Source organism: Hakea prostrata, chromosome 6, assembly GCF_041222555.1.
Source record: "Hakea prostrata isolate BN-2017 chromosome 6, UWA_Hpros_2, whole genome shotgun sequence".
Lineage (NCBI taxonomy): Eukaryota > Viridiplantae > Streptophyta > Magnoliopsida > Proteales > Proteaceae > Hakea > Hakea prostrata.
The window spans coordinates 18,778,650-18,850,138 of record NC_142605.1 but is presented as its reverse complement, the minus strand read 5'-3'; the positions used below and the strand labels follow the sequence as shown (position 1 = coordinate 18,850,138).

Genomic DNA, 71,489 nt, shown 5'->3' with positions numbered 1-71,489 from the left:
TGTGGAAATGACTTGAATCATCCTAAGGTGTTCAACCGAAGAGTTGGATCTCGAAGATGAATAAGAAATATCTAACCATTTCAACGTGGAAAAATAATGGGCCTATAATTATATAAATGCTTATAAAATACTTGCCCAGTTTTTGGAAAACAAATTGGTCCACTACTAAAGGAATATGCTGAAGGTGAGACAAAGCTCCATGTCTCTACTATCACGAAAGACCAGTACCAGAAAGCTTGCGACATTTTCCTTGGCATGCTGACAAGGATCATATTAAGGCTTGGAAACAGGGGCAGACTGGTTGCCCTGTGGTGGACGCTGGTATGAGAGAGCTTTGGGCTACAAGATAGTTGCATAACAAGATTGGAGTAATTGTTTCAAGTTTCTTAGTGAAGGTCCTACTACTTCCATAAACATGGTGGTTTAAGTACTTCTAGGAGACCTTGTTGGATGTTGATCTAGAAAATCAAATCCTTAGCTGGCGCCTGGCAGTACCTCTCTGGCAGCTTATCTATCGTCATCAACTCAACCATATAGACAGCTCTGAGGTACAACACTTGCCGTTACTTGTTCTTCAAATGCTAGCTTTAAGTCTACCTCAAAACTTAGTATGAACATGCTTGATTAGATTTTGTCTAGCCTTAGTCATCTAGTTGTGGACCTGAGCAAATCGATTTTCTTGAGATTGCAATATAAGCACCATGCACAGTTTCCCCTTCGTCCATTTCTAAAACTAAAAGTAGTCAGAGGATGAACAAGATCAAACTTTCAAATTGGCTAGGCTTACCTTTTTGTGCTGCGCACCCGTCGACGCGATGGACAAGATGATGCAGCAGCAACAACAATTATTATTTTTTTAATTGGACAATAAATAAATTGTGTAATGAATAAAATAGTTGCTTGGAATTGAATTGTTAGAAGCACGGTACAAAATGTCGGCGACATATCGCCGACACAGGGCGATATGACACCCCCCAGCGACACCGACATCGCGAGAAGTCGGTCGATAAATCGCCGACTTCTCGCGATAAAAGGGCGAAACTTCGCCCGAATTTCGTTCGAATTTTTTTTTAATTTCTCTCTCTTCTCTCTCTTCTCCAGAGCTTCTCTCTCTCATTTTTCGCACTTTTCACTATATTTTCGTCCGATCTTCGACATCTACGGGTACATCTTGCTTCCTTGTTGCCGGATATCACGTTGTTTCTGTCGATCAGGAGCCGTTTCGCACAGATCTGAGAGTTTTTTCGTCAAATAGGTAACCATTCTTATCCAAGTAATTTTTCACAAAATGCATGCTATATGATGTTGGATGATTTTGAAATTAATATATGTTGAATACCAGTGACGATCTACGATTTCACGGAGTCGAAATTTTTTCCCAAAGTATTTAATTTTTTTATTTTTGTGGGTAAAAAATGATATTTTGATTATCTTGTATGATTACTTTTTAAGTGATACGGTGGTTGTATGATGATAGAGAAAAACATATGTGGAACTCCGTGAGCCGATCTATGGACTCACGGAGTCGAAATATTTTTTGACCCAAAAATAAGTTATTTTATTTTTCAAAAAATATCCCGATATTAATAAAAATATCAATAATTATGAAAAATGCAAAAAATAGGGGAAAATGGGGGGAAATGTTTTGAAAATTATGGAATAATTATATAAGTATTTTTCAACTGTTGGTTGTGTTGCCCATGTGCCTTCATCGCCGGTTTTGATATGGGCAGCTATTTTTATAATTATATCATACATGCAATATTCATAATTTCATATATGATTGTTTATATGTGTATAAAGTATAAACAATTATAATGATGTTGTTATTTGTTAATGTTATTTGAATGCAACAATCATCAGGCCTTGGTGGGAGTCGAGAGGGAACTGGGTCTTCCTGTGGTGGACGAGGACGAGGGGGCGAGGACGGGGTCAAGGACAGGGTCAGGGACAACCTAAGAGATCAGCAGTAGGAGGGAGGACTGACCCAGCATGGCAATATTGTACGGCTATTGATGGAGACAAAATAAACCGAGTGTAATTTTTGTCACAAAAGAATATACTCAGGTGGCATCGGTAGGTTCAAGGGTCACATCTTTGGGAGTTCAAAGGATATGACTAAATGCACAGAGGCCCATCCGGATGTAATCAAGTTACTCGGGGATTTACAAAAACAAAAGGGGAAGAAGAAAGATGATCGAAGGAAAGTCAACGAGCACTAGATGATGCGGTGCGGGGGCCGTCATCATATGTGGATGATTCGGATGATGATAGGGATGTTGATCCTGTTGATGTGGACAGAGATCGGGAGGAGAGGGATATGCGGCGGGCCATGGCGAGAGCAGACGATTGCACCATCGGGAGCGGGATATGGCCGAGCTAGAGCTACAGGAGCTGGTCCATCTAGGCCTACGGGGGCTAGACCCTCCGATTCCGGGGGAGGGGTGGTGTATTTGGCATGTTTGGCGGATCACGAGTCGGCGGGCCACTCATACATCGAGTTCGGACCGTCGGTGCCACTACCACGGCAACCATCGATTATCCACGCCGTCCGGACCCGACCATGGAGCAAGATCCCGATACATTCGGGAGAAAAGGGGCCAAGCAGCCCAAGATATCGGTGCATGGAAAGGTATGGCAAAGAAGGTAAAGAAGGCAATGTCAAAGTGGATTTATTACAATCACATCCCAACAACACAAGCCACAGGTCCATACTATACGAATATGATTGATACTATTGCAGCGGCGGGCCCTGGATATAGTGGTCCCAACCCTACGAGTTGATGACCACCCTCCTTCAAGAGGAGAAGCAAGAGCTGCAGGAGTATATTGATAGTATGAAACCCTTTTGGGATACTTATGGATGCACCATCATGTCCGATGGATGGACCGGCCCGACGAGAAAGTCCATCATCAACTTCATGGTATACTGTGATTGGAGAACTGTCTTCTTGAAATCGAGTGGATGCTACTAGTCATACGAAAGACCCCCAGATATATCATGGGTCTCCGCAAGATGTGATCGACCAGGTTGGTAGGAAAATGTGGTGCAAATTGTCACCGACAATGGCTCCAACTATAAGAAGGCCGGTGAAGTGTTGATGGCTTCACCCGATTATAACCTTATGTGGACACCTTGTCTTGCACATTCAATTGACCTAATCTTTGAAGGACATTGGAAAAATCAGCATTGTCCACAACACCGTTGAGAGTGCAAGACAGGTAACCAACTTCATCTACAATCATAACGTTGCTTTGGCAATGATGCGGAGATCATGTGGAGGTGAGTTGGTGCGACACTGTCCGACAAGATTTGCGACAAATTTGTCGCCGCCTTGAGCAGCATGCAAGATAAGAAGTCGGGCCTCGGATCCATGTTTGCATCGGCAGAGTGGTTTGATTGGGCTAGATCCAAGTAAGATAACTATCTACTATTTCATCTTATAAATTATTATATTTATATTATGAGTTTATGATTATCTTGTATGATATTTATTGTCTATTGACTTAATGAGTTTGTGATAATTCAAGACGACCAATGGGCGTGCCGACAGACACAATATCATCGATGATTTCGGAGATGTGTTCTTGAGTGTTGTGGACCATAGATCCTATAGTAAAGGTCTTGCGTATGGTGGACTCTTCCTTGAGGGGACCCACTATGCCCCACTTGTATGCATCCCTTGAGCGATGAAGGATGCTATAAAGGCAACAAACCCTAGAGGACATCGGGCTTTCTTAGATATTGTCGATGCACGATGGACAGCTCATCGATGCATCCTCTCCATAGGGCCGGTAAGTAAATATTCGGGTTGTTGATTTGTAGTTGTAGACTTGTAGTCTTGTAGACTTGTGGGCTTGTAGCATTGTAGGTATTGGTACTTTGGTAGTTGGTACTAATTTTAAGCTTTTTTAATTATGCAGATATTTTCTAAACCCTAAGTATCAATATAGTCAACATTTAGGGTTGGACACAAACCTATTGGATGCCCTGATACAGGTGATAACGAAGTTGGAGCCAGATGAGATGGTCCAATCATTTTGCCACAATGAGGTGAGACATTGGGAATTTCAAACGATTAGTGAGTTGTATTAATTGTTTAAATAATTTAGATAACCAATCAATACTAATGATTGTATTATTGCAGATCAAATTGTTTAGAGATGCATTTGGGTCTTTTAGTGGAGCTGGTCTTTGACGGGGCGAGAGAAACCATGGATCCAGGTTAGATACTTATATAGTTAGATCCTTAGGGCTTAGATGCATAAATGTTTTGAGTCTTTTGACTTTTGAGTTTCTAACTTAATGTTTTTGTGATAATGCGCTGAATGGTGGTATCTCTATGGCAATAGTTCATCAAACTTACGAAGATTGGCGATCGGGATCCTGTCTCGGACTTGCTCGCCTCTGGATGTGAGAGGAATTGGAGTACATTCAGCATGATCCACTCCCGGAGGAGGAACCGGTTGGGAAGCCGGCGTCTAAATGACCTCGTATTTATTCACTATAATATGAGGTTGAAGCTGCAATATGCCGGGGAGCGAGGCTCATAATGAAAGGCAATACATCAATCTCGATGATATATTTGATGTTGCCGAAGATGACCAAGATCCCCTCACTCGGTGGATGTTGGACGGGGGTGAACCGGTATTGGACCAACCTGGAGGGAGGCCCGACCCAGAACTAGCTCAAGCTGCGGGGGTTAATGTGGGTGAGTATATGGCCCCTGAAGAGGGTCGGAGCACATGTAGAGGCAGCTGCCACTCCGATGAGGATTGGATGATGGCACCGGGCACGGAGGAGCCGCAGGACAACACTCCCGATGACACACTCTCGCCTAGTCGGTGGGTGGAGATGATGATGGTGGTGGTGGTGGTGGTGGTGGAGGAATTGGAGAGCGTATACATGTTCCACTACCGGAGACACAGAGCCCCCACCCCGGATACACCGGGGAGAGTCATTTTGATCATGCCACTCGGGATTATGATCATGGTGGTGATTATCGGTGTGGTCGTCAATATCCGATACGAGGCCGAGCCACCATCGGAGGGGAGCTGGCCATGACTATGTTAATCCTTGGGATGCGGCGATTGCGTCAATGGGGTCCATGAGCTTGGATGAGTCGTAGGCTCCACACCGGGTTATTGGCCTACGGGTAATTATGGTGTCCCTCTCCCTCCTTCGGATGGACGGGATGATATGGGAATTAGTAACCCCTCTAGTTCTTTGTATCATGGGAGCTATGGTGTCCCCTCTAGTTCTTCGTATCATGGGAGCTATGGTGTCCCTCTCTCTCTTTCACAATCAGAGTCATTCGTACCAACAAGGGCATCTGATGGCATGCAGTACGTTCCTTGGCCCTATTCTCACTTCCCTCAAATTGGAGTTCTCACGGCAGCGGAAGATGACCGCTATAGAACTGCAGTGAATGATTACTTAGACAATTTTCAATATCGTATGAGATGGGATGAGTATGTGAATTTGTTGGGGGGGCATCAATGGAGACAGTTCGAGTCAGAGGAATTCGATCCACCTAGGCACAGTACTTGGTACTGAGACTGAGAGTTTCAGATTTTATATGGTTGGATGACTTTATGTATTACAGTATTTGTACAATGAATTGTAGACTTTATATGATTTGGTTTTATGAGTTTTTAGGTTTTTAGTTTCGGGGCTTTCGTCCGCGTATAATAGGACATGGGTCAATTAAGAACATTAGTTTAGGTAATGTTTTAGATCAAAATAACACTACCAATGTGTTTGTTAGCCTCAAATTAGGCTACACATCAAATTTCAGGTCAAAATGACCAAAAAAACCCATCGAAACAGGGGTTCGATTTTTCATCGAACCCCTACCAAAAGTCGCCCGACTTTTGGCGAAATTTCGGCCGTGTCGCCGTGTCGCCAAGGAGCAACACGGCGACACGGTTCGAAATTTCGAACTATGGTTAGAAGTTGATTTTACCCCTTACCTTCCCCTGTTCGTAGTCCACTCGAGGTTGAACTCTTGAACCCTGGTCTTGATTGGTGATCTTTCTCACATCCTCTTCTTCAACAATAGAAACGGGTCCAAGTTTCCAATTAAAAACTTATTTCTCGACAACTTCTGATGCCGGTTTTGGCTCTATTTTTTTTTAATCTACAACAACAGAGACTGGCTTTGCCGAGATTGAACTGCGCTTTCGGCAGAGACGACTGGAGCAAAAGACTTGGGCATTGCAAGCTTCGGAAGTTCCGGTCCGGTTTGGATTGAGCAAGATATATGGAACAATAGTTTTAGGAGCAGCTTCATTTATTTATTTTGATTTTTTGGGTCGACCTAGTTACAAATTTCTCTTAGCCAACTCTTTAGAAAGTATCTTCCAAGCTCGACAGCAACGATCCATTCAGAAGAGTTCTTGGGGAAGAAGACAATAGTGTTATTAAATAGAAGGAGCAAATCTTTGAAGAACATTGGGCAGCAGCCGTTGTAACGTTTTTCCCCAATCTGCCCTGACCATGATACCAAAGCCTATGCCGTGAGCGGAACTTTGAGTCCCATAATCACTGTGATTCTCTGAGCTTCCGTTGATGGATTTCTGAGATCTCCATCATCAAGCTTCGAGGTCACCTCTTTTGTCTTTGAACCATTGTTACTTTGTTAGGGTAGTCATAGGATTCAATTTTTATAAAATCTGAAGATGTATAATACTTCTGAAAAACTCCATTAGAGCCAACCAAGGTTTAAAGTATCGGTATTGAGTATCGTATCGATCAGGTGATTTTAAGAGACGTATAGTCCTGTATCGAATATTGTATTGCTCTTGCTAATATATTTTAGGATAATTCAATGGAGAGACGTATCGAGATGTTTCGTATCGGTTCGGTCAAATATGGATACGTATCGTATAGTATCGTGGGATACTTTAAACCTTGGAGCCAACCTCTAGATACTTGCTAAAGCCCTCCAGATTTTTATGTCCCACGCAAAGTTCGAAATATCGGTTGGTGTGGCCACGGTGGCTGGCAACACAACCGATACAGTGGCACCAACCGATATTTCGAGCGACTTTTTGAGGGGATTTGATGAAAAATTGATCTCCTGTTTTGATGGGCATTTGGGGTCATTATGGCCTGAATTTTGACGTACGATTTAAGTTGTGGCCAATAAACACATTGAGAGTGTTATTTTGACTTAAAACATTCCATAAACTAATGTTCTTAATCGACATATGTTTGACTATATGTGGGCAAAAGCCACAAAACTAGAAGTTCGGAAACTCATATAAACCAAATTATCTAAAGTCTACAACGTGATGGCAATAACAAAGCAAGATGCATTCGTAGATGTCGAAGATCGGACCAAAATATAGTGAAAAGTGCAAGAAATAAGAGAGAGACTCTGGAGAGTTTGGAGAGGAGAGAGAAAATCGGCCAAATATTTGACCGAATTTCTATTTAATCATTAACATTAGATGATATATCGCGATATATCGTCAATGGTCAAAAAATCGATCATTGACAATATATCGTCAATATTTTTTAAAAAATAGTGCCATTGGGGGGAATCATGTCATCCCCTAGCGACAGGGCAATATATCAGCCGACACATTGTACAGAGGTCCCAAGAAGATAATATTGCGGCCGAATCGTTGGCATTGAAGCTTAATTCCATGCTTATACTGCACGCTTTCTTCCTTTTTCCTTAACTAAAAGAGACTGAACGGAATTTGATTATATGAGTCTTAATCGAGTAATGGCAGATCGATAAACACCAAAAGTTTTTAAATCGCTTCCCACAAATGGTGCCAAAATGATGCATCTAAAAATTGTCCAACAATCGGAGGCCTGCAAAACAATAGTCAGATGTGAGCTGATTCATCAGTCAACAATTTGCCTCTGATGGCTAAGTCAATAACTGCACCATTAAAGAGCTGCAAAGAGTTGAAGAGTTTTCAATAATAGAATAAAAGGAGAACAATGGTCATTAATTTATATAGATTTTACCTCATATTCTTGATCATTAGATCGATTAATGAATCTCATCCGTAGTCGTATGATTGTAGGATTAAATTCCTCTAAATCGAGTTAATTGCCGATTCCTATTTAAGCACGATTGTATATCCCGAACTTGGCAAGATCACGTTTCTTTCCATAGCAGTTAGGTTCCTTCATGCCCAAAAATCTTTAGGTTATCCTTTTGCTCTATTTTCATTTGGTATGAATCATCTGTTTTCGACCCAACCCGATTGGCCTGCCAACTTGAGTCTTGACCCGGTTGAGTTGTTATAATTATTTTTCCTTGTCAGCTTTGTTGTTGGAACCCAAAAAACACGAATTCCTTGGAATTATGATGAATATCAGCTTGTATATTTGCCAATTTTTACTGCCTAGTGACATCACATGAGCTAAAAGCAGAATCGGAACTGGTTCCTAGATACTGGTTCACCCGAGTCAAATAAGGGTTGCTATGTAACCCAAACGTACGGACCACTCAAGCAATTCGAGGAGCTTCCTGAATCCTGAGAGAGCTCTGAGGAAACTTCTAAGATGACCCCGATAGAGAAGAGAACCAGCCTACCATACACTTTCTCATTTCTCATTTTAAAATTCTAGAACAGACTAGATAGACAGACAAATGGATATATTGCATTTCGTGTGGGTGGGTGGTCGGCGCCGTCAAAAGGGTCAACGACACGTGTGTGGCAACGGCTCCTTCTTCTTCAACCTTCCCTGCTTGCTTCCTCTCCCTCTTCCCTTGAACAATTCTCCAACTTTCTCTATACCTACAGGTACCTTCTAGAATTTCCATAGGAATATCTTGTTCCCCATCTATTTGGCTATAAAGTGCCAATTGCTTCACACGCCTTGTTGTCGTCGTAGAATCCAGCAAGTTCAATCAAAACTCGTATTCTTTCAATTTCTGTGTGAGAAGAGGAGAATTCCAAGATCAGGTTCGGTTCTGTTCTGTTCAGTGGTAATTAGAGGAAGAGAGTTGATCGTCAATCATGAATTCAATATTCGGTTCTTTTGATGCCCTAACTGCTGAATTGTTTGGCCATCGAGTGGGTTCATCTCTCGATGCCACGATGATGCTGAAGAGTACTAAGGTAGACGAAAAGCCAACTTCGATATTGCAGAAGAGTAAGGTAGACGAAAAGCCAACTTCTTCTTCTTGTTCGTTATCATCATCACCGTCACGATCACCTGCGCAGGATAAGAAGTCCGGGCAGCAGCAGAAAACACCCAGGTTTGCTCTGGAGCTGGACGGCTTAAACTGTTTCGAGACGATTGTGTCCTAAATTCCTGTGTAACAGCTACCTTACATTTTTATTTTTATTTATTTTATAATAGGCTGTAAATCCCAAATCAAATTCAAAAGATTTCTTTTATTTCGTTATTCTTTGTTTTAATATTTCTTGTTGATCTCAGATTCTCAATACGATCTAAGCAATAAAAATATATATTTGGGAGCTGGATTAGTCTCTTCTCAAATTTTCTTTGATGTGATGCTTTTGCAAGTTTAAGATAAAATTGGTTAAGATAATCTTGTAATTATCAATTACATCACGTCTACTATACATCACAATGTGGCTAGGTCTACTAGACATTGCACCACCAATTTGCAATCAAAGCACTCTAATATGTGCAATGAATAAAAATGCAAGACACCAAATTTACGTGGCCAAATTGCCTATATCCATGGAATAATGTCGTAAATAAAGCTTCGTATTTACTCAATACTTTCCAACTAAAATTTTGATCATTACAATGATCAAAGAACACCCACTCTCCATCAATTCAAAACATGGAACACCCACTCCAATATGAACTCTTGCACCCGTAAAAGTATATGGCTACAATTTCAAACAACTCAACCTTAACAAGCAGTTACTTGAAAGGTGAAACTTTTCAAATTGAGGGAGATTACAATAGATTATTCACCTTCTTCTTTAACGTTTTCACCAAAATACGCATCTGAGCTTGTTCTCCATACCGATCTTGCTTTTTTGCTTCTCCTCTTTGTTTTTCTTAGTCTCCACAAGCCAAAACACTCAAAAACTCTCTTCTGTTTCGTTCAAATTCAGGCTTTTAAAGAGAATGAACGTTGATACACAGGAACCGTTGGATTTCATATTCTAGATGAATCCTAAAGAGAATCTAATCACACAACCGTTGAATATCTACTTTAAAAAGGCGGCTGAGATCTGGGCCGTCAGATCCTTTAAGTAATGTAAGATTAGAATACCATTCACCAGATTATTTCAAATGGAGTCTTTTCTAATCTTACCTTTAATCTGAGATACACAGAATCATGTTGATCATTATACTTTGCAGTGCACCACATTTTCATGCTCCCGACAACCAAAAGGCATGCGATGAAATATTTTCCGTCTTTGACACTTGAAAACAAGCGCATCAATCTCGAACCTCAAAATTGGGTCTTCATCCACGTTCTTCTAATAACCATTAGATTGTATCATTCAGTCTTTCAAAATTACATTTTTCTCCTTGAGATGTAAAACTTATTTCACGAAGACCCCAAAACTCTTAAAGTTATTTTCGAACCATTACATCACAATAGCCAAATTTCATATTATTTCTACAATGCCCAGATTTGCTTCCATATCATACACTCTCATGAGAAACCTCATAACTTCCTTGTTTGATATCAGAATCATAATCTGAAAAGTGCGTTGGAAAGAAGACTTCATAAACTATGTTTTTCCAGTTTAAGTAGAACCAAGAAAACAACTGGATGACTACTCAAAAATTCATCCAACATGACCCTTGTGCAGTGACCTGTGAAATCCACCATTCCAAGGAATCTACGCTTCACCCAAAACACTTAAATCTTCTCACAAATACTCAAAACTATCGTGATAGTGTTAATTACTCTCCAAAAAAATATAACAAATGCCCAAAGCCTTCTATGAGACATTCACTTCAGTACAAATCATGTACTCTTAGAACACACTGTATTTTAATTGCCAACAATGACAACATATGCAATCTCAGCCAATGGAACAACAAAGTTTTTTATTTTATTTTTTTGGGTCTATCAAACTAATTTATTTATTGAAATTATAACCTTTAGGAAGCATATATCCTAGTCCATCTGAAAATTGTAAGACAGATTACAGATTTGGTTTTTCATTGCATCTGTGGCAGTTTTATTCGCTACTATATTAACTTCTCTATGTGCTTTAATTGAATTTCTAGGAATGTCAATGTCAGCTACTGTATATCTTGGACAATGAATTTGACCTTTCATGCTGGTTGAGACTTGAGAGATGGGGGCATTAATGAGAGTGATGATATTCTCATTGTCACTTTCAATGATGAGTCTTGCTACGTTCTTATCTAGTTCCTCAACATAGATCCTTTTGGACTGCAAGAGCTTCAACCACTATCGAATCTTGGAGTCTACAGCCGTCGGCCAAAACAAATGAACATGCATGACTTACATAGTCTCAAGCAATACCTCCAAAACCCAAAACCTTTGTCTATGAATGTTGAGCCACCAACATTGATCTTCACCCAAGAACCATTCGGGGGTTTCTGACAAATAAATGGGACTTGGGCTTGTGTTGTTGGAGCAGTATGCTCAGCACACAAGTTAGTTGGAACTCTTCAAGCTATGAAGCATAGTTCTCTACTAAATGTAGAGGAGTTTCATCTATAAGAGATGTGAAGTGGAGCCGTAAGATCCATAAGTTGATAAATTTCTGCATATATTCCCTTTGTTTTCTACTTCTCACGGTAGATTTGTTATCAAATCTTGAATCTGTTCACTTACTGTATGGGAAAAGTTCCAAGGAGGCAGTGTAAGTTCATTCCGAACTTCCATTGAGCATTAACAAGTAAAGAGAAGATGTTCTTCAGAGATGAGACTAAGCATTCCAAAGGCACATTTGCAATCCCCTTGTGTGAGTTTATCAGTTGTAGGGAACTGCTAATGAATTGCTTTCTGAAGGAAATTTAGAATTTGTGGAGGTAAGGGCAGATGCCACATTTTAAGCCAGTTGAAAAGAAGATGAAACTGTTGTAAACATAGACTTATGAGGCAAGTGCTAAGCTGTATAAACTTACGTACTTGACCATGAATAGCCATAATGCTATGTATTAATTACCAAATAACTCTATCCACCATTTCAAATGAAAGGAGAGAACCATTTATGATAACTCTGCAGTTTTGGACCACCACCACTTATAGATCAGTTATCGATTCCAAGAGCAAGTGTTTTGATTAATGAGGTCAGCAACTTGAGTGGGGCAATAAAAAGCCAGGGGAACCCATTCATGCATCCGACCAAGGGTTGATCTACATATCGTTTCCCACTTGCGAAAAAGACCTTTCAATAGTAGATCTCTTGCTTGCAATATGGATTACAACCCCATGATGCTAAAGGGGAATTTGAAATATTTATGTTTCACTTTCCATCCAAGAGAGAGCTTGATAGGGTGAGAATGCCTTCGGAGACAAAAGGGCTTGATCATGTGGGAAGACCAATCACACCCAAGTCTGGAGTAGTCCTCCATTCCTTTAGAGCTGACCAATGCCTCTTCACCCGAGTCTTTGTTGAGAGGACTACTCGAACTGCAGTTGAGAAGTTGGATCCAATAGTGCCTGCAGAGCATTCTATCTCAAGCACCCTTCCAACCTTAGAAATTAAAATAAAGATTTCATAATGTCATGATCATAAAACATCTAGTGAAGATTAAGAATATGAACCCAAATGACCCCTCCATCGAAGGGAACCAAGTTAGCAAGTATTAAAGAATCCTAGAATTGGAGGAATGCTAAGTGTCCTTTGTAAACCCATGGTTAGGGGAAAAGTAGGATGTGCATGTGCTACATTAGGTCTACGGATGAATTTATTAGATGTACCTTCGACAGATTGTATTTCATATACCTCGATTCTGTCTTCCAGGCTCTCACAAACATAGTTCGAAGATTATAGAGGTTTACAGAAATTATATTTGGAAACCATCCTCATCCTATGATGGAGAAACGAATGCAATGCTTGATATTCTCCAATTTAGCTTAAGGGATAGTCAGTCTCTTGGGGTACTCTTGTGGTGAAATCCAACTTTCGAGCAAAGTTAGAGGACAACTTTTCTTCAGTACAGAGGAGGGAGGTTGAAGAAGAAGGAATAAAATCAGGATACATGTTGCTGAAATCGGCACAAAGAACAGTCTGGTCAACAAGGGTTGGGAAGGCTTCTATAATGCAAAAGCTCTACTCCAGGTATCCAAGTCTGTGAGTGAAAGCCGAACACATACCCATTCTAAATATAGAGAAGAGACGCTACAAAAAAATTGCCTTTAGTGGCGGTTTTTTCCGCCACTAAAAGTGCCAAAACCGCCACCATGAAATGTACAACGTGCAAATAGTGGCGGTTTTACGGTTTAATAAAACCGCCACTAATTATATATGTACACCGGCGGATAATGCCGCCGCTAATTATGTTCTATGGAATGGAACTAAGCCCATTTAGTGGCAGTAACTTAAAAACCACCGCCAAATGTGTCAAATTTAGTGTCACTTAGAACAAAACCGCCACTAAATGTGTCAATTTGGTGTCTTTTGCAACAAAACCGCCACTATGTACATCATTTTAGCGTCGGTTTTTTACTAGACCGCCATGAATGATGTCCTCTGTATTTTCCTCTAATTAGTGGCGGTTTTTTGTTTACCGCCACCCATTAGATTAATTTTTTTTTTAAAAAAGTTCCCCTATATTTGCTATTATTACATTTATTCCTAAAAGATAATACAAATACATGAATACAAAGAAAATTCAAAAAAGCAAAAAGTATTCAAAGAACACAATTTTAGAAAAATAATACAATACCTATTAATCAAGTCAACTTGTATACAAATATACAAAAACTACATGTAGTACTCTACATGATGTTACATTGTTAATCTAAACACCAATAAGAGAAGAAGAAAAAAACAACACAAATTTGGCACTTGGGTGATCTAAATGTCGCACTCCTTTCTTCTTAACCTGCAAATAAGAACACACGCTATATATATGTAGAGATGATTTATGAAAATAGAAATGCTTTAACATAGAAACAATGTATAGCTATTACCATGTGCGTGGAAGAACAGGAAACATATAGCAAAAGTCCAAACCCAAAGGCTGAAAAACAATCAAAGGGTTTAAAGCCTAGTAAGATAAACACATGGATCCTATGTATATATCACCAGAGAGTGGATCTAGAAACTCAGGCCTAAAATGCCTTCTCACCTGAAAAACTTTTAGGAAGAAGAAGGAGAAAACCTATCTCAGTCGCAAGGGTCTCTTGCACATTCCTCAAGCCAATTAAGGCAACTCAAGACATTATTAATCAAAGTTGTAATACAGCTGAGCATCCCTACATGGTATATAAAGAGATCAAAATAAAGTCCTACAAAAACTAAACTAAAAATTAGACTGCAATCAAGACTGGAGTACTTGCACCTTCAGTGAATTTAAAAACCTCACAAAGCAACATTTCTACTTGAACTAGGAGTAGAAAACAAAGCGACTAATTGTGCTATACTATCCCAGGATTTGGAGCACTCAACCAAAGTAGTCTGGTTTGATACACTCATGAACCTGAACAATTTAGGCTCCAAGTGCTTTCTAGTTCAAGTGGTTCATTCTACAAGGTGTGAAAGAAAGTCTGCCATAGGCGGATTTTTATTTGCGGCAGCAGCTGCCTGCTGCTGCCGACAGCTGATATTAAGCCACCTCATCAAGTTTTAAGTGAGCGGTTGAGATTTAAACATGAGGGATATAGGTGTAAATATTGCTTTTTCATTTTACATTTTAAAGAATTAAATTTTGTTAATTTACATTACTAAGTCCCTCTCCCTCACCCGATACCCAAAAACCCTATCTCTCTCATTTTGTCTTCTCAGTTCTCAGACGGCCGCTTGGGAGCACGATTCCGGCGACACAGGGCACTCAGGTGATAGTAATCCGTCGTCGGTTGCCGCTGAAGCCATATTTGGTTGATGTCTTCGTTGTGCCTTTGCGCTGTAAATCGTGGTGTGACCTGGTGTCATCGTCGTGCCTTTGCGCTGTAAATCTTGGTGTGACCTGGTGTTGTCGTCCGTCTCTGCCTTCTTCTCCCTTCTCTGTACCGGTGTGGGTTTCAATTTTTGAAGGGTTCAGATTCCCATCTCATTCCCATCTCAAGGCCTTCGTAATTTTTCTAACATATCCGTGTACATGCTCTGTCACTTTTTTTTTTTTTTGGAAGATGCTCTGTCACTTGCAGGTGATCGAAATGAACAATAAACAAATGCTTTGGTTTCTGATCGTCTTGCAGGTGTCAACGCTAGTGCTGATTCTGCGATGGACTAGTAACATAAATGCAACACAAAAGCTCAACTAATCCCAAGATTTGTCTTCAAATACGTGTATTTGCAAGCATGGATCTTAGCAAATTCATGCAGATATTCACGCAAAGACTAGCCAATTCAAAGACTTATATAATAGTTCAGTTGCCATCAAACCGAACGATAGAACGATTGTAAAAGATGCAAACCATACATTCACCTCAAGTAACTAGAATTTTTTCGACAGGTACAATCAGCATATCCAGTGTCCAATTCCTGGTACACGAATCCCCCTCTTTTTCATGCTTTCCACAAATTCATAGGGTGAAAGACCCTGAGTAGTTCGATCAGCCCCTATAACGAACAACAATCGAAATTAAAATTTCAACCAAATTTCAATATGGACAATTATCGAGGTCTGAAACAACAATCAGCGTTGAACCTAAATCTAAACAGGAAAATGAAGGAAAAAATGTAGAGATGCAATCGAAACTTACCATATCCAACGATTCTTGAAGACGATGAGTCGCCGAGGACTTCTGACCTTCGAGTAGGTGTGAGAATCGTCAATTTTAACGGGTCGAACTCCAGAAAGGGTAAATGAAGATGGTCACAAACCGAATCGAGATTTGACGAACGAGAGCATTCGAAATACCTCGAAACTCAAAAAAAACCAGACGAAGTTCTTGCAAATACAGCTTCAACGGCAACCGCCCGACGAGTTATTGTCACCGGACTACCGGAGTGACCTGGTTTCTCGGAATCGTGATAGCAGCGTCGGTGCGAAGGATAGGAGAGAGAGGGTTTTGGTATCGTGAGAACGAGGGACTTACTAATGTAAATTAATAAAGTTAAATCCTTAAAGTGTGAAACAAAAAATTATTATTTACATATGAATTCTATTTGTTTAAATCACAACCGTTCATTTCAATTGTGATGATGTGGCAAAATAAGGGCCGTCGGCAGCAGCAGGCAGCTGCTGCCGCAAATAAAAATCCGCCATAGGCTTGCTTGAATCTCCTAATCATCCACTTGAGCAATGAATCAGCAAATCTCCACCCACGTGAGGCTCCTAGTTGTCATAACAAGAGACACCCTACAATGGAATAGAAAAGAAGAATTTGTCCTATACGTCAGTACTTAGACCTAGAACTGCCAGAAACTGTGTTTAACGTGATCAGGAATCTCATATCCAGACTCATATATCAAGCGACACATGAGGGAGGACAAGCTTTCTGGGTTTAATATTAATTGATGAATTCTGTTAAACAATGTGTCACTAAGCTACCATCCAAAACCAGTTCTCCCTCTCCTCCCACTTCAGCCATAGCATTCCCCAGCCCTTTCCTTCTTATCTAAATCAACCCCAACCTAGTCGCAATTCACCCTAGCACCTTCCCTTCCTGATTCTGAAACTCCAGCCCCTCTCCCTCATCAATCATAGGTCATCCCCTTCCTCCTCTGTTTCTGCACAAGCAGCAGACCTCTCCTTGATTAAGCCCACCTCACCAGCCCTTCTTGAACCCTTGTCTCCAAATTCATAACCAATAAGAAATAAATTCATAACCTTCCTGATTCGTAAGCTTGCGAGTGCCGAAGCTGATCCAAAATTTTGAGTGGATTTCTCACCTTGAAAGTCCTATCGATCTCTCTAAGTTCTGAAGCTGTCGTGTGAAATCAAAAACAAATAGACCTGAGAAGCTGAAAATGAAAATCAAACTGAAAATGGTGAAAAAGGCGCGGGATTGGGCAGGAGGATTGAGGGAAAAGCCGGAGGGAAAAGGAGAGGAAAAATCTAGGGTTATTTGCAGCGGTTTCTGATAAAACCGCTGCTATCTTGATATTCAGTGCCAGGTGGATCCCGTGTACTTTTCTAATTAGTGGCGGGTTTTTTAAAACCACCACTAAATATCTATTATTAGTGGCTGTTTTTGATAAACCGCCACTAATTAAACGTCACTAATTCTACTTTTTCTTGTAGATGGAAAAGTTGACAAAAAAAAAGGGCCAAGGTTGAGAACATGTTGAGTTGGTTATGTAAATCACCTCCAATTTTTTGAACTAGGTGGGTCACACTTTAGTGTTAAACATGAGTTAGGCATTGAGTATCATTAAGAGGGTCTTAGAAGAGGTAAAAGGGGTGAGAAAAGAGAGTTTCTAGTGAATTCCAAGAAGGATTTTGAACAAAAACTGGATTGTATTTTTTGGATCTTCTTGTTCTTGTGGTTTGCAAGAAAATGGATTATTCTCTTGTGCTTTCTTCTCCGTTGTTGCTCCATTGAAGCTCATGCTTAGACCGAAGGGTTTTCTGTAAGAGCTTGGAGGTGAAAGGATGTATTCTTAGAGCTTTGAAAGGTGATATCAATGGTTTGAGGTAACATTGTATTATTTTCAAATCTTATACTATTTTAGAGATTGAAATAGAAGAATCTTTCTCTGTGGATGTAGCTACTCTCTCTTCGGGTTAGTGAACCATGTCAAAATCTTATGCATTGGTTTCCTTTGTCTTTTATTCTTGTGGTTGTTTTTTGTTATTTGCTTTGTGATTATTCTTATCTTATTTACACAAGATCCTTGGATTATCTTATGCATTTAGGTGAATTATTATATTGCACGGTTCCTTGAATTGGGTCTTGGTTATAACAAAGACGAGTGATGACTCTCACCGCCCTAACTGACCATAAAACGTTAAGCTGGTTTGCATGCATAGAGAAGGAGGGTAAGCATGAGTTACAGACTACCTTACCTACATTGTTAGATTCAATGAGCTTAATCGCCAAAAGGAAAATAAGCATAGAATAAACCCAACAAAAGGAACTTAATGTAGACGATGACCAAAGAAAGCCTATAAAGTTCTGAGGGGACGATAATGGCAGAATAAAATAGGAAAAACCCATACCCAAAGACCATGGGAAAGAGTGGAGAGTTAAGGCACTGTTGGAGTAAGAGTTCCATGTAGCAGGTGAAGGAGAGGAATTTTAATGTTCCATGTGAATTTTGGTATGTAGAAGAAGAAGTGATATCATGTAAGTGATCGGAAGAGAACATACAAAGAGACCCGAGACATGTATATGAGGACAACTTACTTCGAAGGGTAACACCTCAAGGATCCACCATTTCATCACAGGGTTGTAGGTATGTCACTATTCAGATGAGAAGACACTATTTCAAAGAAGAAGTTGATATGAAGGAAGAAGAAGAAGGAGCCTAGCTCCACTTTCTCTCTCTCTCACTTCCCACCTCTAGATTTTTATTAGTCCTAAGTTATAATCACAATTATTTTACTATAATATTCATGGGGCAAAGCTGAAGAATTTCCACTATATAAGGAAGAAGATTACAATAAAAATCTATCAAATTACCCAAAACAATGTTACAAATTTTCACCCAAATCCTTGAAGTCAAAAATCCTCAATTTCATAATGATTATGAGGGAAAATGAGGTGTATAAATAATACTCGGCAACAGGGGTTGATCTATCGGGTTTGATCGTACCAAACTTTTGGGGCTCCACCCTCACAATTCCATTGAGAAGGAGATCAGTGATGATAGATTCAAGCTCTCCGCTTTCATGATAAATATTGGAAAACTAATCATTTAGATTGCCATCAAAGTATGTGAATATGCATCAATCTTCAATGGCAGATACAAGAATTCGACAATGTGGAAGTGTGATTATAGAAGTAGGAGTATATAGAGATTATAGAGGTAGTCCTTGTGGCTATTTCTCTTAGTTCTTGTGGCCAAAATAAAAACTCTGTGTAGAATTATATCCACAACATACTTATTTATAGTCGTCTTTATTTTATGCTATAGTAAACTACAAAATTAGTTATATTATATTTGAAAAAAAAAAAATTACATAAAACTTGAATCTCATTCCATCTATAAAGATTGTGCTTTTAATTTTTTGGGACTAATTTTGGAAGGGGGTGGGTGGCATTCTATGCATAAAGGAAAAAGAATAATCTAAAGACTGATCAACATGTAAAGTGATGGTGACTTAGGAAACAATGCAAACATGGTACCGAATGGCAGCCAATTTTTCTTCATCTTAAAGAGTTAATAAAAAATTAAAAAAGAAAAAGAATTTAGATTTTCATGTTTATACTGCATATGAAGAAAGAAATTAGATTCTCTAGTTTATAAGACTAATGCTTGCACAAATCGAACTTGAAAGTCGAAACATTGCATGGCAAATGTGTAAAACCACCATTGTTACATTTTTTTTTATTTAGAAGAAAAAAACCACCATGAAGATGAGATTTTAAGAGCTTATCGTCACTAAACCCAATAAAAACCTGTAACAGTAGAAATTGCAACAGGTATGTTTTGCGTTACTGAGCCGTCGATGTCTTGGGAGGACCACAAATTGACTAATAAAGAATATATAAAAGAGACACACGGATGGGGATGAAGCGTGTCAGCAGCATGGCCCCTGTACCTGCAGTGTGGATCAATCAGAGATGACAGTATTTTTATCACTGGAAGATTTTCTTTTTCTTTTTTTTTTTTGACTAGGAAAAAAATAAAAGAAAAGAAGATTTTAAACTTAGAAATAGTATTTCCTCACTATCAACAATAATATTTCCCCACTTGATAGTGGTTCTTCTATTGACTGCTTCAATTTGATTCGTTTAAAATGTTAAGGGTATTTAGATTTGTATTCAGATAAGGCAAACTGTTCTTTTCAAGAATTTTCTTTGGTCTTCAAGAATCAAATAACAAATATTCGTGACATAGGTGTAGGTGAAATTGCAAAGCACAAGGGGAGAGTTTAGGGGGAGGAACCACAACTCCCGCTGGTGGGGGGGCCGGGGGGGGGGGTAGGGGTGCAAGTTTGGATTTGACGGCCTGATTTGCCCTAAGCCTAAATAGGGTTTGAGCTCAAGATTTTGGCATTGATGGCACGTTAGGGCCTTTTGACTTTGACTAAGACCAAGGGCGGAACTAAGATTACTCTTTGGTCCCCGGGCCTGTCCCAATAGGTTTCCTGGTTTTTTGTCTTGACCCTGGCCCTGATTCTGGTTTTAATCTTGACCATAATTTTGTTCTTGATAATTGATCTCAATGAATTAGGAACAGAAAAAAGGATATGGCAAATCAGGGCCAGAGACAAGGCCAATCAGACCAAGAACAAAGTCAATCAGGGTGAGAATGAACTTGGTTTAGCCCTATAAAACTTAGAGTCGGGGACGATAATCATTAGCCCTAAATTAAGGTCAAGGTAGGAATGGGTTTAGATTAGAATATATAGGGTCGGGCTTGGGATTGCAAAAGCTCAACTCAACTCAGCCTCACCCAGTTGCAACCCTACTATATACAAAAGATTTAGGGAGGGAAAAGGTGGTGATCTTGTAATTAATGTCCCTATAGATAGTCTCCCAAACTCCGGTCAGTGAAGTAAGCCTTGGAACTTGGAAGACCATTGATGGAGGTTGTGCTTGAACTAGATATGGAAAATAGTAGAAGCAAACGCAAGGAGGCCATGATATTACAAATGATAGAGCCACCGGAGGTATTTTGGAGCCATCAGCATTCCCTATCAAATCAAAGGAGAGGGGATGAGTGTCCGGATCAGCTCCCCCGACAGGTTCCCGACCACACAAAAAACACTTTTTGAAAAAAAACAAAAAAAAGTTTAAAATTTCATCTGTGGACCCCACTATTTTGTGTGGTCGGGAACCCGTCGGGGAGCACTCTGTGCTACCCGACGGGTGAGAATCCGGATTCAGGGGATGATGTCTAAAACAAGAACAGTGGAGAAAAGGACTGAGGGCTAGATAGGATAAGAACAGGTGTTATCTTCAATATGGTCACAGAAATGTATGGTGACTATGGATTAAGTGTGATTCGCTTTCAATCATCTAGCTACTGCTTGCAACACTGGTATATTCCTTTAGAATCTCTACTGTAATTAATGAAGTTTCTAATATAAAGAGCTTCCTTGCTTTTATTTTATGAAGAATTTCTCACTGTTATGGTTTGGTAACCCCAATTATACATTCGTCAGTAAGATGCCATTATTTCGAGATACTTAACCACTTAGGATATTTTTCCTAAATTCATACATTATAATTTTATAATTTTGGATATTTAAAGAGACCTAGATGTATATATTATGAAATTCGGATCATCTCCCTGTCGGGAGAGCACAGAATGCTCTTCGATGGCTTTCTGACCACAAAACCAGTAGGTCCCACTGGTAGAAAAAAAAAGTTTTTTTTTAATTTTTTTTAAAAAGTGTTTTTCATCGTGAACTCCACTTATCTTTGTAGTCAGTAAGCGTCGGGGCCGCTTATCCGGACTCTATATTATGGTCATATATCTATCATATAAGATGGTATTGTTAATTTGTTTGTGCTGATGGTCATATTAAAGGTGAAGATCCAATTAGTTTTCGAATTCAATTTTTTTTATTTATTTGAGTGGTTTGTTTTTTTTCTATTCATTGTTTTACTTGCTTTGTAATTTGTGCATCAAGATTTTAAATTTGTATTTTTCATTATTTTGCTGATTAACAATGAAAGTAAATTGAATTAAAAATAAAAGAAAATTGTAATATTTTTCTTCACCACTTTGATGACAACAAGAAACAATCATGAGTTATCATATGACAGTTTAATTGTATTTTTTCTAAAAATAATAAAAAATTAAAAACTGAAGAAAAAAAATGTACAATGTATGATCAACCCAAAGAAGTAAAAAACAATTTACCAAACAATCCATCTGCTGGGACAGACAAAAATCATAGAGTGAATTGGAACTAAAATCACTATTTCCTTTCAAATCTCTCGAGTCTTTTCATCATGAATGGGCTAACTTAGTGTCAAAAGTTTTCGTACAAGCAGAGTTTAAAGAGTAATTTTCTTACAGTCTCATTCTAGCATTTATTATTGGAAGATTTTTTTGTTGTCTTAACCTCAGAGCTGCAATTATAGAGTGCGGATCCTCACCCCGTCGGGGAAGCACAGACTACTCCCCGATGGCTTCCCAACCACACAAATACGTGGGGCCCACAGGTGAAAAACATTTTTTGAAAAAAAAAAAAACTTCAAATTTTCACCTGTGTGCCCCACGTGTTTGTGTGGTTGGGAAGCCGTCGGGAGCAGTCTGTGCTCCCCCGACGGGGTGAGGATCCAGACTCGCAATTATAACCTACCCAACTCAAATCCTTCCATGAAAGGTAAAGAAAATCATTCCATTATACATTTTTAGTCGACTAGTGAAGCGTAATTACCCACACAATAGTAAGTACAAATAGATTCCATGCATAAAAAAATGTATGGAAAAAATACAGTAATCGAAAAAGGAAAATCAAATCAAATCAAATCACTTCCTATCCATAAAAGTTTGAATTTTGAAATTTTTGATGGGCCTTCCTTGTTATAAATCAAAAAGTATGACAAAGACAAACACGTGAAGTAATGGACAGTAAAGAAACAAACAAACATACACATATGTGTTTTGTACAGCAAGAGGGGTCTAATTTATCTATATCGAGGAACCAGGGTTTTGAAGATATGCATTATTAGGCTTGTGGTCACTAAAATCAATCAAGAATTGTACAAAGAGTAGAGGGAAGGGATGTTTATATTGAGTTGTCAATGTCCGTAGAGGACCACAAATTGACGAGTGAATAATAACAGAAAGATAGATAGGGATGGACTCAATGCTACTTCATATCATATTATTTGTGGCATGACCCCACTGATAAGAATGAGAGCTAAGAGGGTACCCTTGAAAGCTCAATAGGGAATGTGATTTTCCATCTTTATGAGAGGTGGGAAATCATTTTGAAGGACTTTTGTATCTTAAAAAAAAAATTTGAGGGAATGTTTTGAGTTTTAATTAGGGCTACAATAAGGCCGGGCTAGGCCGGGCTTTTGCAATCTCAAGCCCAACCCTATATATTCTAATCTAAACTCATTCCCGTCTTGATCCTAATTCAGGGCCATTGATTATTATCCCTGACTTTAAGCCCTACAGGACCAAACCAAGGTCATTCCTGCTCTGATTGACCCTGTCCCTAGCCCTTATTTGCCCTATCTTTGTGCCAAGCCCTGATTGACCCTATAATTAACCATGTCCCTGGCCCTTGATTGACTCAATCTCTAGCCCTATCCTTAGCCCTAGTCTTGATTGATCATATACTTGGCTCTGACCCCGATTGGGCATATTCTTGTTCATGTTCCTAATTCATTGAGATCAAACATCAGGGACAAAATTAGGGTTAGGATTAGGGTCAAAATCAAGACCAGGGTCAGGGGCAAAATCAAGGTTAGTGCCAAAATCAGGGATGGGTCGGAACAGACCCGGTGGGCCAAAGAGTAATCTCAGGCTTGCCCTTGGCCCTAATCAGGGCCAGAATATTTATGCCCTTATCCACTCTCAAGGCCAAAATCTTGAGCACAAGCCCTATTCGGGCTTAGGGTGGGTCCGGGGCCGTCAAGACCAAACTTGCACCCCTAGTTTTAATGAACCATTTTTTTGAAAATTTTCATATTGTGTTTGCAGATATGTATAAAATTGTTTGGTACTTATTCTTTTTGCGATGACTCCATGGTGGCATATTCATTGACAAGGAAAGTGAAAATCTATAGGTTCAAATGTTTATTTTCTATATAATGTGTGTTTGAATTTTCTAACATTCTCCCTCTCATTTTCGAATTATGATTTGTCTTTTTTTTTTTTTTTTTTTTTTTGAGCGAATTACCCGGCACCTATTATATTTGGGGCAAAACTCTTTTGACCATCCACTATTGCCTCATAAATTACATGGCACCCACATATAAATATGAGGCATGTAAATAGTGAGTGTCGTGTAATTATTATTATTTTTTTTTAATTGAAAGATAACACAGACACAAACACCGAACAAAAAGAAAGAAACAAAGACTAAGGGATGTGCCAAACCCAATAAACTCTCTTAAAACTGGTTGTGACAACCACAGAGCCAGAGAAACCTAATGGGTATGATAAAAGTTTGCCCCAAATATAACATGGTGCCGCATAATTTGTTTTCTGTTGTTTTTTAGTGGTTGGAGTTTTGCTTCAGCATTGGAAAAGATTGTCATTCAATAATGTATGAGGTTGGATTTCATCACCAAACTCATGAGATATTGAATGTACCATTTCGACATGTAGGACCATTTCTCATGAGAGGTTTCGTGATCCGTCTTTGTCTGGGATGAAACCCTAATTAATTGAGATCTCTAAAGACTCTAGCATAGATGCTGTGAGATTTGAAGAGTCTTTTTATTAAGGTGAAATGAATATTATCCATTAGACTCCATTTGATTGCAAGAATAATTTGGTAACGATTAAGTTTCTTTTTTTTTTTGCCAAAACAAAATAACAACGATTATATTAAACAAAATTATTCAACAATGTATGAGTTATCATCAAACTCATGGGACAAGAAACTTCCCATCTTTGAACAGTAGACCCATTTTTCTTAAGATTTCCATCCACCTTTTCCCGGAATGGAATCCTAAGTAACTAAGGTCTCTAGAGATTCTAGCATGTTTTTAAATGCCTATGATTTGAAGAGATATTGATTCTAGTATATATTGGACTCTGCAGGTAGATTGGAAGAAAAAATCTGGAAGGCAAAATTTTAAACCCTAAAAGGAACCCAATTATTTTTCATGATCTGTCTCAAAATTTTATATTTATTTGAATCTAAATCCCTTGGTGTGGAAAATGAAATACTTAAATTTGAGAGAAACTGTGACACAAGTAAAAGGAATATCCCTGCAGCTGTAGCTGCAGCTACTGAGGTAATAACAAAGTTTTATTTTATCCAAAATTTGAATAGAAACTAAAATGAATTGTGATCCACAGAGAGTAAGTAACAGGCTGGGACCCAATGTTTTGAATGCTCTTGTGGGTATTTTAGGAGGCAGCCGCAGACTGTATTGGTGCTGGTGCTGGTGCTTGGTAGGTGAGGAGGATCTCCTCGAGGGAACTCAATCAATGTACTGGGATTTGGAAGCTGAAATGTTGTGATGAAGAACACTCATTCATTCATTCTTCTCATAACCAAGTGAGATTGACGCGTAGAACAACCAAATCCATTCTCCAGAAACATGGTGGAGGTAATTTCCTAACCCAAGTTGCTGAGGTTGTTAATTTCCATTTTATATTATTGGCGACTTGGCTACGCTTCATCCTCAGAAACATCTGGCAGGGGCGGCAGGCCATGGCCTAAAGCTGTTACTAAGGCACCCAACCCCGGCCCCATCCCAGGCTTGGCTTGTCACCAGCTGCAATCACCGCAGCTTACTGGCATTCATATACCTTTGTTTTGCACAGTCAATGTTGGTTGGCCTTTCACTTGTTTTGCCGCTCCTCGTGAGCTACGCAGACTTCCTGCTGCTACCAAACCCACCCATGAGGCCATCACCGACAAGGCTTCCTCCCTTTGAGTGGGGCTGCTAGCTTTTGCTTCATTTGTCGGTGGCTCTCTGACCTCTGCTGATGCAAGTGGCCTGCGCTAGCTGCTTGCGCACGCTTCTGCTGCAATCCTCCTTGGAAACCTTTGTCATCACTACCCACCTGAGCATGAAAGCAAATGGGATGACTTGGCTGGTTTTTCTTCTTGTTCTTCTTCTTCTTCTCTCGATCTTGATCTGAGACTGAGAAGAAGAGAGCTGAAAATTTTTACGAGAAAGAAATTTGTAATTAATAACCAAATATAAGTTATGATTGATGTGGTATTCTTGCACACATGACTGCACAGAAAATATATGTATATATAATATCACTCTCATTCAATTACCCCAAAATTTTTACCCAGAAAAAAAATATATTACTCCCATTTGATTTTATAAATTTACATATAATTACATTTTAAAAAATAGTAAGGAATTTCTACCAAGGAAAACAAGTATATTTATTTTACAACTTATACTGGTTTTGTCGCATCATGTGATATCAAGTCTTATCGCATGTTAAATGTATAGTATTTATTTAACCAAAAAAAATGTATAGTATTTATCATGTAAGGGAATAGAATTCACATAAAATGAGTTTGATTGGGTCCTTTTTATACCAGTTGCAAACCTGAAACATTAATGCCCCACCTCAACCCAGATCTTGGACCAATAATAGCAAACACTAGTGGAGCTCTCATGATTAGAATGGTTATAACTATATAGTATACAAGATACAAAAGGAAATAACAAACATCTCATTACCTTGGTGAAATTTTCACTTCTTTTTTTAGATGGGCTAAACAACTCAAAAGAACAAACATAAAACTTAACTTAAACAAGATTTTCTATCCATCATGAGAATTCCTTCTAACCCAGCTAGAGGATCTGCGAAGAAAGCCCATGGGTCCAAGGGACAAAATTGCACCCTAGACATCCAGTCAGTGGTTTTGTTTGCTTCTCTATCAAGATGAACAAACCTCACCCTTCCATTAACGCCTGAATTTTCACTTCTAGCCTCCGAATTTTACTCTAAACCAACCTCTTCTCACAAACCATATTATGTTAGAGTTTTTTTTTTTTTTTTTTTTTAGTAGCTTTTCCTTTGAGATCATTATTATTGTCTATTATGCTATACCTTAATCAAATTTTATTCTTTACAAAATTATTATTATCTCCCTAACTTTTAATAGTTAATAGTTATGGTTGGTTGTGTAATATATATTTGTTCTTCGTTAGAATTACTAATGTCCTCTTGTATTATAGCTTAATTACTACCTCATCTTTTAAACCTTTTAAAAATATTAATTAAACTTTAGATTTTGCCTAAAAGCCTTGATGCACCCTACCATTAAACTTTATTAGTTAACTAATGGTGTGACTCTTTGTATTTCTCAAGAATCTCAAAATAACCCCAAGATTTATTTTTTTTACTTATTAGTCTTTACATTATCTCATCAGATCCAACTCTTTGAAATCCAAAATAACTGAAATATAAGGGCAAAATTAGTATTTTCATATGGCTTTTCTAAATGATTGTAATATCCTCTTTTGCCTTCCTAATATTAGTGAAGGCAAAAGACAAAATGGACATTGCATCTTTTAAAACCATTAAAAGTGAAAAGAGTAATATAATAACTTCGTAAAGAATATTGTATAGTTACTAATTAAGTTATTGTACAAGGGGGTTAATAATTATACTTAAACAATAACAAACGTCATAATTATTTTGAGAATTTCGAAAAATATAGAGATACCACATCATCAGTTAACTAACGGAATTTAATGGCAAAGAAGCGTCAATAATTTCAAAAAGTAGAAGGAATAAGATAGTAATTAAGCTATAGTTTTGGGGCGTGAGTAATTATTTATTTTTAATACAATATTATCCTTTACCAAAGTCAACAAAGAATTCTAGTGCTACCACCACAATTGCACCACCACACTCGAATTAAATTCAAGCTTTATTCAACAATTCTTAGAAAATTGAAAGACTAGGGTGGATTATGATGCTACAAGAAATTAATACAGATATTGAAGCATAAGATGCAAAGATCTTGGCAAAGGTCAGGAGTCTATATAATTTTTCCTATTAATATTAAATAGAAGGTAGAAAAGAGTAATTAAGAAATATACATCCATATGTGTTGTAATGTGAGGAATTGTTACTCTAAAAGTATATTATTCACAAGACCCCAATAGGGTATTTATAGTTACAACCTAATTAAGCCCTATACTAAGTAGGAAAATGAAAGTTAAGGTGACATCCTAGTATGATAACACTTAAGGTAACAACTAGGATGATAACACTTAAGGTAACATTCATCTGAAGAGTCTTTAGTAACTTTTCAAATGGTTGTCGCATCAAGAAGGAGGAGATAACTCTCTACTATGTTAGATTCAATGGAGTTGATGAGAAAATCCATGACTAAGCATTCATCTATATACCACTTGGAAAGTTGCAGACCAAGTGTCAAAGATTTTGTAGAAGTCCCATCAAGATGGCCAGTAAGACCACCAACACCAACAACAAGGGAAACTGAATGAGACCATCTAAGATAATTTGTCCCATTAAGTTTCACTGTGGTTATCTGAAGCAAAGAAAACTCACGATCCCTATGAATGGAAGACATGGGAGACTCTTCAGATGTACCAGATATAGGATCAGTCATCATTGCAAGGAGAAATTATTCAAAAAGTCCCTGAACTTTTTCAAAATTTACAAAAAAGTACCTGAAATATTTTCAAAATTACTCTCACTAATTCATATGAAAAATCTCCTCATGTTACTTCCAATTGGTATATTATTGAATCAAAGTGCATCAAGAAAGTTTCTAGGAAATACTAGAGGGACACAACTGATCCGCTTTAATATCAGATTCTTTAGACAAAATTTTCCTAAACATGCACTTAAATCACCCAATATACATTTCTAGGATAGCCGAAAAGAAAACAAATACGTGAATAGCGACTTAAAAAAAATTTTCTACAGCACCTCTGTAAGATGAAAACAAAACCTTGCTCTGATACCATGTTGTAATGTGATGAATTACTCCTCTAAAAGTATATTATTTACAAGACCCCAATAAAGTATTTATAGTTACAACCTAGTGAAACCCTATACTAAGTAAGAAAATAAAATATAAAACAAATAGAAATAAAACTCTAGACTTATTAGGAAACATAATCTTATTCTAATTATGAAACATCAGTCCATGTTTTCAACAATATATAATTAATCTGAGTACAGATTGACTAATGATAAAGGCTCTTTTTAGTATCAATTATCATTCTCTATTATGCCTATTTAAAAGAAATAAGGATAGGAATTCCTTATTGGTCAAGAATGAAAAATGGTTTGGTGAATTTTGTTAAAAAATAATTATGGAATGAAAAATAAATTTGGTATATCAAAATAAAAAATTATTAAAAAATGATAGTGAGCAAGTGAGAATAGAAGAAAAAAAAAAGTATGATTTTTTTATAAAAATAATGTGTATTGACTATTTTACTATTATCTTAACTATAAAATTTGAAGTAAATTTCTCACCATAAATTTTTGGAAGCTTTTCCATTATTTTAGGGCCTGTTTGGTTACATGAATCCAGAGATTTCAAATCTCTGGATTCATGAATTTGAGAATTATACTTGTTTGGTTGTAAAAATCTCTAAATTCATGAAATCTAGAGATTCACCTTTTTACACTAAAAACGTGAATTTGTAGATTTATGGGTAAGGGGTGAAATCCAGAGATTTCAAAAAAGCAATACATTTGCACATTCACAAAAATCATGTCGATCAAATAGTTTTTTAGGATAAATCTACAGAATTCATTCCACAACCAAGCATTTAATTTTATAAATTATGACTCCATAGATTTGAAATCCATAGATTTGAAATCTCTAGATATTTGAAATCTCCAAACTCATGTAACCAAACAAGCCCTTAAATAAAAACAAAACCAATAATAAATGCCAAACAATTTAAAATAATAAAAAATTCTCATAATTGAGAATGATAATTGATTAAAAAAAAAGAATCTAAGAAGAAAGGTAAAAGATAATAAAATAATCATCAAATTACATTGTTGAAAATTCTCATGGCTTCATGTATGGATCAGCTTCCACCAAGTTGTAGGCCACGAGATGAACCAGAATTTAATTTGAAAGAGTGGGCTCTAAAAGCTCGGATTAGTAGGGAGAACACCAAGTCAAGAAGGTTTTCATCTTCAAATATCACAAGTTTCAGAGAAGAGGCAAGGTCTTTTAGATCAAACGCAACCATCTCTAGCACTGTTTCTTCCCCTGGTTACACCTTAAAAGGTAATTTACACCTGTCTCTCTAAAGGTAGTATATGATTTATCGTCAGTGCTTCTCTCTCACCTTTTCTAATTTCTTCCCAGATGACATTGACCCATCTACTTACTCATTCACAAGTGCTCTCAAAGGTAACTTAAGGCTTGAATGCTACTGCTTATGACTATCTTGTATGCTGAACTTTTTTTCTTATCATGAAATGAAGGTGGGTTTTTTTTTTTTGGTAGCTTTGCAGGCACGACCAGGTTATCGTTATGGTTGGGAATATTTGTCACCGGATGGTTTTGCTCTAAACTCTAAATGGAGTGAAGCAGAGAAGTATATATGTAACCCACTTTCAGGAGAATTCCCAAAAGAGTGTTTGTCTGCTAAAACTCTAAGCAGAAGATCCATTCCTAATCTAACAAGCAGATTCACTGTGTCTGGACCTCTTGTTTACTCTAACCATGCTCGTCTAGCTCCCAGCAAGCCTACCAAAACACAAGAAAATGAAAATGAAAATGAATTTCCAAACCCAGGTAGAAAATATTTCTTGTTCTTCCTTACCTGTATGACAGCTTTTCTCAAGTTGTTGACATTTATGTACTGTTCGGTGGTTTTGAATGTAGGAAAGAATATGAGTACCATAGATGTGGGAACTCAAAGTACACCACCTGATCTTAGCTCAAGTAGTCCAAGCCCTACTTCAACACCTTCCACTAAAGAGAGATCACTGAAGCCATCTAAAATTGAAGGCGAAGAGTCATCTAATTCTAGTCTAAAACCAAAATCAGAGGAGGATCAGGTATGCCTTTCAAGAACTCAGGTATGATTTGTTCTTTTTGAATGTGTTTTGATATAGACAAATGATAAAATAGAATAGACAAACCCAGTTTCGAAGACTTTTCTATACAAGCAGAATCATTACCCTAAAATTTTTTGGCTGAGAGACAGCTTTTGTATCTTGGGTCTCTCAAATTACAACTATAGTCTGCCAACCATAGTCTCAAAAAATATATATAGAGAGAGAGAGAGGAAATATATAAATTTTAAAAAAAATATATTTCTAAAACCTTTTATATGGATGTCATTGCCAGTAAAGAGCTTCTTTTGGAAGTAGACTTTTTAAAGAGCTGCTTTTAATTGATGTTGCAGATGGAAGTGAACGAATCCATGGGAGATGCAGATGAGGAAACGGAGAAGAAAGAAGAGAGAAAGGAGAAGGAAAATCATGAATGCGCACGAAGTGGCTGCTTGCTGTGGAAGAATTTATGGAGGAGAAGAAGACAGAGAGGAATCCATCCAAAAAATGTAGGGAGGGAAAAATGAACACTAGTTAGGTGGGAAGAAAGATTGAAGACATTCCCTAATGTCCTTGTTTGACATGTCCTGGTATATGCCAAATTGAGAATTGGTTTGCAAAAAAGAAAGGCCCGCTCTCCCAGACAAATTTTTCAAGGGGAAAAAACTGAGGTTTCTTAGCAAAAATCTCCAGATTCCCTAGTGAAAATAAAATCAGGCGACAAAATACCCTCGGAGATTTCCCAATAGCTAACAACACGTATGACAGTAGCCCTGTGCCCAGATTACCCACCCCTCTGGCCTGGTGCTTGGGCTTGAGCCATCCTCCAAAACCGATCAAGCAAATCCATAATCAGACTAATAAGTAAACGAATAGTTTCTGAAGCAAAATTTCATCATCTACCGAAGTATCTTGCTTCATGAAGCACACACTGGTGGCGATGAGACAAAATGAATTTTTGACACAGACAATCACTAGAATTCGGATGTGGAAGATCGCATAACTATAATTAAAAGCAGCAAAAAGAAAGCCAATGTCAATATGGCAGATTATAATGAAGAATGTTATAACCAAATTCCCTCTAAAAAAAAGAAAAGGAACAGGAGTTTTTGACTCGTCTTCAACCATCAAAAAAACAAACAAAAGGACTTTCGACTTCTAGCCTTCAACAATTAAAGATAAAGATGCTAAGATACCATCAAAAAGTGGTGACAAGTTTTCAGACAAGGCGTTTGATCTATTCAAGCGATAGAAACTTCTGGACTTCTCAATTTGATGAGTTATGAGATATATGCTGATATCAGTTTCAAGTGACAACCTCTTCAAGAATAGTACTGTCATTTAAGCAGTGCCCCTTTGGAATGATCCCGAAAAAGCTCCTTTCTAATGCAAGCAAATGAAGGCGGCATCGTAACTCTGTTCACCTGGCTGTGTGCATATACTTCATTCTCCAATTACCGAACTGAGGGATCTAAACGGACATCCCCTGAGGTTAGAAAACAGCCAAATGTTGCACAATCACTTTGGAAGCATCCAGCATTCAAGTTCTTGCACATGGAAGCAGACTGGGCAGCAGAGGATAGCTTGAGCTTCAGAAATTCTAGTTGTAGTCATGCATCTGCTCTAATTGCCAAAGAAAGCAGTTTATTGTCCCATCAAGTGTTTATAAAAAATCCCACCAACCACTACCACCTTTTTGGGAAAAGAAAGAAGAAAAGGGGAAGGGGGGGGGGGAGGGGCAAAGAAAAAGAGAACAAAATATAAGCAGCATTCTCACTAATATCAAACCGATTTCATACAGATTTTTAGCAACTTCAGAACTCACATGGACTATATTGGAATGAGTTTCCTACAACAGTGTGGGAATGGAATTACATTTAAGGACAAAGCTCAGGACTGTACTGAAACCCAGGTGGTAGAAAAGTGATTTTAAAAGCGGGTTTTGGAGGTTGTCACTTGTGGTTGCGTGTAGACTTTTAACACTGAAAGCCCCATTAAGGTGACTACTTAAAGTCTCTCTATATGTATTAGATGATTGGTGACTTGCTCACTTATATCATTGAGGATATAAGCGCTGTGGAACCTATATTTGGCCAAGAATTAAATCAAGGTTAAGTCCGATGCAGAAATGAAGTCCTATTTCCACAAGTTATAATCAAAATGCTGGGTAGTTTAGTAGGGATTTCTATGCATGGTAGATCCCATACTCAGTTTCTCCATTTTGTGTTTAAGTTGAACTGGTCATACGAATTTAGATATCTTTCTTATCCTTGCCAACCTTCAGTGCACTGTGGAAACTGGAGGTCAACATAAATCAAGGTCAAGTTTGATGCAGAAATGAAGTCCTAGTTCCACTAATAGCCGAAGTGCTTAGCAGTTTAGTAGGGATTTCTTTGCTTAGTAGAATCCCATATTTAGTTTCTCTATTTTGTGTTTTAATTGAACCAGTCCAACTGGTTTAGAATATTCTTTATTATTCCTTGGCACAATCTTTCAAGTTGTAATTATTGTTATGCAAACAAAAAATTATTGAAAGAAGACAACAGAGCTGAACCTATTGTGATGTGTCGTGCTCAGCAGAACAGAGTACGTACATTTTTCAAGTTGTAATTTGGATCCTGCACCCTCAATGATTCTTCAAAGATTAGCTCTTACACATTAGAGTTGGCCAACATTTCCAACTTACAGACTGAATAGAAGACAGGCCTTTTGGTAATTAAAAATAAGCAACTCAGGGGAACTCACATTCCTCGGAACTGAAAGTTTCTGCTCTTGCAAGCCATTATCCGTAATTTTCTCTTCTTGAAGAAGACTTCGTCTAGCATTTGATCAAGGCAGGGGGTATTGTATTTGATCCAATTGACACTTCACTGGTGGTTCTTTGAAGATTTGTTTTGGTGTTCTAAGTGCAAGATTCGGTTTTTATTACACTATTTCCATCCTAGCAAGCTCTTGTCCATGAATTCGTCCAACACAGCAAGTTTGAATCATCCCAAACCCCACTAAATCATCCTCTAATTCCTATATAATCCCGAAACGCTAGATTCCCCTATCACAGAAATTCTTCCCCCAACACCGAACTAATCCCAGACCCAATCAACCGTCAAACAGCCCCTTTCTTGGATTGAATCAGACTCCCATCCTAAACTGATCATCCACTTGGTGGTATCCTATAGGAAAATGGCAGGCAGCAGGAGTATTCTGTTGAAAATCAAAGGAGATAAGGTTCTAATGGAAACCAACGAGATGGAGTGGGCTTACAGATGGTATCAAAAGGGGAAATTATCAGATGGTATCAAAAGGGGAAATTATCTCCATTTCAGTGGGGGATGTCTTTCAGTGGCTAGGAATCCCCCAACCACAGACCCCCCCCCCTCAAAAAAAAAAAAAAAAGCATCAGCTGCCCTCGTCTTTTTACCTTTTTGGGTTTCTGTCATGACAATGAGAAAGGGTAGGTGGGTTGGCTTAGAGAAGAAGAATGGGAAGAGAGCCAGGTTAAAAAACCCATTTTGTTTCAGTGCTTCGTTCTGTCCAAGACAAATAATTCACCAAAATTCAGATATATTCCCTACCAAGTTTCAGTGGGTCTTAGGCCAAATTGAGGCCTGAGACTATAAGCTATATTAACACATTTAAATGATCATATTGCATCAAAGTTACCTAAATAGGTGTTTTGTATTCACAGCTTTGGTTGGCAGTATACAACTAAATCCTGACGTATTACATATTTATACATTGTTCAAGTAATAAGACCTAAATAATAAGCAACTTTAAGTTTTTAACCAAGTAATGAAGTACATTATTCAAACACACTGTCAATGATCCATAATAATTAAGTACATAATTTTCAAGGACATCCATCACATCAATGTCATCCTAAAGTCCTAATACACTTGGTTGGTACTTGAGAAATACTAATAATAACTAAAAATGTCATCTATGAACAATCCCACTAAACATCCAATGAAACTGACATTCTATTCCACCGGGGAAAAAAGAAAGAAAAAAAATAAGAAACTGGTATTCTAGTATATGGGTCACCAAACTATGAAGAAATGCACAAATTTAGTGTTATCTGAATCATATGATTCCACAGCGACATGTACAGCTCGTGGGTTGACTAGGAGACTATCTACATGAAAGATGATTCAGGGTGTCTCTTTGGGTGGGATTCTCACAATTACCAAAATTTCTATACCACATTCAAGAGCCAATGCTTCCTGAGATTCAAACAGAAATGTAGTCTTTCTTTAATTTGAGGTGACATTTTCTTTCAATTGGACCAAAATCTTTGAAACATTCAAAATCTCATCACCATCTAGTTTTCGATCCAATGATGAGAAAGCACTATCAAGTTGGTGAAGGACCAGTTAGGAGAAAGGGGTAACCACGAGAACCAGTTGCATGGTAGGAGAATCACACAAACCATACCACACTCGTAAGGTTGAATTTAATTCTTCAAAACTATGAATCTCCATAAATCAGTTCTACTACGAACAGAATGAATAAAAACGAAAAACTCTCACATAGTTGCATGATAATAGAAACCTAAGACAAACAAAACCAAAGAAATTACCACAATAAGCCACAGCTAAGGAAAGGAAACCACCCAAGAAGAATATCCATGCAATTTGCCCTTTCCAGAAATATAATGAACAAAATGATCACCCTAAGTACAACCAGACCAGAAAACTCTTTTAGACCAGTCATGGGTTTGGTCTCCAAATTGCTGCATTAATATTTCTTAAGATGGCATACTGCTGTAACCCAGGGTTTAGGGTTAGCTTCCAGGATCTTCTAAAGTGGAACAACCACTCAATAAGGGTTTCTAAGTGTTTTGGCTAGGTTTTTAGGGTAGTTAGGGTTTTGGCCGGTGAGGGATGGAGGGCTAGGGATGCTCATTCAGCTCTTCAAAACTGAACTCTAATGAATCCCATCAACTAGAATTGACTCTAATTGCCGGAACTCAAATAAAATTCAGATTCTGAAATTTCCAAAAAAATCTGCAAATCCTAAGGTTAAAGAAGAAATGCAGAAATTTTCAGACTAGGGTAAAAGGGGTTGGATGGGCCAATTGAATGAGGGCTTCTGCTCAGGGGTTAGGTGTAATCCTAGGAGGGGTGGAATGGGTTTAATAGGGGCTGGTGAGGTAGGGTTTTGAAAGGGGAAGGCCTGCTGCTGCTGCAAGACAGAGAGGGATAGGGGCCACTAGGGTCAGAAGGGGGAGGGGTGATTTGCGGAGGGGTTGGGGCTGGTTTGGAGGTCAGAGGTTGAGGCAAGGCTGGAGAGGGCTGTGGACAAAAGATGGGAGGGTTAGGGTTTGGGAGGGGGTATTCCACTTATTTCAAGAACTTGGTGAAAACTCGGTGATTGAATGCTTGACACATAAAAGAAAGCCTTGAAGTTGAAGAAACAATGCACAATACCCGGCCACAGGGTGTCCCTCGGGATCCCACGATTTCTAGAGCCACAAGTTGTGGTTTATTCAATAATCAAGACTATCAATTACAAGAAAGACTCCAGCTATTTATGTCCACCCATCTCTAGATTGACTCAAACTCTTTCTTAATATAACAATCCAAAATAGGACTCATTTAAAGGAGATAACTTGACTCTTAAGCAAACTGACACTTGCCCTATTTGGACTCAAAAACCAACTCAAAATTCTTTAAGATAAAGTTTCCTTGAAAGTAGGGATCTTATCCTAACTAACTAACGACACCAATTAATAATCAATGACCAATAATAATTCAACATCTAAGACTCCAATTTAGGAAATAAAACCAAAATTACTAATTAGACTGGACTTGGTCACCATAATACTCAATCTAAGGGTAGGAAATGATCAATCTATCCCTTGGATGGATCTGGCCCCTCTTTGTTGGGCCCCACTTTTGAATGGGCTTGGGCCTCTTTTCTTGGTCCTTTTGGGCCGGCTGGAGGCTGGTTACATAACATACTCTTAATATATATTTGGGTTGTAATCCACATGGTTAGGGTCTTTGTATGATAGTCTTCTTCATTAAAAGGAAGTTTGTGGGAACTCTCCACTAAGCTCCAGAGGTGGATTTGTGGAAGGAAAGGGTAAAAAAGAGTTTCAAAAAGATCCTAGAGTTTTATAAAGGGTTATTTTTTACGTTGCCAGATAGTTCACAATGTGTTTTTTTTATATTGATGGATTGATGTAACTAGCCCCCAACCAACCCAAAAGGACCAAGAAAAGGGCCCAAGCCCATTCGGAAGTTGGCCAACTAAGAGGACCTGAATCCATCCAAGGGGTAGATTGGTCATTTCCTACCCTTGAATTGAGTATTAATGGTGATCAAGTCCAATCTAATTAGTTAAGTCAGTTTTATTTCCTAATTTAGAGTCTTAGATGTTGAGTCATTGTTGGTCATTGATTATTAATTAGAGTTGTTAGTCATGGATAGGATTCCTAATTTCAAGGGAACCTTATCTTAAGGAGTTTGAGTTGGTTTTAGAGTCCAAATATGGTAAGTCTCAGTTTGCTTAAGAGTCAAGTTTTCTTTTGAAAAGCATCCAATTGTGAGTTGTTGGGAAAGAGTTTGAGTCTATTTAGAGTTGGGTGGCTATAAATAGCCTGAGTCTTTCTTGTAATTAGCAGTCTTGATTATTGAATGAAATTTAAGTTTGAGAAATTGACATAAGAAGTCGTGGGATCTTGAGAGACACCCTGCGGCTGGGTTTGTGTGAGCTATTCTTCAACCTTCAAAGCTTCATTCACGGATTCAAGCATTCAATACAGAATTTCTGCAAATCTTCAATCACAAGTAAGAAACCTCCTCCCCGAACCCTAATCCTCTCTCTCTGGCCCCAGCCTTCACAGCCCTTTTGTAGCATACACAAAATCCCCTCAATCACCCCTTTTGTAGCATCCACAAGCCCTCCCCCTTTCCTACCTGTTTCTGCGATAGCAACAGCCATCCATCTTCATAAACCCTACCTCCTCAGCCCCTCTAGACCCCAAAACACCTTTCCTAGAGTTGCACCTAACCCCAGAGTAGAAACCCTAATTCAATTGTCTCCTCCAACCTATTTTACCTTAACCTGGAATTTTCTGCACTTTATCCTTTTCAAGAGAAGTTGCAGAATTTTCAGGATTTTCATACAACCCTAAAACCTTCAAACTCCAGCCCCCCCCCCCTTTTTTTTTTCTAAACAGCTTCTAAACTACTAATTTAGCAATAACATTAGATCAGATCTGCAGAACCAGCAGCCCTCAACCCTGGGTTGGATCATGGGTACAATTTTTTATTTGTCTATGTCATGTAAATAATTTATAAGGCAGATATTATATGTTTCCCTTCCACCTAGGATTACATGCCTTATGATGGACGCATCCAATTTCTGCAGTTTACACTAGTCCAAGATTTAATCATAATAAGAAGTATTAGACTAAAGGGAGAGAACTTTTTGATAGATGTCAATACATGCAAAATTCTGCATTTTATCTCTCGGGGATCATTATTATACCTTCAAAAAGACCAGTGGTTCTGATGTGATACTTGCTGAAATAGAAGAAAATTGCAGCTTATGACTTCAACTGTAGTACCCAAAAACCACCAAAAGAACCAGAGGAAATGCATATGAACTGAATTCATGGCACACAAAGTTGTTTGCCAGCCAACTGAAATTTGGATAGATTGCGTCAGCATTTACTTGAAGACCAGACAAAGTTATACCCAAATAATCAACAAACAACTAATGTGCAGAAGAAATCAAACTTACCTGCTGAACAAACATTGATTCAGGGAGCCAACTCCATGGACAAAAATCATCCAGCATCTTAAATTGGCCTGGAACAGAAAGTTCCTGCAGAACAGAGTAATAAAGCCAAAAGTTGTGACAGAAAACTAATGGTAACACAATAAAACTACTATATTGTAGTACTGCTTAATAATTTGAGAGACCACAATGTCTATCCCAGCATCTCTTCTTCCTTCCACCTTCCATCTTTCACTAATAACTTCACATGATTTTAGGTCCAGGCATATGTTCAAAAGGAATTCCTTACCTGAAAACTTTATGTAGTATGTCATTTCTGCTCAATCGAGCTCTATAACTCTTAAAATGTGAAGCATCATCAGTTGCACAAATTTCAATGTTTGAAGGTATATCCCCAAATTTCTTAGAATGTTCGCTTGAATTGCACAAGTAGCAGTACTAAATCATAATATCACCTGATGTGCATGAATCAACTAGTTCAAATGGATTTGTTTGTTCTCAAAATTAAGGATTTTCTTGAAACAAAAACTGTTGAAAAAAAAAAAAAAGGGTTCAATATAGTTCTGTTGGGATTCACCTTTCAGATGTTAGACATTGAAGACCAATCTAAAAGTTCATATATTTTCCAACCTGGATACTCCCATGGCTTCCTAATAAAAACCATTTGAGTTTCGTAAATTCTGTTCAGCCAAACCCTGTAATTTCCACATTATTTTCTTTCCCAAAATGCAAACCCTTAACTGCTACCAAATCAATTCGAGTAATTTCCCACCATCAAGCATCATTAAACTTTCACTGTTAGCTTACCCTACATTCATCTAACCTATCCCCATCACCCAATCCAAACCATAACCATAACCAAGACCATAAACCCAAATTTGCCCCATTCGAACATGCTTGTTCATTGAAGAACCAGGTTACTGATTCCCAGTTGATCTCCTATCAATTTGGTACTACATCACCAGAAACCAGAATCATTAGGTATGAAGCCAAAGTACCACCTTAGGGCTTTTAGTTTTCCAATCTAATGATGCAGACATGGATTTATGCTTAAATAGGGAGGCCCTGAAGTTTCATGCAAACTTCCCAAGTCTGAAGGCATGGGGATAGCATTTTTGTCCATTTTGACAAAATTTACCAAATACCCTCATTTAACTGAAATATTTCCATTTTATTAGGGTAGGGAACAGATAGCTGGGTACCCCTGCCCCCTCAAAAAAAAAACCATTGGGATATAGGCATTTTGTGGGGGAAATTCAAAAGTCAAGGTATCATAATCCCTTCTCAAAAAATCAACCCCACCAGAGAATATAGAAATTTCAAATAACGAACAAAAACATACAAAGGATAATGCAATTGGCCTTACCACTAGGAAAGATAAAATCACCTATCAAACTCAGGAAATTGCATATGCAAATATATTTCCTGCAGGAGAAAAGAAAATACAGTGAATGTCGTGAAAAACACAGAGCACCATGTGGCATCAACACGAAACTTACGATAAAGTTCTACATAGCATTGAAAAACAAGGAGGAAACCTTTGGTACTTGCACCATGTAAAACAAAATTTTCAAATAAGTTCCACGTCATATTGAAAACAAAGAAGAAACCCATCGGGACTTGCATCACTTGATGACATCTCAACTTTAGGAGAAGAGACTGCCGGGACTTTGTAATTTAGCACACACAAAAAAAGAAGATCAAGCCCCCCCTCCAAAAAAAAAAAAACAAGGTTTCTGAAATTTTCAGGTTCCTCTGCTATGAATCAACTAGAACTCTTTAGTAGTTAGAAAACAAGAAAAAACAAACTGATATGACACTTCTACTGAAATACCTAATTTTTCATTTATCCTGACATTTGCAACTAATTGACAATATTCATGACAATGTAGCCTTATCCCAGCCATAGCTGTCAAGGTGTTGCCTTGGCATCCAGGAGCCTTGGTGTCACCTGGGCATCCAATAGCCTTGGTGTTGCCTCAGATTTACCCCCTTCCACCGACTTGAATCTCCTAGGCGCCTTCACAAATATGGTCTTAACTAAATGGGGTAGGCCACATGGGTCCATAGTTGTCAAGGCTACAAGGTGAGGCAAGGCAATAGAGGGCAGCGAAAACCAAGGTGATACCAAGTGAGGTGACACCAGGTCGCCTTGACCCAAAAAAGGGTCAGGACGCCTAGGCAATGCCATGACAACTATGATGGGTCCTTGCTCTCCAATCCACTCCATTCAAAGTTGTACATGATATGAGAACCAACCTAAGCATGTGTTTCCTCACCACTTCTCCTATGGTCATTTCAGTCATGGTTTCAAGGATTCGGTTTCAGAGTCCAACTCAGTAAGCAAAAGTCCAAGTCAAACCAAGATCTTACCAAGTTGTCCCTTTTTTGGGTTGAAGTGAGATGAGGTTTCATTGGCAAAGCATACAACTAGAATGAAAAATACCCAAATCTTGCCAAGACATTGAGATATTACTCAGATATCCAAGATATTAACTCGTACACCCATGTCATCTTGGAATCCCCCAAAAAAGAGGAGATACTACTGAGATCTTGGCGAGTTCTCACTCTATTTTCTTAGTCCTAACTACCCCTGGCTCTTTAAGTTCCTTTGATTCAAATCAAATCACTGCTCTGTAATGGAATTCCAAGGCCTAAACTGGATATAGCAATGCCACCTCTAACAACTCTCTCATAGCTTATCATGAAGTGGAGCTACTCCCAAACCCAAATTTAATGAGGTCTTCATTTAAACTTCCTGGTTTTATAATAGATCCATCACAACATCCTTGTCTCCAGTACACTTAGTATCTATATGAGATTTCTAAACTGCCCAACACTCCACACCCTATGTCACAGCCATCCATATGACAGTCCAAGAAAACTTTCCTTTTAAGTACTAATAAATGCTTCTATCACACAGCACTCACCATTTCATACTTCCATTCCAATTCTTTGGGCGACATCATCCCCTATCACCTTCTTTATTTACAGTTGAGCCCAGATATCTCAAATAATCACCTGGCGGAATCTCCCTCCCCTTGATATTCAACCCCTCACTTCCCCATCCTAGCGGTGACAAAAGTTAAATACCAAATATTCTATCTTAGTTCTACTAGTCTCAAGACCTTTTGATTCCAATGTTTATCTCCAAGACTTCAAATTGCTGTCAATCCTTGCTTATCGTCTCATCCACCAAAGAAATATCAGCTAAAAGCACATACCAAGGAACCTCATGGTATATGCATCTGGCCAAGTCATCCATGATAAGTGAAGGGGGAGGTGAAGGCCTAAAGGCTGATTCTTGGTGAGACAGGGAAGATCAAATTTGTTTGAAATTGACTGAAATGTACAAGGAGAAGAGAAAGTTCCCCAACTGAAAGACCAGGAAGATCAAAGTGGAGAAAATGCACCAAACCTGTCTTTGGAACTTGGAATTCATAATCTCTGTCTATTGCCACTATCGTCATCTAAATAAACTTGTTACTTGGAAGCTTTTGTAGCAGCAATCCTCAAAAAATTTCCATTCACTTTTCTACCTTACAAAACCTACAACTGCACTGGAGGTAAATTCTGATGAAGGCTTTGAAACCACTTGCCTGACTCATATGATCTTGGATATAGAGAACCCTCACCTCTGGAGGTGCCCCCAGTAGAATTTCTGACAATAAAGGAGTTTGTTTATGCCTGGGAACCAGAAAATGACAGGTTACTTTTAGTACTCATACTTTGAGGACCTTCATTTGATGGGAATGACAAACAAGATCTCAGTCAAATAGTACAAGTACAAAATTGGAACTCTCTTCCTCATATTTAGGGTTCTGAGAATTTTAAATGAGCATCTACAATTTATCACCAGCTAAAGTGAGAGTCACCTAGCAAATGAATCTACCTGCAACGTCTCAGAAAACAATAAGGTGGCTGAAAGGATTGCTTAGCTGAGGCTGAAAAATTTTAGGGGTCAACGGGATGATCCACCAAAAGTCACTTTAGTAAAGGGGCAAAAACGTAGCATCCTTTTTTCCCCATTCTTATGATAATGTGTAAAGATAGAATGGAATTTTAGTTTATTTATCAAATGCGTACTATTAGAAACAACAGAAAATTTACCACCTCATATTATAAGCACGGTCCCATAAGAGAAGCTGCAAATATTTCAAATGACCAGCCATTTATGCAGCATTTTGACACTAGTAAAAGGAGATTATGCGCTAACTTCAGAAATCTTAAATAGTGTCTCACCCATCTTGTTTCATATTCATGTAAAAGTTTAGTCAATGTAATCAGTACAAAGGAATGAGCATGGAATATGCACTTTATGAAACAAGCAAGAGGTGCGCCAGAGATAAATGATAACTATGCCATGTCTACATACATGTCAAACGAAATTAACCCATTTTTACCTTGTCCGAGAATCAAAATGGCATTGGCAGCAAGAGGAACAATGTCTTGAATCTTCTCACTGGCAAATATTGCTTGAATAGCTAACAGACAACAGGAAAAAAATTAGCATAGAAACTGGAAACTATACTAAATACATCTGCACTATGAGCATGGTTGTCAAGGCGGCAAGGCAACCAAAGCGATTGGGGCTCCACCTAGGCAATTAGGAAACAATAAGGCGACCAAAGCAGTTGGGTCAAATTCTTTCAATACGACTACTTTTATGCTGATAAATTTCTATTATAAGTTAAACAAACAATCAAGGATAACATCCATCTAAAAAAAAAAAAAGCATTCAAGAATCATAATTATGAAAGATTATTAAAAAAAGAACACAAACATAAGTTCATCTCATCAGGCATCATAACATATGACTATAAACTATATCAAATTATAAGTATGAAAATGAAAGTAGTAATTTAAATTTTTACTTACCTCTATGATAGTGTGATACCAAATAAGTGTCTTATCCATTTAATGATTCATTGATTCCCAATTCCAAAATGATTAACTATTAAGTTCGCATACGGCTTTGTAGAATAAACAAAATATTATCATGTACAAAATGTCAAAAATGTGACCATTTTGGCGTCTAGGCAGCAATAAGACGCACAAGGTGACAAAGTAATAGCAATTAGGTGAAAGCAGCAAAAAAACTGCATGTTAATAAAACGGTTCAAAACAAGGCGGTTGAAAAAACCACTTTGCAGCCTAGGCAGATGCTTTGACAACCATGATTGTGAGCACTATGACATCATTTAGTTCACTCCAAAAAGTAAATGATGAAAATACATTTCCGGTCATCAACATGACACTATCACAATGCAAATAAGGATGAAAATGTTCCATTTGAAAACAACCACAAAAGAAGTCTGCACTAAGCAATAATCGAGTTGGCTCTCCTCAAAGCCATCACATGTATATGAAGAGTAGATATATAAAGATTAAACATCTGAAGAGTACACAAAGATTAAACAGTTAAGTAACTAGGAAAGACTGTAGAAACCTGAGATTTGTATTTGCTTTTCTTCAGTGACATTTTTAACATCCTCATTGGCAAGTATATCCATGTCAGAGACTGACAATGTGTGCACAGAATGGAATCCATCTGATAGCCAAACAGTCTGCGTTCCTGCAAAATGGTGCAACTTTTTTTAAACCTGAAACCATTGGGGGCCTTTTTACAAAAGAAAGAAACAAGAGCATCATACTCATGGAAATATCAGGAAGAACAGCTAGCATTTGGGCTTTCATGGAATGATTTAAATGCCTCATGTGACCTTTGATTTCAGATCCAGGGGCAGCACTGTACAGCCAAAGGAGGTGTAAATCTCCAACCATATCCAGGATTAGAAACTTATTTGGGGATAATGCATGGATGTAAGCTGCTTTTACAGGCATTGAGAATAATGTATCAGATTTCGAGCTTTGTGCTTCTGGACCCTTGAATGACACAAAGCATGCCCCGCATTCACCCGAGTCCTGTCTCAGTTTCACAGTCCTCAGTTTTGCTGCAAGCCAAGTTACAAGGCATCGTAAGCCACCCCATCCAACACCAAAGTTAGCACCATGAAACAACAGCATAAGGAACTTTCAGGTGAATCTACAAACTACAGGAACAAGTAAAGAAATTTTCATCACATCAAACTATTAAAGAGCTGAAATTTAAGGAAAATGGAACATAAGTTTGCAGCATACATGTCAGACACTACCAGCAAACTGAGGAACAACTTGAACAAAGAGAATACAGTATATATATCTAATCCACAAGTTTTTCTCGTTAGAAATTTTCACACCAAGTGACAATCCTAAAATTTTGCTTGTTGGAACAGACTTGTTTATGCATGTACTGTAGCCTGAAAATTACATTAAAAAAAACACACTACTTTCAAGTTACTAATTGAAAAAACTAACAATAATTATACAAGATGGATAAAAGACACATTAGAGTAATAGCATAACCAACCATGGTACATGCCCCTAAAAAAGCCAAATTGAAAAGACGATGTGATAAATGAGATAAAACAATCAGTACAAGGGTAAAGAATACAAGCTATGATCAATGGCAGTTTCAATCATTCTTCTCCTTTTCTTTCTTTTTGGATGAATGAAAAAATATCTAGGGTAAATGACACCACCAGTACCAATGTTTGGTAAAACTACAGGCACCCAATGTGTGATAAATTACATTTCAGTTACCATTATAAAAATTTTACTTGGCATTACCATTCTCTCCAATCACCGACACCAAACAATCCCCTACAAACCCAATGCCACCATCAAACCCCTCCATCTCCAACACTCCCCCTCAAGTTGAGGCATAGATATCACACATGCTCAACTTGGTCAAAATAGAATAAAGCAGTCTGCAACTTGATCTTCAAACTTTATTAATTAATGACCATTTTTCAATTTTCTTTGATAAAATATTGATCAATTTTCACTTGCTTCGTCCTCATTTATGCCACAACTCTAGGTCTCCAAGGCATTCCAACAATGATCTGACTCACTATTGAAGTATTGAGTCCATAAATGTAGAACAAATTCTTGAAGTAGACACTGAATTGTAGACATTGTCAATCTCCCCCTCACATGTTTTACACGTGACTATAAGTAAATTAGCCCAACTTAAAGAAATAATGGCAACAATGGTAATAAACCAGAATTTTTCAAGGGGCTTTTGATAAATATAGGAAAAGAATGGTGAATCCAGAATCACATGAATGTAATTAGGAGAAATCTCAAAAGGAAACACAAATCAATGATAAAGGGTAAACTTCAAAGGGAAAAACTTATAATGGTAAGATGTAGATAGCATAAAAGGATATGGGTGGAAACTAAAATAAGACATAAACGTTAAAAAAATTTACCTAAAAAGGGGAGACGTTAAAGATGTAAGGTGAGGTGAAAGGAAGACAATCAAACTAATGGGTAAATATGATAAAATAAAGCCTAAATTAAAGGAAATAAGAAGGGACACAATCCTAATTGTACATCTAAACCAATCAATAATGGAAACACCATAAAACAAATCTAGGAAAAAAAAGGAACTTAATCGAATTAAAGGAAGAGTCTTAAAAAGTCGCAACTAACTGCCTCTACTCACAAGTCACAACTGAATTAAGGGGAACAGAAAGAAGAAAAAAATAACAAAGAAATTAGGGGTTAATTGGAGACTCAAGAAAGTTCTACCATCTTCTTTCCTAATCTTCTTCATTAAAAAATTATATGGACTAGCAACGGCAGTAGCAGAAACAAAAGGAAAACTTAATAGGAACCCTAGTACATCTTCTTCATTGAACTAGTGTCCGATTCTTCAAACTAGAAACCTAAACAACTCTCAATACAACAATCTCAAGAAGGCTCTGATACCATGTTGGAATTTGAAGAGATTATTGCTCAGACAGTATTATTTCATTCATAGGCCCCCAATGGGATATTTATAATTACTATCTGAATAAATCCCACTCTGCATAGGAAAAGAAATACAAAAAGAAGTAGATAGCCTAATCTTAGACTTATTAGGAAACCAATCTAACACCAAATAAGAAACTAATATAGATATAAAATATAATTAAAATAAAGAATTTAAAGGGGAATCTTATTCCAATTAGAAAACCTCAGTCATACTTCCAACACTCCCCCTCAAGTTGACGCATGGATATCACACATGCTCAACTTGGTCAAAATAGAATGAAACATCTATCCAGGTAAATTTCTGCAACTTGACCTTTGTACTTCACTAATTAATGACCGCTTTCCAATTTTTCTTTTGATAAAATATCTGTCACTTTTCACTTCTTCATCCTCATCTCTATTGCAAATTTAGGTCTCCAAGGAAGAATGTCCAATGAATAAGGTAAAATCTTCAAATATCATCTGCGAAAATTTGAGGGGAGATATATTTTTGGGGGTAACAACTGCTAGGGTACAACAAGAAAAATGAAACTTTTGATCTGTGGTAATGTTAGAATCTCTAAAGGGAAAATTTGTGAAGGTAAGGGACAATCTCCAAAGGTAACAGAGATCAGATTCTGCACAAATTAAATGTTAAATCTACAACAAGGTTAGATCTCCAAAGTGGAAGATTGTCAAGGTAAGGGGCAAATCTCCAAGGGTAACAAAGAATTAGGTTTTGCACAATAGTAAAAAAAAACTTCAAAACTGCAACAATGTTAGGTCTCAAAAGGGAAAATTTGCCAAGATAAGGGCTAATCTCCAAATGGTAATACAGATTAAGTCATATGCAGATATCAAGAAAGGCACTCAAACAAGAAGAAAACTAATTGGATCTAACCCAAACGAAACGGAAGGAATTCAACTAGACCAGAAGGCTACTGCTCTATTGCCTGACTTGACTAACTAGACTGCTCTTTAAGGGAAGGGCCGCTAGGAAAGAAGGAAGTCATATCTTTAAAGGCAGAAAAGGATAATCTAGAAAAAAAGAATAAAATCTGAAAAGTTCATGAGGACCTTAGTTCATCTTGTTCATTGATCTGGTTCTTCAAACTAGGAACTTAAATGACACTCAAAACGGCAATCTCAAGAAGACTCGATACCATGTTTGAATCTGAAGAAATTATTCATTAGAAGGTGTATTACATTCATAGGCCCCAATGGGGTATTTATAGTTCCGGTCTGAGTAAATCCCACTCTGAGTAGGGGAATTAATACAAAAACAAATAGATAAACTAATCTTAGACTTATTAGGAAACCAATCTAACACCAAATAGAAAAACAATATAGAAAACCTCAGTCATACTTCCAACAGCCTTACATAAGAGACCCAAAACTAGACTCCTACACCAAAAAGATAATGCCACCTAACCCAATTCTCAACCAATTGGGCAACTTAAAACTAGGAAACTGAAATAGACTCAAGACAGAGCCCTAATCTGACCCATTAGACACTAAAAAAAAAAAGCTACTTAATAAGGAATATTCCCTAAGCAAACTAGGCGTATCCTAAAGCAACTTAGATTGAACCACTGGTTGAAGAAGTATGAGAAATAAAACTACTAATCTCATATGCAATCCTAATACCCCCCCCCCCAGTTTAGGCCTATAAAAGTATCCTACTACATAGAAAACCCACGGAATCAAAGGCCCAAGTCTAGACTTATTCCTGACAAAATCAGCATGTGTCAACCATCGGTCGTGTTGTCCAGCCTTCTAAAATGTTGGAAAATAGGAGCACATGTAAATAAATAAATGAAATGGTGCCCTCAATGCTGCTCACATGAACAGTAACTCTTTTTTCTACTGATTTCTATTTTGATCCCCCTCTTCTTCAAGCTTTGATCTACATGAGAGTATGAATGTCAAAAAGGCAACGCAATTCTGTCCTTGCAAAGAAAAGAAAATGAGAAACTACATCACCCTAATTGCCAATACAATGTGCAAAGAGGACAAATTCAACTCAAATAAGCCTTATCCCAGGAGCACGTATTACTTCCCTCAACATTTTGACACAGCTCATAGCCAGAGTTTACGTCATCAGTTTCACCTCACCAATTTGAGCCATATAACCCCTTGTTAATGGTGTATTTGTTGGTCCTCATTCCACTTTTCTAAACATCTAAATAAACCTTCCATCATCTGTTTTTCAACAGCTGGCATAACTACTAAGTTTCATTGAATGTATTCATTGTTTATACTTCTCTGTCAACAGTCAATAGTCTAAATGCCTCCATCTCTCCACGCATGTTATGTATATGCTATTCCAACTCCTGAGCTACTCCCCTCATTGGTCTAGAACATCTCCAAGGGTATTATAGACAAAGGCATCAAAAGGAAGAGGGGATTCATTAGAAAAGAAATTAGTGGTGATCTCTCTGAACAAGTGAAATAGACTCCAAGGCATATATATCAAGGAAACAAGGCAACCACGGCATCAGAGAAGGTCTAAAAAACAAGGCTACACCAACCAATGCACCTGCCAAGACAAACAAGTAGCCAGGAATCCTTGGAGTTACCTAAGTAACTATCCTCGATGGACAACTCTTCCTCAGCTTGAACCAACCAACAACAAGAATTTCATTTTTACTCATCCAACAAACTAAGGACTTTATGGGAGTGATAGCAGAAAACAGACCTTCCCCCTCCCCCAAAAGCTCAACAGCTGTTTTTAGTTGTCCAGAAAACCCACGTTACCCACCAACAGAAAATTTTTAGGAAGAAGGGTTGTGATCCCATTTTATCTTTATATTATATATCCTTAACACTTTAAAAACAAATTCCTCAAGAAACTGCCGTAGTTTGACGAAGATTGAATCAGGTGGAGCCCAAAGCTTGGTAATCAGTTCATTTTAGTAAAATGCAAGACTAAGAGAAACATTTCAATGAATTCCAATCATGATGTCAATTCCATGAACTTCCATGATGTTTATAAGATTTAAATGGAGATTCATAAACATGCTTTAACTATTTCCAATATCATAGGAACCAAAACCCATTGCAGAATGTAACTGAAGAAGCTTAACTAGATGAAACCTAATAAACTGGTTTGTGTGAAGTTTGTATATAATAATCAATAGACAAACTTGTCCCACATGAATTACTTCATTTCATTTAACTATTTTAGATATTATAAGACCATGAAGATGTAATGCAAATATATTTCCTTTTAAACGTGGTAACATTAAAATTCCAACAATATCATTCACCCAAAAAAAGCATTAAAATTCCAACAATCTTAAGCTCTTGCTAGCACATGAATGTATTCTCAACTAGACTATCTAATATACAAGGTAAATATTTTGCATCCTGTGCAACGCATTTTCAGTTTTGGCTGCCTCACATCCATGACTTGCCTAGAGATTAAAGAATGTATGCATTGCTTACTTGCCTCTAAAGTGCTCGTCCATTGCATCATGGTTGAAGAATAGACAAATAGTTATACAAAATGGATTGAATAAATGAAGGGGAAGTAATGACACGCATTAAAAATTTACCTGATTCACGATGAGCCTCAGCCTTAGCATACCCATTAGTTAAGACTGTGGTTCCTTCCGGCTGGGTACTGTTACCGTCATCAACACCAACCAAATGCTTGGAATACATAGGCTTTGTGCCATAGAGATCATTAACTCCGTTAATTGTCTGAATTGACCCATTCGGCAAGTTCAGTTTTTTCTCTCGTCTGCGAGCAACTTCCTGCTGCTTCTTAACCCGTCCTTTGACAAGAGGCCTCAATGGGAACACCCTAACACCATTGTCCTCCCCAAGAAGCAAAAACCCATACAAAATACTCATCGAACAAATCGGTAGAGTACAGTAAATAACAGCACACTTCATGAAATGCACGTTCACCCCATCATCTTCATCCCCCACCATCTTAACTGCAAAGACAAAAATTTTACGAGCAGACACTGAATACAATGCGAAAACATTGACCGAACCAGCTAGCTTAACCGAAAACCCATGCGGTAGATCAACGACAACACCAAATCCATGATCCGAGCTGAGGCCGCTCGGACTGCAAATGACATGAGTTTTGGAAAATGATGCCTGGTTCTTCCGGAGGATCCAGGACCGGAGAAGAATCGAAGAACCACCGTTATGTGGGCCAGCGACCATGAAAAGGACTCGACCGTCGGTGGAATTAGGGCTTGTATGGAGGCGGACGAAGCAAGCGGATGTGGAGGGAGAGGGAATTAGGGTTTGGGGAGGAAAGGAAGGAGAAGGAGAGGAAGTGAAGACAGGAGGAGAAGGAAGAAGAAGAAAGGAGGAATTGGAGTACATCAAGGCCAGAGATTGAGAGATTGGTTCGAAGAGAAGAGACTTTATCTCCAACGAAGAATAAGGGTGAGCATGGAGGGGAAGGTTGAGCTTCGAAGCCTGAGTCATAACCATCACCACTACCACGACCAATTTTTACAAACGAATGAATTGTGCCTACACCATCGTCTCCGTTTTCTCTGCGTGTTCTGAAAATTGTCTCCTCAAAGCGTCTTTGAAAGCGAGATCTTCTTTGCTTTGTATAACAACAAATGTAAACGTATTTTCATTTTTCAGTTTTCTATTTTATTTCATTTTATTTTTTCAACTGATGGAGTCGTGCGCTGGTGCTTGAAGATATGAATCTGCAAATTTTTTTAGAATGAGGTTTATCCGGACTAGCTTGCGTGTACCACGACTACATCCTCAAGGCACTTTTTATATAATTGATATAGCGGGGCCCCCCGGCGGGGGGGGGGACCCCCCCCCGGCCCCCCCCCCCCCCCCCCCGCGGTTCCTGAAGCCCTATGCCGAATTAGATATTCTGCCAGGAAGGATGTGCGGTTCAAGGCAACATCCTGAAATCTCCAAGCTTCTCCGTATATCAAGCCCCTCGTGGGGATACCAAAGTTCAAAGGATTGGCCCCCAATCCGAGAAAATTGATTGATCTGATTATCCCCAAGGCTTTATGGTCCAAATAATATTTAATCTCAAGTTTGTCCCGAACAATCTATGCCTGTTACCTTGTTTGACTTTGACCTGGGTCTCTATTGGTTACTGCTGAAGCCCCTATACATACCACTAGATGAATCTTTAGATTTCATGAATTTAGAGATTTTTACAACCAAACGGGTATAAATGTCACATTCATGAATTTATTAGTATAATGAATCTAATAAATATTATTAAGTTTCTTAATTGAAACAAAACTTCATATAAGAAGAGAAAGAGGGAGAGAAAAAAGAAAAAAAAAACAAAATTTAATCCGTTATTATCAAAATAATAAAATATAAGAAGGTTAAATACTTATTATGAAATTAACATCATTAATGTACTTTAATATATATTAGTATTACTAAAACTTAAAATTTATATTGTTTCATTTATTATTGCATTTGTTATATCTCATTTTTTTTAGTATAAATAGAGATGAGACTTGATCTCACAAGAGGGAGATTTCTAGAGAGAGAGAGAGAGAGAGAGAGAGAGCTCACTAAAATCAATAGAAATTTATAAATTTCATTTGATTTTAAAACTAAATCCATTCACCGTAATCGTTTATCTTAGTTTGTTGCTCAAAACATTTGTAATATTGTGATCTTGAATATGTTGTGAAGGCAAATGAGAATCCTTCATGTTATCTATAAATTTGAACAACTGTGTTTTATTTTGATTTATGTTGCAAGTGATAATCTCGCACTATACTTACATGTTTGATATGTTGTTTTTTATTTGATCTAAATTGCAAATGATAATTCTTCATATTATCTATATATAGTTTGAAATAATGTATTTTATCTTGATAAGTATTGCAAGTGATAATCCTTTATGTATATCTACTAACTTGAACCATTGTATCATTTGATCTATATTGCAAATCATGTGTTATATCTATATGTTTGATTTATTGTTTTTTTATAAATTTTTATGAATATTAAGATCTAGCATTGCATTGCATATTGCATTATAAGAAGAAGACATTAAATTTTCCATTTATCATGGCCCGATAGAGAATTGGATGGGTTGATAGGATTGTGTAACGCACGCAGGCCACGTAACGGCGTGAATCAATCTTCATCTATTCCTATTGGGAAAACCCATGATAACACTGGAGGGATCAACACACAATATCAAGGTTGTATAACGTGTACAAGCCATGTAACGGCATGGGGTATGATGTGTTGAATCTCAAATGGAGCAATACGCATGTCAAAGCTGTATAACGCGTGCATGCCATATAACGGCATATGGCATTGTATTGTTTCCAAATAAAATAAATAATAACTTTGTGCATTAGCATTATTGCATTATTTATTTCATCTGATTGTATTTCTTGTATTATTTCGATACGTTATTTCAAACATGTCGATATCTTGCTGAATTTGATATTTCGAGATGGTGAATGTGTAGGGCGTGACCTTGAGGAATTGGGTCGTGAGACAGAAGAAGCCATCTTGCTGATGAACCTCGTTCATATATTATTTGTTAAAGACATAAAATATGTTTTTTTATCTATCTTTAAATAATTACGTAATTTGTGATGAAATGTTTTATTTGATAAATGTAATAGTCAAACCCTTTATTTTGGATATTTTAAAATAATAGAAATGTTTCAGTTTATTACAATTTAAAAATAGATTTCCCGTTGCTTAAATATTCTAAATTCTTCGAGTTTAATTTATGGTCATTATCACAGCTTGGTTTGTTACCTAAGGGAAACGATTATTGGGTTAAGTATCGACCTAATTTCCCATATTGGGAATTAGGACGTTACAACTTGTAAACGCATCTTGGGATGGAAGTCCATCATTAAGGCTAGAAATCATATGAAGGGAGCATTGTAGTTTCAAGTGGGTTATTGTAAAATTATAAATCCTCAAACTGACAAATGGATTCCAGGAAGCAAATGCTATGCAAACACTATTTCTTATTCCCGAGGGATCTCCAACCTTTGTTGTTTATATTGATCATATTTCTTATTCCTGAAAGAGAAGTCTAGTGGAATCTTGGTGGCTTTCAGATCTAGCAAAACTAATCTTACAAATTCCCCTCCCCCAATTCAAAACAGAGGATAAAACCATTAGGGATCAAACTGCTAATGGAGTTTTTTCTATTGCATCTGCTTACGTGTTATATATTGATTCTAGTAGTGAATCTCATTCAATAAATGTTGCTACACCTTTGACACCTCCCAGTCCTCCCAAAAGTTCATCATTCTCTAGTACCCGGGCCCACCCAAGAGGGTGTAAGCCTTGAACATGTGGGAGCAAGCCGGCACCATTCCTTTTATGTTATTGCAAAGTTTGGTCTTCTTTGAAAAGCCATTAATGGAGGAGTAATTGCCTCGGTCAACTCTTCTTATGGGTGATCATTCAATAGAAAGTCATAACCAAAAGAAACTTTTTGCTACTTATCATCACTCTATGGGTGATCTGGACAATACTCAACAACTCAGTTGGAACGAATAGAAAGAGACAATGCCAAATTCGAGGATGGCACCTCTTAGAACAAGATAGAAGAAGAGAAACTTAATTCATTCATACTCCATTCCTTGGACTACAACATACTTATAGAGAATTCCTTTCAAACAGTAATATCCCCTCACCTACCAAGTTTGTCTTATTTCCTAGCACACTTCCCTATCCCTTACAAATGACTGATCATAGAATTATATGTAGTCTTGCAAGAGACCTTGATGCCCGTTGTGGCCTTCCTACTATGGGATCCTCTGCATGGGTGGTTCCTTGGTTGTCGATTGTGGTCAAAGGGATCCCAGTGGTCCTTCCCTTAATCAAGCTAGTAGCTGGATTTGCTTCATTGGTGGATGAGGTGGCATTCATGACAATACTCCCTTGTTCCAAAGGAACATTGTCCTCAAAGTTCAAAGCTGGGAAGAGACACCGGATGGTGGAGAGATCCTCCCACGTGGAGTCTTTTGGCGGAAGGTCTTGCCATTGAATGAACACCTAATCCCACAAGTGAGTTCCATGTCGAATACAATGCTGGTTGAAGATTGCCAATGGAGAAGGTAGTATTTGGTCCTCTAAGGTGACAATTGGGAGGGTTACTGATGTAGCAGTCACTTTTGAACCACTTCAGTAGGGACACATGGAATATTGGGTGAATACGAGCCGGGGCTTGAAGAGCTAGTTGATACACCATAGTTCCAATTGGTGCTTGAATTTGAAAGGGGCCAAAGTACTTCCTTCCCAATTTCTGGTGGACATGCAAGGTGACAATGCTTTGTCGATACGATCAGAGCTTGATGAGGACCCAATATCCTTTGGTAAATTCCACATCTCATCGGTTGTTGTCAACAAAAAATTTCATTCAGTTCTAAGCCTGGTTGAGATTTTGCTTAAGAAGTCATAGAATATGGCTATGGTCATAGAGTTCTGCATCCACCACCTGGTTTGAAGAAGCGTTGGGGATATACTATGCCAAAGTGGGAGGGTCCATCCCATAGAGTGCTCAGAAGGGTGTCATCTTGGCGGATGTCTCGAAGGAGGTGTTGTACCACAATTCTACAAGATGAAGGAATTTTTCCCACAAGGTCGGTTCTTCAGCCATGTAACTGGGAAGATACATCTCGACGCATTTGTTAAGAACCTCGGTTTAACCATCGAACTAGGGATGGTAGGCGCTACTCATAGCTAACGTGGTGCCATGCAGCCTGGATACTTCCTGCCAAAAATTACTAATGAAAAGGGGTCACAATCATTGACCAACAAACGAGGTACTATGTGGAGGTAGATAATCTCTCGCATGAATACCTCGGCTACCTCGACTACCTTCCTGCTGGTGATGGGCTTTATCATGGTGCAAAAGTGGGCATATTTGGTAAGGTGGTCCACAACTAAGAGAATCATTGTCTTCCCTTGCGATATCGATAGTGAAGTGATGAACTCAAGGGCCACATCCTCCCAAACCTGATTCTTTATATCGGCAACAATTTGAGTAATCCTGCAAGGGCGGTGGTTGGGTTTTTCATTTGTTGACACACTATGCACTCTTCCACATATCGTTTGACATCGTCATGCATATTTTTCCAATAGACATTTGTTGCAATTCGGTGATAAGTTTTGAGAAACCTTGTGTGGCCTCCAACTGGCAACGCGTGGAATGCATGCAAAAATTACAGACACAGTGGTGAGTTGTCCGGAATTACCAGGCACTAGTTGAAAAAAGTAATATGTGGTGAGTGCTATAGCCTTCCGCCGTCGTGGGATATTGAAGAAGATATTCACACAAGGCCTTTAGCGCTTGATCCCCATCAATGGCGGCCTTCAACGATTCCAAAAAAGCACTAGAGGGTACAGAAAAAGCAAACAGTGTAGCCATCAGGTGTGGTCGGCAGGACAAAGTGTCAACAACAGAGTTTTCCCTCCTTGGCTTGTATGTGATGTCAAATGTGAACCCGAGTAGCGTAGATAACTAGTGTTGTTGCTCTGGGGTTTGTATCACCTGTGTGGTTAGTTCGCGAAGGTTCTTTTGGTTGTAGAGGGTAGTAAACCGTTGCCCCAGTAAGTACAGTCTCCAACGAGCAATGGCTTGTGTTATTGCGTACATTTCACGGGCATAAGCGGAGGCAAGGAGCATCTTGGGCAAAAGTTTTTTGCTAAGAAGCTAATCGGTCGACAATCTTGAGAAAGAACAGCACCAACACCTTCGCTAGAAGCATTTGTCTCCACAATAAAGGGTTTGGAAAATTTTGGAAGTGCTAATATAGGTGTTGTAGTGAGGATGCAATTGAGGTTGTCAAAGGCATTTTGAGCTTTAGGTGTCCATTTGAAAGCCCTTGTTTCAGCAGGTCCGTCAAAGGTGCGGCCAAGTGAGCGTAGTGGTGGATGAACTGGCTATAGTACCTGGTGAGTCCCAAGAATCCACGCAACTCTCAGACAGATAGAGGCATTGACCAATGGAGAAGGGCTTCAATTTTAGTTGGGTCAACGTTGACTCCTTGATTAGACACATTGTGGCCTAGGTACCCTATTAAAGTAAGGCCAAATGAGCATTTGGATTTGTTTGCAAATAAGTGATGCACTCTCAAGAGGCCCGGAAAGTCTTACAAGTGGGTTAAGTGGGCGGCCCAAATGGGATTATATACAAGGACATCATAAAAAAGAACCAATACACACCTTTGTAGCATGGGCCTAAAGATAGAGTTCATCATGGAATGAAAGGTTGAAGGTGCATTGGAGAGCTTACGAGAAACTCGTATCCTTCATGTGTTTGGGATGCCATCTTGTGCACGTCCGACTCCCGAATGAGAATTTGATGGTACCCTGACCGCAAATCCAATTTCGAAAAGAACTTCACACAATGGAGCATCTAACATTATGTCCACCGTTGGAATTGAGAAATGATCCCAAATTCTCACAACATTGAGTGCACGGTAATCCACATAGAAGCTCCACATTCCGTCTTTCTTCTTGGCCAACAAACTGGTGAGGAAAGGCACTCGTGTTGTGTCTGATGATGTTGAATTCAAGCATACCCTTGACCAACGATTTGATTTCAAATTTCTGGTAATGTGGGTATTTGTATGGGCACACATTATTGGGCTTGGATTGTGGGTCTAAATGGATCAAGTGATCATGGGTCAGCTTCAGGGGTAGCCCATGTGGAATAGAGAACACATCTTCGTACTGGGCTAATAATTCTTGTAGTTCTACATCCATGTTTGAGTCTGCTAGAACTGGTTCTCTTTGGAGTTCAAGGTGGAAAAGGGTTGCAATTGAACCGGTGTCACTGAGCCTGCGCATCTCTTGGTATTGCAACTCTGTTGGCTCCTTGGGGCCTTCTTTGAGGAGAGTGGCTGCTACATTGTCGGGGATGAAGGAGAGTGTGAGCTTTGTATAATCGAATATGATCGGTCCTAGGGTTTCCAACCATTGAACACCAAGTACCAAGTTTGCTCCAAACAGGGGCAAGACATAAGCATTGATTTTGATGGGACAAGAGGGAAGGTCAACCGTAAAGAGATCTTGGGTGAGTCCTTCGCTGCGAATCCGATTCCCACTTTCGACCACCACAATCATCTCTAGCGTGTCTTCGATTGCAAGATTCAAATGCTTGGCCACACGGGTTTGAAGGAAATTGTGTGTGGATCCTCCATCCACCAAGATCTGAATAGGGGTTCCCGTTAGTCGTTCCGATAAAGCATAAGGTACTGGGGGAAGGGGCTCCGATGAAGGCTAGGTATGTGAGGCCATTTTGAATAGGTTGGGGTTTGTTGGAGAGTTCAAAGGGCTAGGAATCTGGGATTTGGGGTTTTGGATCCACAATGACTTGGGTTTCCCCTCCATCGCACTCAAGAAGGAGAAATTGATGAATTTTGTAGTGGTGACTAGGGCTAAACTTTTCATCATAGTTGTAGCATAGACTAAGTGTGTCAATCGGTACGATTTGGGTAATTTGGTACAATGTCGGTATAGTACCAACTTTGAATACCGAAAACCATAACTGTACCATACTGAGTTTACACGATACTATATGGTTTATGTATTTGCAAAAACGGTTCTATACGATTTTGGTATTAAATTGGTGTGGAAAAATAGTTTAAACATGGTATCTAGTGTAGTACAATTTTGGTACAAACAAACCCATGCCACTTTTGTTATTAGTTTATTAAGATCCTAATGAAATTACAATCACATAATCGATAGAATCTGATATTAACAGAAACAAAGCAAGTAAATCTAATTAACAAAGACAAAGCAAGTAAATCTAAGAAGAGGAGTGAAGGACGAAAAAGATTGAAACAGGGAACTAGGGATAGGGTAAAGGTAAAGTGTTTTAGTTGTAAAATTATATTTATGACCCTTAATTTGGTATAGTACCAATTCGGTACGGTCTTGATACATACTGATGGTATGAGTACCTGAAACCGGTACTGTACTGTACCGAATTTCAAATCGGTTTCGGTACGTACTATACCAAATTTTGAGCGATGTGGTATGGTGCGGTTTTAGACGGTGTGGTTCGGTAAGGTTAAACGATTCTTGTATGCAATTGACACCCTTAGCATAGATCCTTGTCATGCTTTTGCTACATTTCAGTGGGGGTTAGCCATTTGATGGGAATAATAGGTGTATCATTTGGTTTCAACAGGGTGGAAGAAGGTAAGAGGGGCGGGGTTCGGCTAGAAAAGGGGTAGATCAGTCTTTGTGACTCGGTGAGTTGGTTTCTTGGAGTCTGGCAAGTCTGATGGCATCAATAAGATTGACGAGTTGGAACGCTACCACTTCATTGCTAATATCAGAGTGAAGGCTTGAAATGAAATAGCTAGCCAGGTAGGAAGCAGGCAATGAGTCGATTTGGTTTGCAAGCAGCTCAAATTGAGCTTGATAGTCAGCTACGGTACTGGTCTAGGTGAGTTTGGACAGAACATCTTGTGAGTCTTCATATTTGGTAGGATCGAATCGGACAATAAGAGCACAAGTGAAGGTGGTCCAAGTTGTGAATTACCCTGTTTGACTCATCCACTAGTACCACTAGAGGGCTGGACCATCCATGTGGAACAAGGAGATGAGTAATCGTTGGTCTTCAAGGGTATTATGGTACTGGAAGAACTGGTTGGCCTTGACAATCCAACCAAGTGGGTTAGTGCCGTCGAACCTTGGAAAGTCGAGGCATAAGGTTCTGGTTTTGATAGGGGGAACAGTAAAGGGAGGGAATGGTGGAGTGGGGGTTGAACTGCTAGATGCGAACTGTGGTGTGGTGGCGGAGACAATGGAAACTAGGTTCTGGTCCCCGCAGGAGGACAACAGGCGTAATGCCTATTCAACCCAACCTTCCATGATGGTGAAGCACTCGGATAACTCGGTGATGGAGTCCTGTTGGGTGGTGAATGCTGCGTGTTGTGAGACAATAGTGGATTGCAATGACTTGATGCGTCCATTGTGGTCGTTCATGGTTTCCTTCAATAGCAACGTTGTTTCATCCAACTAGCGGAGGCGGGTATTTTTAGCCATGGGGAGGAGGTGTTCGACTCTCAACGAAAGCACAAAATGGTATGAATAAAAAGAGACAAGGCCAGATTAAAAGATGGCACCTCCTAGAAGAAGAGAGAAGAAGAGAAACTTAATTCATTCATACTCCATTCCTCGGATTACAACATACTTATAGAGAATTCCTTTCAAACGGGAATATTCCCTCACCTACCAAGTTTGTCTTACTTCTTAGCACGCTCCCCTTTCCCTTACAAATGATTGGTAGCAAAATTATATGTAGTCCTACTACATGTAGGCAGGAGCCCTTGATGCCCGTTGTGGCCTTCTTGCTATGGGATCCTTTGCAAGGGTGGTTCTCGGGTTGTCGATTGTGGTCAAAGGGATCCCAGTGGTCCTTCCCTTAGTCAAGCTGGTAACTGGAGTTGCTTCATTAACGGATGAGGTGGCCTTCGTAACATGGTTGACAAATCAAAAGACCTTCCCAGTTATGATGGCATGCAAATACTCTTACAGATGAAACTAAATTAAGGTGACAAGTTTGATGTGAACACTAAAGGAAAGCAATTCAACATTCGATGGAGCTCTCCAAGTCTAAGATCATTAAAATAATGCTGGAGACATAGGATAACAAAAACAAGGTTGGTTTTGGAGGGATAGCAAGAAACAACAAGGCTAAAATGATCTTTTGCTTCACTCAAGAATGTGGGAAACAGTATTCTCTTCAAACTGAAGCTCTAGCAATCAAATAGGCATTGAGAATGGCAGGTCAACTAAATCTAACCAAAATTATCATCATTATCAACCTATTGAAGGCTGGGCACCCCCAGGTACCTTGGAAACTAAGACACTTCATTTCAGACAATGAGACAACTTGCACTCTCGTTCTATCAATGGACTTTTCAACATGTTCATAGCGAAGGAAACTTTGTTGCTGACCATTTAGCATCTTATGCAGCATCAACTCAGCAAATTAAACCTCTACTTAATTTATAACTCCTCCCCCCCCCCCCCCTTTTTTTATTTTTTATGTTGGCCTTTGTTGCTTGATGATTTAGGATGTAACTACCCTTGTGGATTCCATTTTATGTTTCGATAAATTAGCATCTTCACAAAAAGAAAATGAATAAATAAAGAAGAAGAAAGAAAGAAAGAAAAGAAAAGAAAAGAAAAGAAAGCTTTAGTTGAGAATTATCTCTAACATTACCCCTCCAGCTGGGTATGATTTGTGAATGTCAAGAACATGAACTCCATCTCAGTTGAGAATTATCTCCTATTTTCAGTTTTTAATTAAAGCCCATCACCAAAACCTTAGGCCCATTAACCCATTTGTGATTCCATAAAATCAAGCTCGTCCCATTTTCTACAATCCTAAAACCATAACCTAAACTCATTCCTATGTTAGCATTCATACAACTTGTAAACCTAAAAGCCACTTCCTACCATTCCTATAAATATAATTCTCTTCCTATTTTCCCCCAGGCCAATCCCCATTATCCACGTTGACACAACCTCACTCCATAAGCTTAAGCCTAAACCCATTCCATTTCCTAAATATCGAAATCCTTAACAAACAAATCCAAAGCCAAATCCACCATTCCCATAAACCCAATCCTAAAATCCCTTTTCTTTTTAAGAAGCCCATAAACCCAAAACCACTTTTAGTTGTGTCTAGAATCTGTGGGAGGCGAATGGAGATGCTAATTAATACCTTTGAGTTGGGATTCTTTATCTGCATCACTGCATGGAGTCCTCTATGTTCTCCTTACACTCCTTCACTCAATGTCTTGAATGAGGCCACATCAGATTTGTTGTCTATGCTCAAATGTAGGGTTTGATACCTAGGTTTGTAACCTGACCTCTTTCCTTGAATCTATAAACTGGACCAGTGAGAGCCATATAACCTTCCCATGCACACATCATTTGGTATAACGGGCAAGAACGTACAAGCGTCTTAGCAGACTCTTACGGAGCTTCTGATTGTTGCTGGTCTGGAAAGGAAGGAAGACATCTTTGGGAGAAACCCAAAAAACCAGTGAAGTCAGTGGTCCAATTTAACCTACTGATTAAAGGGTCCACAAAAGTGTTTACCAGTGGTAGTCGAAGCGCAGACCTCAGTGACTCAGAGAGAGAGAGACACACACAGAGACGGACAGACAGACAGACAAACTGACACCTCTGATGACAACAGACTCGGACTCCGCAACTCATTCATGGCAGTGAAAGTGCTAAGTCTCTCTCTATCTCTCTCGCGTCCAAACATATATAGTAGCTAAATCTTGATTAGTAATAAGTAATTCGATTTTGAGATCTTTATCTACATAACTTCGTACAAAATACCATGATAAGCATTTCACCGTTAGTTACTAATTGTCTCCTCTAGGCTCTATGGTTCCTAACAAGCCATATATGTTTGTCTTACATCTTAATTAGCAAGATAGCTATCTTTATGTTGTACTTCTTCAACATGATAATCATTCTCTTCTTCTTCATGTTCGTCCGCGCAAAAGTCTACAGCTACTGGTGCGTGACCACTCCCAAATGCACGAACATGGTCTTTTAGGGATCTCTTGTGCTTGAAATCAGAACCACAAACACAAAACCAGAGCCTCCCACAGTTTTTCTCATGTGTTCTCCAGTCTCCTCTCACAGCAAAAGCTTTCCCACATTTGCAACAAGCGAAGGCTTTGGCCCCATGCTTACGCTTGTAATGGGTCTGAAGTGTTCTGAAGTCCTTCAATGGCTTAGACCGTGGGTGTTCGATGTTGTTCTTGCAACCTTGAACAAAACAGTAACAAGGCAATCTAAGCAGTGAAGAAGCTATCTTTGTCCCTCTTAAAGACTCTGGACCCTTTCTGTACTGAGATCCATGCCCCCACATATGCATCTGAGAGACCAACAAGAGAAATTAATTAGTACCCATTAAACACCATACGTACAAGAAAGCACAGGAAGAAATTTACTATGAAACCTGCATGTTGTTGTAACGATTGAAAGACTTGTTGCAGACCATGCAGGAAAACTGTGTTGGGCCAATGAGGATTTCAGCAAGAGAGGGAATCCAATACTGTTGCTCCTTTGGGACGCCATGATCAGAAGTACAATGGGTAGAATTTGCATTTGTAGTACATGATGAGAGACCTATATGAAGAGCTACTGTTACTTTATCTTCATTGGAGTGGTTCTGATAAAAATCCTTATGATTGGAAGAGTGATGAAAAGCAGTGTTGTTGGAGGGGTGTTGGCCGGGTGGAGAAAGAGTCAGCAATATGGATTCATCCTCATCAACTTGTAAAAGATCATTCTCGGTTTCAGTTGAGAAGTGAGTCTGTGAAGGTGTGTGCATCGTGATGTTATATGAACTTGGGGTGTGGATCAAGAGAGAGAGAGAGAGAGAGAGAGAGAGAGAGGAGAAAGAGAGATGCTTGGGTTTTATGTTTTGGAGAACATAAGGGCCAAGGCAATAAATAGGGTTTTGGATTATGGGTTGATTTGATTAGGGTTTCTCTGGGAAACTTGAAACTTGGAGGTGAAATGCTGATATGGTGTATGCACGTGGGGTGAACGGGAAATGAGAAATTGGATTTGGCATGGTTTGGGAAATGAAAGGAGACAACAGAGAGGCAAGAAGAGAGAGAGAGAGAGCTGATCATGCATGGAAGGGCGTACCAATTCACGGTCCAACTGAGACGCTGCATTACTCCATTGCTTGCGAAATGCTCGATTTCCGAGCCTCTGCTACAATTTTCTTTCTTTCCTTTGCTTTCACTTTGCCTGCATTCCTTCTCATCCTCATTTACACTTCAGTTTTACCTCTCTCTCTCCATGTTTGTGTTTGGCTATCTCAACTTCTTTAGCACTGTATACTTTTTATCTCCTTTCCTTTTTCTCTCTAGCTAATCTCTGCTACTTAAGTGAGTAGTTTGACAAGGAGACATGGACTGACTGTTTTCTTCGTTTCCCCACTTCGTCTCTCTCATCTGTTTCTCTTTCACCTCATCTTGCTGTTATTCTTAGCAGAAAAGTCAAATTTCACCCAGTCTCTCTGATCTCTCCCTCTCAGACATAAGAGGGACTGCGAACAATGTAAAACAGAACAAAAACAACTTGACAGAAAGACTAGAAGTGACGTGGATATGTCTTCTTGCATGTATGAAGAACACCAAGGAAGATGAAAAATCACAAAACTGGCAACTCAAATTTGAGAAAGACTTGGGAAAAAGCTTGAGAAAAATCTTTTCAAACACTTCGAATCCTTTCACTTTTGGGTGAAAAAGCTTGAGCAAATTGAACGGGTTTCATGAACATTTCATGTTTGTATGCATCTCGAGATGATGTCCCCCCATTTTGTATTTATGTGGGTCAAGTATCTTATAAATCTCATAACATAGAAAAAGACCACAGCATTGAACTCAACTCTGAGCTGCACCTCTTGGATTCACCAGTAACTTACTAAACCTTCCAATCAACCCAAAAGGGCTGGTCTTCTTTTTTTGCATAATGTTTTGAGTAATTAACTGGATATATTTTCATGTATTTACAATTATATTGTATCATTTACCCTAATATCGCATACAAATGAGCATCAAATGCACTCTCCCCGAATTTAAGTAATTTTGTTAAGTTATATTTATCCTGGTAAATCCTGATTCAAATTTATTATTTGTGCTTGAGGTAAGTCATCTTAGAACTTGGATTTCTTCAACAATAAGGGTTTGCTTGGAGCAATTAGTGGAGTTTGAAGGTTGATCAAAGAAGGAAAAAGAGGAAAAATAATCCTATTCAGAGAAAGAAAAAGGAAAAATCCCATTTTTGAGCGTGTTCTATCTAGTTTAATCAAGTCTCCAATCGGATGGTCATCCGGTGTCCAATCGAGCTGATTTTTGAATAAGAGCTTCATGACTTCTTGATCTTCAAATCCAACGGTGGGATTGTGCATGGGAGCTCTCAAATCAATGCGATTTATATGCCACCTAGGCAAGTGAATTTATTGATTGAGTCAAATTAAGAACTCAGAGTTTGTTTCAAACTATGTCAGATTAAGTTAATGAATTATATCCCATGTAATCTAGAAAATCACTCTGTAAAAGGGGAGCAAACTCCAGCCACAAGGGACATTTTTGGAGGGGTGTAGACAAATTTCAAAGAGGAGGAGTCGTTGGAGACGTTTTGAATAGCATCAAAGGAGCTGCTGGAGACGTTTTGAGGAGCATCAGAGGAGTATTAGAGGAGTTACTGTCACGCCCCAATTTCCTAGACCTAGTGGGGTCATTATACTCTAGTCTACCTAGACATGTGCATGTAGTCCATTGTCTTCTTATTAAACATTTATTGTTGTAATATGTAGAAGCTTACATCAATAGGGTTTATAAATAAAGTTTTTTCTTTATTCATCAAATCAAAAGATCCTTAATAACAAACCAATACATATTTGTGGTCAAGGACCAGACACCTATTATATAAACATTTTTAAAAAAATAAAAAATCCATAAGCACATGCTGGATGACATTGTTGGCATCTAAACCTTACTTTACGGTATACAAGAGATCATTCATTCATACCCATGCTAGACACCTCTTGATAAGCATGCATTTACCATTATTTATTTGATTTAATTCCCCATACTTATTTAATTAAAAAGAGCTAATTGAGTATTTTTGTATATTTTTCAGGAAAAATGTGATTTTGGATATTAAAGATAATATGGAGTAAAGTTGGCAAATATATTAGATATTGGTGGATTTTAAATCATGGCATTCAATCTTGCTGCCTAAGAAATCATGAAAAGTGAGATCTTAGCCAAATTGGAAACAGGTGGAGGTCTAAGGAACAAAATTGGTAATAAATTTGAAAATCGGGTAAACAGACCTACCTTCAGTAGTTTGGGCATATCTCTCTCGTATGAGCTTGGATTTCGATGATTAAAAATGCTATGGAACGAAATTGAAAATATCTACAACTTTCCAGTTTTGAGTTTTTCCAAAATCCGAAAGAATAAAGGTCAAATCGACGGGTAAAGAGGGGGGATTCATTGTGTGCGGGAGACATAAATGAGAAGCCAGCCACAGAGAAGAAAAGAAGACGGCGAATGCGGCTCTCATCTCTCTCATTGCTGAAGAAGAAGACCACATCTCTCTCTCTCTCTCCTTATGTTTCATCTTTATTTTTCTTATGAACTTTGTGATAATGAGTAGCTAGTTCCTTTTCTTTGGGATGTAGATGAACTATGCTTATTTCATTAATTTGATTGTTCTATCTCTTCTAGTTGATTGTGTTTGAATTTGGCCAAAGATGTTCTATAGCTCAGCGAACTAAGCGTGCCAAGCTTCCGCGAATGACGATAGTCTTGCGAAGATAGGGCATATCTAGGAAGACCATCCCTAATTTGCTTTGAAGTGTAGAGTTATATCGGTTAGGGAAAAGCATTGGGGATTCGAAATCCCAAAGATCTTCACATATTCATAGTTAACGTTTTTGCATTAATTAGTAGATTTAGTTTAAATTTAGTTTTGTTGAATTCAATCTTAGTGACTTAGCCTTTCAGTTCCCCATAGTTCGACCCCGTACTTTCTGCTTGCTAGATTAGTTTAGGATTTTATTTTTGATTGGTTAGCGACACGATCACCTCTTCTATCATTCTCTTTGTACATGTATCTAGAATAATAATAAACTTTAATAAGCATCATCAAAAAAAATAAGAATACTAAATTTTAATGAGCATTTAGCTCAGTGAGTGAAACTATCCCTAAAACATACACATAGTGGTAAGAACTATGTTACAAAAATATTAAATTACAACAGGAGTTCTGTCATGGAAAGAATAAATGCACACAACACAACCAATGGTACTCCCAAACACAATAACTTATATTATTTTCCTTCTTCCTATTTATTGGCCCTCCCATTCACTTAACATAGCATTTTATAGGGAGTGTGTCATGGGAAAACTAAACCCCTTCATACTCGCCTTTTTGTTTTCATATATGATTATTGTTGTCTTTCATTATTATTCTTCAATGCATAAGTCATTCAGTCTTGACTTATGCCTGAACGGATCCCATCGCATACACATTCCCTTATTGTATTGGACTATATCATCATCGTACTAAGAAGGGTTGAGACATTTGATTTCATCTTTCTTTCTACATGATTCCTTCTTTTGTCTCGATTTATGCTGGAATGGATCTCATCGCATAAATATTCCTTTCTTGTACAAGAACGAATCACCAACATACTAAAACAAGTTGAGACCTTTCATATCATACACTCACCTCTTCTTATTACCAACCACTTTCAAAGGTTGTCTCATCTCAACTTGAGCTAGAATGTATCCCTTTGCAAGAGTATGCTCTCTCGATGTATCATAACCTGTCACCATCATACAGAGGAGGGTTTAGATTTCATTACCCTTGTCGAGGTTGGTTTTCTTTATTCATTACATAATTAATATTGGTTCGAGGTGGTGATACAATCTCTTAATCTCATTTTCCATTCTTTAGCCCTATGGGCATGTTGCATGTCTTACATTCATTATGGTTCATCTACATTGTCTCATAAGCTTGCCAATCATTCGTATATCACATATTCCTTTCATACCCCTCATCACTAGGGAAGTGAAGAGCGTAAGATGCCGAGTGTACCATCAATGATTGTAACATTCATTATACACTTCTATTGAAGTGGGCCATCACACATCTATGATATCCCTCACTCCGTCATCATTGGGTATGTATATATGTTCATAAATAAGTCATTTTCATTTCATAGGTATAAACATGTCATAAATATATCATTTTCATTCCATGCACATAAATATACGCTTTTCATTTCATAAGCATATAATCATACTATGCTCCCTAGCATGTTACATTACCATTTCATACACGACCATTGCATATCCATTCTATGCACATAATTATGTCATACAATTTCCATGCCATGATAACATCATGTCATAACTATGTCATATATAACATCATGTCATTCATGCCTCATCAGCATAACCATGTCATATAATCTCTATGCCATAATATCATCATGTCGTATCGTTTTCATGTCATAATATCATCATGTCCTTCGTGTCTCATAAGCATAGCCATGTCATATTGTTTCTATGCTATAATATCACCATGTTATAATCATGTCATATTGCTTCTATTCCTTAAACATAATCATGTATTTTTTCTACCCATAAGCATACACAAGTCATTTTACTTTCATACACTCATACATATGTTTATATTGAAGTAATCATCATAGCATATAATCATAAACTATTAACGTTCATTGCTAACTGTTTATGTATACATTAGGGATAAGAATTTACTTACTAGTTATTCTTGAGCATATTCCTTTCGCCTGGAGTTTGTTTACGATCTGATCGACATTTAATTCAATGACTGAACAACATCAATGTAACCTTATACTCAAGATGATCCTACACTCAAGATCATTATACGTTCCTTCCATTAGACACTTATGTTGGGATATATTTTTCAAAATTTTCATAATCCGACTTTAATCCTTTCTCTTACTAATTAAGTTTCATTTAAATGCATTTCAACCATCTAACAGGGTCTTTCATGCTATAAGGCAGAAGTGTAGGGTCAAATGACTGACTGACCCAAGTGAACCTTGATCATGCAGTCATCAACCAGATTCTTTAACTAGCCTTTATTTCAATCCAATCTTTAGGGCTTCTGTGTTTACGGCCTCATTAAGGTTAGATTAGACCCTATTTCGTAATTCTAGTAAACCTTTCCAGTCAATGAAGCTGATTTGCTTTTCCATCATCGAATGTAGGTTCTGCATGAGTGCATGATCTTGCTAAATCGTACACTCAAATCCTACACTCAACCTAGAATTTGGTTTTCGGTCTATATTGAAGTCCCGAATTTAGGCTTCTTTTACAGAGAGTCACCAGACCCAATATGCTCATAATTCCATATTTGAGTTCAAAATTTTGGGGTTCTTGGTCTATATTGCCTAATTTTGGGCAATCCTTTAGAGTTAAATCGGGGTTTTTACATAATGAGCCGTATTCTCATAACCCCTACACTTTAAGCTTTACTTGAACATAATTTTAGCAAACCATCTCTTCAATTTCTCTTTCTAAGGATCTTACATGATAATTTTATGCATGAGTTCTTGAATTAGAACATAGGAGAATTCTAAATAAATGACAAAGAAGATGAACCAAGTTTTATCTTGAGGTGAGGAACCCATACAAGCTCTTAGCTCTTCCTCATCTCCTCTTTTATCAAAGTTAATTTCTCTCTCCTCTCTCTTCCTCGTTCTCTTTTATATTTTCTTTATTTTATTATCTAATATGCTTATACATGCCACCTCATGCTCTTCACTTTACCTCTTTGCAATATTTTTCTAAAACCTCACCACCTCACTCTCTACGTGGAGAGGAGGTCGTGGGAGGTGGGATGGATGAGGGGTCAAACTTGTCTCTCTCCACCACAATCCTTATCAATATATATATATATATATATATATATATATATATATATATATATATATCTTTAACTTTGCTTAAACAAAATACCTTATACGTGTGCTTTACGTAATCCTTAATCAGGCTTTAATTAGACTTGTGGTCTCATCTCAATTTCTTATGTGGGACCACTCGAGGATCCAATTGTTGATACCTTCGAGTTCAAAAAATTGTGCTCATCACTTCCTCGCTTTTAATTTAGTGTAATTCCATTATTATATAGGTCCCACGGGAGAAATTGTACTTATACCCATTCTAGATGTCGAACCCATTTCCATTTCATATCATTATCATTTAGTGTCATCACACTTAGGACTGAGGTACCACTACCAATGTTAAACCCGCAAGCATTATATTCAATACCATACTTTTTAAAAGTAACTTCTTTATTTAGGGTATCCAATGTTCCCCTTGGCAGTTTTGGTTCATTGACTCATGATTCATTGAGTAGAACTGACTTATTACTCCATTGAACTAGACTTTTGAAATGCGGGTATTACAACTATTGCCTAGGTTGGAGTTTTTCTTCCTCTAGAGTGATGTTTCCCTTAACTATTTCTTCTTCTTCTTCTCTTGTGATGTTCTAAACCTTTATTGTCAGAGTGTAGATGGATCTTACATGAATTAATTTAATGATTTTTCTCTTTCATTCAATACAATCCTCTACCCTTTGCTTTCTTTAATTTTGTTGTTAATGACTGAATGCCTGATCAACATTCATGAATTTTGTGGTATATTTTCATACATATAACAGTGGAGAATGCATGCTAGACCTAAGGTTGAAGAATGATAAATTACATCTAACGAGTAACAAGTTAGACATTTTATTCGACATTGCTAGGGTTTCGATGTTTTACACAATGCATTGAATTGATCTTCTATGCGTAAAAGGTAGAAGGGATTTGGTGTGTTAGGGACCCATAAGCATAACAGGTAAGATGTTCTAATTTGGTGATCCCATCAGCAAAGGAAGGGAGTAAATTGATTGTATAATCGAAACTCTAGCATTTTTGTTAATTGATTAATTTGATTAGTGTTTTCATTTGTGTTTTTGTTAGTATAATCAAAAGCTAATCTTAGTTAAATCTCAATTTTGATCAATTTATTAAGACACAACCTCAATAGTAGAAAATGGTTGAATGATTTCATATGAGAGAACCTCAAATATATAGACAGCATACATCCCATGCTGGTAGGTAATTATGAGCAATAAAGGAAAGATATAAAATATGGAAATACAATACAAGGAAATGTTTGTATGGAAATATAATACATGGAAATGTTTGTATGGAAATACAATGTATGGAAAGAATTCGAATTGAAGGAATGAGATGGTATGGAAAGAATTCGAATTGAAGGAAAGATGAATGGAAGGAATTTAAATGGAAAGAATTCAAATGAGAAGAGCAAATATATGGAAATAATTAAAATAAGAGGAGGAAATAATATGGAAATAATTCAAATGAGAAACAATTAGGGAAAGGATGAAAATCATCTTTAACACGCCTAATACTCCCCCTCAAGTTGGAGAGTGAATGTCAAGAACTCCCAACTTGCCTCTATGACTGAGAAACAAATCTTTTCCAAGGGCCTTGGTGAAAATGTCAGCAATTTGGGCAATACTAGTGGTGGAGGTCAGTTGAATAAGACCATGGCGAACCTGATCGCGAACCACATGACAATCAATCTCGATGTGCTTGGTGCGCTCGTGAAAGACTGGATTCGCAGAAATATGTAAAGCAGCTTGATTGTCACACTATAAAGGTATTGGTTGAGGGACTATGACACCAAGATCTTGGAGCAATGTAACTAACCACATGAGTTCACAAGTCGTGACGGCCATGGCACGATATTCAGCCTCAGTAGATGAGCGGGACACAGTTGCTTGTTTTTTAGATTTCCAAGATAAAGGGCTGGAACCAAGAAACACACAATATCCCGTGGTAGATCGTCGAGTCATAGGGCAACTTGCCCAATTTGAATCACAATAAGTACGGAGTGATAACTCACTATCAGTAGATAAAAGAATCCCTTGTCCTGGAGTGCCATGGAGGTAATGTAATAAACGATTAGCAGCATCCTTATGAGGTTTACGAGGCTCATGTATGAATTGACTAAGAACATTCACAGTGTGAACAATATCTGGACGAGTAATTGTGAGATAAATAAGTCGGCCCAATAACCGACGGTATGGTGTTGGATCAGCTAAGGGCTCACCATCAGAAGCAGTTAACTTGAGGTGTTGTTCCATTGGAAATTGAGTCGGATTAGCACCTGTGAAACCAACATCAGTTAAGATGTCCAATGTGTATTTTCGTTGGTTAATGAAAATACCTTTCTTGGAACGGGCTACCTCAAGACCAAGAAAATATTTAAGCGATCCAACATCTTTAATCCGGAAATGTTGCTGAAGAAGTGATTTTAAGTTGGAAATCACAGATGTGTCAGACCTAGCAATTAAAATATCATCAACATAAACAAACACAAAGGTAGATGAAGACTCTGTAAGTAGAGAAAATAGAGAGTAATCTGCCTTAGATTGTATAT

At 38.1% G+C, this 71,489-nt stretch overlaps 3 protein-coding genes across 7 annotated transcripts; 1 reads left to right on the top strand and 2 right to left on the bottom strand.

Annotated features, from left to right (window-relative positions):
- Positions 1–25,230: 25,230 nt before the first annotated feature.
- On the top strand, positions 25,231–31,497 carry LOC149012445 (uncharacterized). Of its 2 annotated transcripts, none has more exons than XM_089157807.1 (6): positions 25,231–25,424; positions 29,881–30,082; positions 30,164–30,208; positions 30,305–30,595; positions 30,686–30,882; positions 31,212–31,497. In XM_089157807.1, the coding sequence occupies exons 1-6, from the start codon at positions 25,416–25,418 to the stop codon at positions 31,383–31,385; spliced, it is 918 nt and encodes a 305-aa protein (XP_089013933.1). In that variant the 5' UTR covers positions 25,231–25,415; the 3' UTR covers positions 31,386–31,497. The 2 variants fall into 2 exon arrangements, with proteins under 2 accessions (XP_089013933.1, XP_089013934.1); XM_089157808.1 differs by having other exon boundaries at positions 25,232–25,424; positions 30,686–30,861; positions 31,212–31,494.
- Positions 31,498–31,794: 297 nt separating this feature from the next.
- On the bottom strand, positions 31,795–51,030 carry LOC149012444 (uncharacterized). 4 transcript variants are annotated; one of them, XM_089157805.1, is made up of 8 exons: positions 50,001–51,030; positions 44,259–44,558; positions 44,054–44,179; positions 43,008–43,088; positions 39,971–40,029; positions 38,608–39,059; positions 38,353–38,506; positions 31,795–32,476 (listed from the first exon to the last, which is right to left on the bottom strand). In XM_089157805.1, exons 1-5 carry the CDS (start codon positions 50,899–50,901, stop codon positions 40,001–40,003), a joined length of 1,437 nt encoding a protein of 478 aa, XP_089013931.1. In that variant the 5' UTR covers positions 50,902–51,030; the 3' UTR covers positions 31,795–32,476; positions 38,353–38,506; positions 38,608–39,059; positions 39,971–40,000. The 4 variants fall into 4 exon arrangements, with proteins under 4 accessions (XP_089013931.1, XP_089013932.1, XP_089013930.1 ...); XM_089157804.1 differs by having other exon boundaries at positions 31,796–32,476; positions 38,608–38,691; XM_089157806.1 differs by having other exon boundaries at positions 31,795–32,481; positions 38,608–40,029.
- Positions 51,031–61,864: 10,834 nt separating this feature from the next.
- LOC149012443 (zinc finger protein WIP6-like) lies at positions 61,865–62,785 on the bottom strand. The gene is made up of 2 exons (XM_089157606.1): positions 62,411–62,785; positions 61,865–62,326 (listed from the first exon to the last, which is right to left on the bottom strand). Exons 1-2 carry the CDS (start codon positions 62,783–62,785, stop codon positions 61,865–61,867), a joined length of 837 nt encoding a protein of 278 aa, XP_089013732.1.
- Between the last annotated feature and the right edge of the window lie 8,704 nt (positions 62,786–71,489).

Excerpts from the sequence above, each read along its gene's own strand:
- LOC149012443 (XM_089157606.1), bottom strand. The coding sequence starts at position 62,785 with ATGCACACACCTTCACAGACTCACTTCTCAACTGAAACCGAGAATGAT. Across the intron at positions 62,327-62,410 it reads ATCGTTACAACAACATGCAG|ATGCATATGTGGGGGCATGG; the intron begins GTTTCATAGTAA and ends TTGGTCTCTCAG.
- LOC149012445 (XM_089157807.1), top strand. Across the intron at positions 30,209-30,304 it reads ATTCACAAGTGCTCTCAAAG|CTTTGCAGGCACGACCAGGT; the intron begins GTAACTTAAGGC and ends TTTTTTTGGTAG. Across the intron at positions 30,596-30,685 it reads AAATGAATTTCCAAACCCAG|GAAAGAATATGAGTACCATA; the intron begins GTAGAAAATATT and ends TTTTGAATGTAG.
- LOC149012444 (XM_089157803.1), bottom strand. The coding sequence starts at position 50,901 with ATGGTTATGACTCAGGCTTCGAAGCTCAACCTTCCCCTCCATGCTCAC. Across the intron at positions 44,559-50,000 it reads TGAGGCTCATCGTGAATCAG|CAAAACTGAGGACTGTGAAA; the intron begins GTAAATTTTTAA and ends CTTGGCTTGCAG. Across the intron at positions 42,292-43,007 it reads CATTTTGATTCTCGGACAAG|GCATAAACAAACTCCTTTAT; the intron begins GTAAAAATGGGT and ends TCTGGTTCCCAG.